Here is a 61452-nt window from a genome sequence, read left to right as displayed (position 1 = left end):
ATCAGAGAAAAAGCTCAATATCTTCACAGCCTCGCAACGCAGCCTAGCCAGTATTCGCATTCACAATCTCTACCGTTACATGTGAAGAACATTGGGATGTTCGGTTTTACGGACTAACGTTGCATGTTACTTGGAAATTTAACGTTTTTCGAGATACCGTGGTCCGTAAACTTTTGTGGTCGGCTGTATTTCATATTTAATGCCTGTTCCTGTCGTTTATTGACGTTTGTGACATGTTTATTCTTAGTTTTGCTTTGTGTTTCTATCGCCTCACATTTTACAGATTGCACGTTAAGTCAGTTGCGACAACACTTTGGATATTCCCTATTCTGTTGAGCAGTTCTTGTGTGTGTTTTAATTGCCGATATTCGTTCAGCACGCTTTCTGTCGTGTTAACACGGCGGTCATCCTTGATTTGCGGCAACACCTTTGCTTACGTTCAGTAATGTATAACAACCGCAATATTTTGTAATGTATTGCACTCTTCGCTATCACTTCGTATGCGTCTTTGTTCTGTGTTTTTGAGTATTGTCATCTTGTTCATAACACGCCGTAACTACTCAGTGCCTGATCACGGTTACCAGTGCATAGACAAGCTCTAAGCCATTTTTTTTATTTAGGCTGTCAATCGTTAAAAAAATTACATAGAAACGCAAAATTTAAATAAAGGCACTAAAGGATCAAGTTCACAGCCATGTAACTCTGCAACAACAAACAATTTAATTCTGTAATGTGTACTGCAGTGAGACATATAAAGAGAACAAAACTGACGTTTTGTACACCTCTTAAAGATTTACAAAATTTGCAAAACCATTAAGCATTGTCACTATTTCACGTAAACTGTACATTTGGTAAAATTTGTCTACTTCACACGCTTTAACAGATGCAGTTTTCGAAACTGCGATATCGGCCTTTGGCGCCGAGTTACGGATGTGTAAACTTTTCTGCTTTCTTTTTTCTCTTAGATTGCCAATATTGGACACGTTTTATAAAGCATTCGATGCCATAAACCAAAATTCTGCCTCCAGGAGTCGTCAGAATTTAACTTTCTCAAGTGAAGCAAGCTTTATTTCAAATCGGTTCAGCGGCTTCCTCATAAAAACAAGTTCCGCGTTTTGCGCGTACTTGAACGGGAAGAACTGGATTCAGCTGTGAGCGGATTTGATCTTGTAGGGGTGCGTACGTGGTTCTCTAGCTCGGGGCCTACTCGAATTTTCCTCCTCAAATACCTGCGAAACGTGTGGAAAGCTTCAGAGAGGAAAACTCTCGCTGTAGCCGACCAAGAGTTCCATCCCGGCTCTGAGAACATTAAGCCATCATGCGGCCATCGCGCCACCGTCGTGCCGATATGTCATGCCATCATTACTGTCATTCTAGTTATTGCTCTTTGGGGAAGCTTCACGCTTTTCTCTCAATGGTCTCCAACAGCTTACTTTATTCATTTGTTTAAATACACATACACGAGGTGATCATTTCTTAAGTTTATGGAATTTTTTTCATGATTCTTTTCCCAGAGCTGGATTATTCGAAGAGGCTGACATTACCAGTACGAGAAATCGAAACGCACATTCAACTAATTAACAAAAGATTCATTAATTAGCTTCGTAATTAATTTACGTCACATACTGCAATTTGCGAATTGTAGCCAGTGAGCTTGCAAGACATATTCACTTGAAATGAATTTCTAGGATGACACCAATTTGGATATATTTCCTAAAGTTTGGAACGAAATACATGGGCGTTCCAATTATTTTTGTGCTTCAATGCATAAAAAAGCGTTTTGGTAAAAAAGTGGAACAGCGCATTTTTACGGCAGGTATGACGGCGCATATCTCCAAACTGGCGACATTCCGGAAATTTATTCCAAGTGGATACGCCTTGCAAACTCACTGGGCTACAATTCGTAAATTACCATAGGTGCAGTAAAATAATTACCTAAAAATATATTTAGTGGATTTTTGGTAATCAGTTGAATATGTCTTTCGATGTATCGTGCAATTAATGTCCGCCTCTCTGAACTCAAGGACTGGAATTACGTTATCTGCAGCAGGCTATTCTTAAAATTTCCATAGAATTGAAATATACGTATATTGCATTATATTGCAATTATGTGCCTCGTGCCGAAAATGGTTAGATTTGCCGAGACTCCCGCCAACAGTTTGCGTCCGGAACATGGCGGTCCTGCGGCGAGCCGACAGAATGGCGTTGGACGGCAACAAAGAAACGACGCACGGTGGAGCGATCAATACATCGTCGCTGCGACATGCACGATACGGGTTCCAATCCTGCGGTGACCACGACCATTTGTTGTCGCGCTCTGAAAGCTAGGTAGTCATGTGATCACGTGAATGATGATCGCTGCGCCCAGCGAACTCATCACCGCAGACCGACCCTGATACCGAACATCTCCCTTTAACGACACGCAAAGCAGCCGAACGTCGACACATTCTGGTTTATACGGTAAAAAAAAAATTTACAACGCTAAAGCGTTGTGGCCTTTAGATATCGCTCGCCACTCGTTTCGCTACTCGTCCCATGCGGTACATTAGATATCTATTAAGTATGATATGTATTTTGTAACGTGCCGAATCGTTCAGTTTTCTTGCCAGTGAGCACGCGTATTCGGGCGCGCTCTGCCCGCTGCAGCCCGTCTGCTGAAGGGAGGCTCGAATCTGAGTAACACTCGAGCCAGCCGATGAGCGTTAGGGGCTTCCGTCGCTAGGCCATGCGCTGGGTTGTCGGACGGGTTGGCCCGACCGACACTGGGAGGCGCGGTCCCGCTGCTCGGTCTACCGTGTCGCCGTAAGGTGGCGACCTCGGTGGAGGCGGAACGAGGCGGAGAGAAGTCTGGCGTTGTGACGTCACACTTCTCGATGCCCGTGGCCAGCACGACGCCAGCGCCCTGGTGTGCCCATTCTTCATGGTTGAGCCACTGAACGGCGTAGATTAGATAGATAGATATGGAGACAAGACAAACATACGCAGATTGAGATATGGTAGATAACGTATATTAGATCGAAAATATATACCTGGAGTTCATATATATATATATATATATATATATATATATATATATATATATATATATATATATATATATATTATGTGTGTGTGTGGATGCGACATATATTGGGTCGCAAAGACATTTAAGTTAGTAGATAAATTAATGCACTACTTTTGTATCAGGCGGCGATAGGTGACATCGCCACAAAGAGAAAAGCATGCAACGTTGGTTTTCGGTTCACCCTGTAAGTTATATTCCTACGCCCTTCTCTTCCAGCCTTACACCGTCTTCTTCCTTAACTCTAGCTTTTTTTTTTTTTTTACGAAAGAGCCTTATTAGCTGGCTTCACGCGGATTTGGCGTATCTGGGATCTGACTATTTTGTAACCACTCCCAGAAAAAGAAAAGCGGTTGGTTGTGACTTGTATAACGAACGTGAAAATGGTATCAAATGATACCTCTCCGTGTCGTGAACACGTAGCAGTATTCAGGAACTAAGGCTATATAATTAGTCGTAAACAGTCTGGGACGTGTGGCCAAGTTCGGGCACTTCAAAACAAAAATTCACAATAAGGGTTCGGAAACTGATTATAAGAATTCATCATGACTTTTTTTTACATAAGTAGGACATTAGGCAATAAAATAACAATAGCTTAGTGGCACAACCCACCGCCCCGTTCCAAAAGGGACGCTCATAACATCCATTGATCCATCCGGGCACTTCGCGTCCGCAAACACGTCCGCAATCGAGGTTAGTAAGAGGCAATTGGAGGTATGGTGGCAGAAAGGTAGGGAGGCCACAAACAACGGTTCCCAGTAATGGTTCAGAAAAGTTTGACGCTGGGAATTATTTGTGATTGTGTGTCTCTCAACAGTATAGGTATAAGACATTAGGATAACTAAGAACAAGAGCTTGGTGACGCAACCCGCCACCCCGCTTAAAAGGGGACGCTATAGCATCCGTCCGTCCGTCCGTCCATCAAGAGGTCAGAGAATTCGGGACACAGGGGTGCTGGGTCGGCGAAGCTGAGAGAGAGGAGGGCCGCCGGCCGCGGGAGTGCGTTGCCCGAGCCCTGGTCGTGTTTTGAAGAAGCCGTATGATAAACACTCGGGACTAATGGCCCCTACGCCTCGTGGTAGGGTGAAAGAGCAGTGGTCAAGAAAACCGAGGCGAGGGGCGCAATCCAGAGCATCAAACGCCGGAAAAAGGAAGAATCAACCAAATTTCGACGCTAAGCTATAAGAGGTCGTCGTTTAACTGCATGAGAAATACCTACGAATAAGATACTAAATGAGTAAATAATGAACATGAGAGAGAGATAGATAGAGAGTGGCGAGGTATCGTCAACACTTAATCGTATGATCATTCCACCCACCATGTACGTCCGCCTTGTCTTCCTTGGCGTCGGCACTGAGTTGACCCTTTTTTCCCCTTTGCTTTTTCTTTATCTCCCCTATTCGCAGCTTTAAAATGTCAAATTAATCGCTGTGCTTGCCTCATGTATTCGGCGTTCAAGGCTGCGTCGCGCCGCGGCATCTAAGAGCCATCGCCTGAACTCGGTCCGTATCCAGCGCTGGATGACCACCGCAGCGGCCTCTCTCTCGCTGTTCCGGTAACCAGACCCTCCTGCACCGGGGACAAGAGCAGCAGGCGTGAAACGTGTCCTATATGTTCCCAAAATATGTAAAAAATGGGAAAGCTGAAATGCACGCTGCTGCGAATAAGAGCCTACGCGATGCGCTTTTTTACCGTACAGGCACTGAAAGTTAAGCTAGTCGGTATGAATTCATAGTCGCTAAACAGCGTGAGGTAACATGTCTACACGGGGAAGAAGGTAATTACAGAGCACCGACTTCCAGCCGAAGCTTATCGGCCCGCGCACAATTACAAAAGCAAGGTATCACCATCATAGTCGCACAAAACTTGACAAAAATAAAAAGAAAAGAAACCTTTTATTTCTCTTGCCTTCGTTTATTCTTGTTTCATGTATTCCTGCGTGACAATGGTGGTAGCCTGCCTGTGTATTCGTGCACGTGCCGATAAAATTTGGTCGAACGTCGGCGCACTGCCTCGTACCTTGTTCCCCGTGCGGGCACGTTTCCTTGCGCCGTTTGGCCACGATGAACGTTTTCTCCTGTCACAACGTCTCTCGACCACGGTGCCCGATGCACTAACGACACATGTGCATAATACGCCTTCCCGGATACAACGCTCTGTTCCCGTGGTTCCGTGAAAAAAAAGTCGCAGTTTCGCCCGAACGCCGAAGCATCGATTGCGATACCATATTAGTGGACAGCTATGCGAAGTAAGGATGGCAATTTTATCGGCCGTATAAACATGTAAACAGAGGCACACTTACTAAATTAACAAGCACGGTGTCACGCACGCGCAAGCAAACATGAACACATCTGACTCGATGACCGCGGAAACGCGCTGTCAAAACGCTGGCGCGAGGAAACGTGGCAGCAGCTGCGAGCGAAGTGGCATTCGTTCTGTATATCGCGTCGACGCAAAGTGCGCGCCGAGAACACACAGCACGCACAACGCTGCGAGCCACCGACGCACCTAGACTCTGCCCCCAACGCAGATCGCTCTCAAGATACGGCTGCACGACAGCGCGCACCTGTCACAAGCGCAGTTGCAGCCGGAGTAGAACGCCACTCCCCCTCTCTACCCTACCCCTCCCCCAGATGCCTCACGATGTCGGGTGCCTCGCGCACGACGGAAGACGGCGCGCTTCCTCCCCGCTTTCCTCTCTTTCGAGCGGGCGAGATTGAGCCGTGATAGTCGGCTCGCCTCGCACGCCTTCATTCGCACATAGAGCGTAGGGCGCGCGGCGACGGTGTTATCGCCTGTGGACTTTATCCGGAACCTCACGGCGATGCCGACGGCGAAAATGTGCTTGGAGTGTCCATAATTGCTATCACAATAAACGTATCAAGGTACTATGCCATCTGTTACGCAGTACAAGAACCTACTTGCGAGCTCAGCGGATGTTTAATGGTTCCGCGTAACCGCCCTCCCCCCGCCTTCACATAAACGAACAGTGCACTTTTTTTTTCGAATAGGCAATATATAAGGCAACGTGGAAGCTCTTCGCCGCTCACCGGCCGCCGTAACTCGAGCCGGCTGGTACGCTGAAACATAACTATATTTGAGCTAATTGCTTACGCATGGTCCCTTCAGGATTATGGAGCGAAAGGCCGACGCAAACGAACGCAATGTGGCTCTCTTTCTGTCTCCTGTTTTTCTTTCCGCTCACCCTCTCAAGCCATAACGATGTGCACTGTAGGGGGTGTGCAAATCCATGTCCCATAGGGTGACGCCCTCTGGGTTTCAAATTTGGATCGTAAAGGCTATGCTTTTGCTGGCTGAATGAGGTGGAAGCGATTTCGGGAGCCGGAAACACGTCACAGACGTCGAGTTTTGGACACCGCCTATAGTGGACGCTAGTTCTTTTTACGAATTGTGTCAGGTAGAGTGGCAAGTAAAAAAAAAAACGCGGGAAGAGAGCTGCGGATCAATTAATGCCTCTGCTTGCACAATTTTACACCAGTTCGTTTCGGACTACAGAGTATATACACGTGACCCCTTTACTGAAGGCATTGCAATGGTCGAGGGTATGTTCGACGGGGCGCATTCCATCAGCAATGGTGACGTAGCAGTTTTCCTTCCTCTTCATGTCTTCAGCCGGGCATTAACTTGTTGGTTATAGGGCCGCTGATACGAATATTATCACGGAAAGAAAATTCCACATTACTGACTGCACACAAATTGGAAAGTTACACTATAATTACGAGGACTCGCTGGAAAATGCGGAAGGGTTCATCATCTGTGGGGATGCGTGACTCTCACGCGTCCCCTGATATCTTGTTTTCCCGCATAGCTCCCTTCTCCTGCAGTGCGGCTTCGCCGCGTGGCCTGGCGCCCGCGGTGGTCGGAATGGTTGAAGCGCAGTACGAGAGATGGCGCGAGTGTTGCGCTGCTAGCGCCGCCTCACGGCGGGGTTACTTGGGTGCGGGTAAGACAAGGCGCTTCCTCTTTGGTTCGGGACGGCAAGCAACGCAGGCCTGCCGCGCGTGCGCCGATCCATGCTTCTGCGAGACCGTCCCGCGTGGCCGCCTTCGAACGCGCCACCGTTCGCGTGACCGTACACGCGAACGACTAGGCGTCGGGATCCAGCATGGGGTGAACATATTCGCTCGTTATCCGGTCGCGGTGAGTTGGACTTCCTAGATTTGTCGCGCGCCCATCGGCATGTTTTGTGGATAGCAACTCGGCTAGCAAGCATTGATCTATGAAAGGTGCAATAAATGCCCTTGTGATTGTTTGCACTACTGTGTTGTCGTTCCTTTGACCCAAGAGTACGGAGGTGAGGACCCTACACATCCTATCTTTGATTTCTTTCAAGTGAGTCTGAAGCACTTCGTAATAGAAGTAATCGGAACATCCCTTAACGGGGGAACCGTCCTAGATTTGCGTAGCATTATATGGCGGTCGGCGTGGTGCTGAACGTATTAGGCGTGTTCAAGGGTGCTGTACGACCTCTGTCACAGAGGTAGGCACCCATTCTGGAGAATCGGCTAAGAAAGGTCATAATATGCCCAGTGGGCCTAATCTAAGAAAATCAAATGCAGCCAATCAAAGCATCCGCGGAATATCACGCGCTATTGCGCTAAGAGGCGTGTATGTGCTTTTGAGATGCCTATAAGCCGATATTTTATGTGCAGGTTTGATATCGTGATTCATGGTTTGATTGCGCAGAACTGAGGTTCATTTGTTGTGCAGCATTTATTAGTCAACTTTTCGTTCCTGTAAATATCGGACATGTGCGATGGATCTGCATAGCTTTCTTTTCTTTTTTTTTTTCGATAACATAAGCGCACTGAAACTTGTTTCAGCAAGCTAGATAAAATTTCAGCTTTTGTGACAGCCACATGCTTGCAAGGCACTCAAGCGGCAATTACTAAATGTCTTAAATAAGAGTGCATGAAACAATATCTCGTCGCTCAAATTAAATCTATGTTTGTGCAGCTGCACCTTGGTTTTGAGATGTTTCATTCAGTACTTTGCTTGCCGGGCACACTTGGTTACACCACGAAGAGCAGCTTTTGAGTTTTGTAGGCAAAGAATAAAGAATTCAAGCTTATTATCACGAATGTAATACGTGTAGGTATATACAGGTAGACTCCCACATCTCATGTTAAATTTGGCAGGGAGTCGCGTAGTAAGCAGTGGAAATAAATATGGGATAAGCAAATTCGCGCTAACAAACAAGTAAAAAGTACACGAATATATACAGTAAAAACGTGAACGAGCAAAAAAAAAAAACAAGTAGTATTAGCGGATCTACTAAGTTGAAATGTATATCATGGTCACCTCTGTAAAGACGAACTTCTGATAAGGCGAACACATTGTAATGGCACTTTCTAGTTCGTTTTAACGGGAGTATAATGTGCTTATAGTTTTATATATTTCTGTTCTTTTTATTGCGATTGACTGTCTCGCGTTCGGTAGGGAAATGAAATGTTTTCAGTTCCCTTATCATCCTCCATTCATACAAGCTAACGTTGGGAAGAAGCTGACGACTTATTATACTAGTTGCCGACGTTTCCAATGCAAATAAGTCAATGCATAAATAAAACTAACCTGACGCGCAAGACTTGTCAAGCTGGTTTCCACTCAGCAGGTAAGATGTCGTGGCCTGGTTCGAGATACCGAGGACCGTAGCGAGTGTGAGTGCTGCTGCATATATAATGGAGACACGACGCAGGCGCCGATGCATGCTGGACTCTTAGGCACGTGACCTAAAAGTCGCTACAAAAAGGTTGCCTTGCCCGTTTATGCAAATGATACAGCGTAGTACTCTTGGCACACGTCACGACATCGCGAGTAGCGACATTTCGACAGGCTATAGTGTGTTGGAGCTCCGGGCACTTGCCGATCAGCGTTCATTCGCCAGCAATAGCGTGAAAACATCGCGAACTCACAATATCGATAGCGGTTTACCGCAGACCGGGGCTTCCGTGATCGCAGAGGCAAAGGTGCAGCCGTGTGATCTCAGAGGCCACGCCGTACGCCATACATGGAGTTTCCAACAAAAACGTCGCAGTTCCGCCCGAAAGGTGAAGTGAAGGATCGGTTGCGATAGCAAATTAGTAGACAGCTATACGAATTAACCTTAATAGTTTTATCGGCCATGTAAAGTAGTAAATATTTGATTACGAACTAAATTAACAAGCATGGTGTCACGCGCACACATGAAAACGAACAGATCTCACTGGATGAGCGCGGACACTCGCTTTCAGAACGCTGGCGTAAGGAAGAGCGGCAGCTGTAGAGAGCGAATTGTCCTTCGTGCTACCTCTCGCAACAACCGAAGGTTGTTGAGATATCCGCCACTGATCATCAGTCCTAAGTCTAACAGCTTGAATACTTCTTATAAGTATGCAGTAATAGCATCGGAGAGATTGTCTCCCTTGGCTGATCCGTTTCGTTGTAGGTGCTTTTCCACTTTCTTGTGGAGAAACAATCGAAGTAGCTGTAAAATCATTGTACGCATTTCTTAAGATTCAGGTATGCCTCCTGCACGAGAAACAATCGAAGTAGCTGTAAAATCATTGTACTCATTTCTTAAGATTCAGGTATGCCTCCTGCACTCCTTGACTACGCAATGCATCCATGACTGCTGGTCTCTACTGAATCAAATGCCTTTTCATAATCCATGAATGCGATGCAGCCATATCTACGAAAGCCACTCAACGAAGTATTGCGATATAAATGCAGCACTTCGCAATCATTCGTGCAAGCAGAAACGTATCGACCTCACACACGTTGAAAAATCCAGTTTCCTGGAAAGGTAAGCCGTAATAAATAATTCCACAAGCCCATTTGAAGCCACGGGCACGAATATTATACAAAGAAACGAACAATATATTTATCATTCCCGCAGTAGCTGCATTATCGCGATGCCAGAGTTCCTTCTAGTAATGTTTTTTACAGAACTATGACGTAAACTTGAACGGCATGCATTAAGTCGTTGTCGGCACATGAAAGAAAAGTCACACTTTCTCCGGAAAGGCGAAGCATTGATAGCGATCGATAGCAAGACAATTGCACTAAGTAACGTTCGCAATTTTAGCGGCCGTATCAACTGCGTATACATTCGCCTCATATTTAAATTAACCAGCATGGCGCTATGTGCGCACAGATGAACATTAGCATGTTTCACTCGACGACCACGAGCACTCGCTGTCACTATTCTGGCGTGACAGAGCTCCGGCAGGAGGGAGTGAACGCCTTCGTGTTACCTCTTCTTTCACCGAGATTTTATAACTTGAAATCATGCTACCTCGAACACTAGACGCGCGCGAAGACTGCGCATGAATCCGCCGTCCATCTCGGCTCGCCCTCCAACTTTGCACCCGCCGCAGATCACCTCCGAAATATGGTGCGCGGCCCGCGTGTGCACTCTACCGCGCGGACAGATAATGCGAGCCACGGCCGGGTCAGAGAAAGAGACGCCCGCTCTCCTCCCGTGGCGCGCGTTTTATCACGTGACCTCCAACGTAGGGCGCGCGGAAAGACGTCGCGAATCAGGTCACGATCCTTCTAGGCTTCGAACCTCGCGCCCGTAGAATACGGGGCACTCATTCCTGACGTATTTCAACTTTACACGGAACATCACGGCGACACCGAAAACTGCCCTGAGTGTACACTCAATCGATCTCGCAAGAGGTAGACCCGAGTGTCGCGTGTCTCTGTTGACTCGGCAGCTGACCGGGTGAACGTGTCACGCTTTGCTTGTCCGCTTCTGGTCGCGGCCACTGTACGCACGCACGACACCTTCTTCGCTCACCGTACACTTAGGCGCCCATAACCGTCGGACATTACCTCCCAGTATATCTACTGTTTGGCCGGAAAAAGTTATACGCCGGCACTTCTGAGCTGACGGAAATGAAAGTGCACCGAGTCACCTTATGTTTGTTTTGACGAAGCCTTCCCTCCTCTAAGGTACCCGGAATCCGCCCCCCTGTTCTGCAGTAGGTACATAGTTCGAAATGTCATCCTGTTTTGTTTGTCTCTGTCCATATCTCTCGCCACAAGCGCAATAAACTTTGGTTGCTAGTCAGCGTTCTAAATGGCTTGTCCATTTTTTTTTTTTTTTGCGCTGTTCCTCGTAGCATGTGGTCGCACCAACAAACACGGCCAACAACCGTACTGTGTATAGTCTTGTGCGAGCGATCGAAATGTCACCTTCCTGGCTATGCCCGTCGCTGCTCTTGTGTTCAGCTCCACGCCCTGTACCACCGAGGGCCGTCCCGGATGCGGCGACGAGATTTTCACCGTGGTCGATCGCAGACTGGCTAAACCGTGGACGCACGCTGGACACCATAGCTCCCTCGTGTCGCCTGCCTCCGCAACAGTACCTGCGTACACGCGGTTGCGTCTTGTTGTTTTCACAGCCCCTTTATACGAAGGGTAGCTCAATAATACTCACTACAGGGATGGGTATTGTTGGCTCATAATGCTTAGGAACAATGCAATGCGTAAAAAAGACAAGGACTAGAGGAAGTGGGCACGGACTAGCGCCAACTTTCAAATGATTTTGTTTCCGTAAGGCTTGTCAGTATAAGCATATATTCCCAGACATGCGCGAAAGGCAGCGCATATTCAATATGCAAAAAAAAAGCGATGAAATGTTTACATGATTGCATCACCACAACGCGCCGTGCAAGAACCCCTCCTCACTACCAACAACAAAACAAAAAATTTACCGCACCGCTCGTTCATGCATTATCTTCAGAGGCGAGATAAGAGGTTTCCATCAGCTCTCTGGCAGTGTAATCTGCTTCCGCCCGGAACCTTGATGCAGACTCGGCAATGCGCAGGAAAGTGTGCAGTATCGCTGTTTTATCGAAAGCTCGTGCTGCGTTACGTGCACGATCATTAGCGCATCGTCCAGATTGTCCGATTTCTGACTGCGTACAAGAGAGCGGAATTTGATCCATCGTGGCAGTAGAGCGGCGGCTCCTATCGTCGAAGCGTCTGGAACGACCTTATTAAAAAAAAGAAAAAGAAATCCGGAGCTTGCCGTATCGAAAATACAGGGTTATTCCGGACGCCTTATGGTGGACCGAGGGATCCGTATTAATTTTGACCAGACCTGTACGCGAACGTCTTTGCGTTCAGCCTCTATCGAAACGCGGCCACTGCGCCCGGGAGCCGAACCTGAGGCTTCATGCTCGGAATCAGAGCGCCACAGCCCTCGAGTTATCGCGGCGGGTGTGTTGCAGAAACGTCTCTTGCGAATAATTAAAACAATCAAGAGGGCAATTATGGATACGCCCTGGGAGCTTTCCTTGGACGGGTAAATATCAGTGGCGGCGCCACAACTTTTTTTCCAAGGGTGGGGGGGGGGGGGGACTTCACTGGCTACGGGGAGGAGCTGGGCCGGTTGTATTCTAACACAATAACTGGGGGAAGGGGGCAAGCGCCCAGTGTGCCCTCCGCTCCTTCCCCCCCCCCCCCCCCCCACCCATGGCTACGCCACTGATCTATATGCTCGGGATTCCGTGTCACATGCCTACCTGGCCATCACGAGGCTTAGCAAGAAAGGTGCCGTCACGAGGCACGTCTGCCACAGGGGCGCGTCTGACAGCCACCCGGTCCAGCGCAGCCACGCAGCGAAGGGGCGATGGCACCGGAGGACGGTCCGCGCCTCGGACGCGATGTCGGCCACAGTCACTACCCACGCATGGACCATCGCTGGTGCACAGGAGAAAAGAGGAAATAAATGTGCAGCAGATCTATACCACGTGGTTCTTCGACGGCCGTGGCGAGGGTGACGATGCTTCGAAACAGGCGGCATTGGCACGCCTGTCGAGGCCACGGCGACGGACCTTTCCGGAAATGCGCGCGCACCGTCTGCGCAGGGCCGCAAGGCAGTATGGGAAGTCGCAGTGCGGGCTTGCACGGGCCACCGCAGCCGCCGGAGAGACGCATGTTTGCCTTGCCTGCGCTGCAAATCGCAGCGCAGCTGCCTTCGATGATGGTTACAGGCGCAAGGCATTGTGGCAAAAGGAAGCGCCGGGTCGAGCACGGATCAAACGCTGGAGGCAAGGAGAGTCTTCGGTGGCCGCGGCGGCCAACACTCCAACTTCCCATACTGCCTTGCGGCTGCCGCTTAACGGTGCGCGCGCATTTTAGGGAAGATGCAATCCACCTGTATAGCGCCTCTTTCACGGTACGTACAATTAATCACCAATTCGTCGCTCTAAATGTTCGCTGTCAAGAATGGACACGACAAGACTGCGTGGTCGCCTGCATTCTCCAACACAGAGTCGGGTGGATCCGACGTTTCCTCGAACCCTGAGGCAGACTGACGAGCACACAAGCCGTACGTGTGACTCGCTCTCGGAAGAGAAAGCGACAGAAGTGAGAGTATAGTGACCATAATGGAAACGACCGATTTCGACTACCCAAAGCTGTAGTAAAGGGGCCTAGGTTACGCTGAACCATCGCCAACAGCGGCGACGATGTGTTGTGATGACGTGGCAGGAGAGTCTCTCAATCTCTCGACCACTGCTCCGACGACAGCATTCGGAGAGCCTCAGAACAGTCGGTGAGGGAGGAGAGCGATCGAAAAGAACCAGCCGAACTAAGCCCCCTAAGCCGAACGCAAGGCGCTCGTCCTCTTTCGGCCTGTCGAAGACAGCAACGACCAGCCGAAGAAGCAATTACATCGGAGATTACAATTACAATTACAATTACATCGGAGCAATTACAACGTCGGAGATTTGAAGCATTTTTTTGCTGACAAAGCTTCATGACAGTGCTAGAGGTCAGAATTGCGACATTGTTACCGCCACCACTAACTATGAACTAAATTGCACTGATAAGCTTTGTGAGTAGTAACTTTAGTGGACACGCCGTAATTGAAAAGGCGCGTGCGTACGGTGCTCCGTTGTCTTCTACCTGCTTATAGGCTCGGCCAAGACACGCTTTAGAGCACGTACGCCCGACCCTTCCAAAGCAGCGCTACAACAACGACAAAAAATCGCAGCTTCGCCCGAAATGCGAAGCATCGATTGTGATAGCAAATTACTGGACAGTTAGTTATACGAAGCAAGTAAACAGTTTCATCGGCCGCATAAACTTGTAAACATAGACATACTAACTAAATTAACAAGCGCGGTATCACGTGCGCACAAGCAAGCACGAGCACATTTCACTCGAGAACCACGGAAACTCTAGTGTGAGAACGTTGGAGAGAGGAAGCGCGGCCGCACCAGAGAGCGAACTGACCTTCGTGCAGTGCTTCTCGCATCAACGCAAACTAAGCCGCGAAAACACAGCGCGCGACGGACTGTCCCCCCATCGCAGGTAGCTTTCAAAATAAAGCGGCCCGGGCGCAAGTAGAATGCGTCCTCCCCTCCCCCGGAGCCTTGCGCGCGACGGAAGGCAGCGCGCTTCCTCCCCGCTTTCCTCCCTTTCATGCACGAGATTGAGCCGCGATCGCCTGCTTACCCTCGCACGGTTTTGCTCACAGATGCAGCAGACGGCGCGCGGCGATGATTTTATCACCCTTGGACTGTATGCGGAACATCACGGCAACGCCGACGGCAAAAATGCGCTTGCAGTGTCCGTACAATTCCTCTCGCAATAAAAAATATTACAAAACAGGATACACACACGTCCGAAGATCTATCCTCTTACGGACACCTACAAGCCAGCCGTACGCCATCTGCACCGGCGCCGGGCATACCGACGGCTCCAGAGCTGCGTTCCACGGAACCAGCGCCGTCGGTCGGGCTGTTGGCGCAGCGACTGTCCGCCATGGCATCGCGGTCCGCAGCGCCGGCTTCGCCATGCGCGACGCTGCAGACGTCCCTCGTTGCTGCGCCGGCAGCGTTGGCTACGGCAGCAACATCGTGCGCGTCGGTTGCGTCCGCGCTGCGATGGTAAGAATCAGCAGTCGGGAGCGTCTGGTTAAACCTCGCCACCCTCACTCTTCGGTAGACGCGAGGAAAACAAAGTTGACGCGTCACCCTGCAACGTACCAGCCTGCAGAGCCTGCGGTGGCCGGGAGATGGGAGACTGCTTCGTCAGCGTCGCCGCAGCTGATGCGAGGTAGAAGCGGCCCGACGCGATGCTCGACGTACAAGCCTACCAACAAGAGACCGAGAGCTGCGGCTGCGCGGAGCAGAATCATCGTGCAGTAGGCGACCGGTATAGTTGCGGGCCTTGATCGCTAGCTGCGGTGGTGTCCAGTGGCAATTGGCCAGCTTGCAATTGGCCAGCTTGGTTTGGGTTGGTGCCTGTGAGTACGGCTCGACCCTCTACGGGGGATCGCTCATGAAACGGGCAGCCGTAACTAGAAAGGCAAGAAAACTTACACTGAATTTCGTACATTAAGAATGTGATAGTAAACCAAAACTAATCGCCGCAGATGTAAATATAGACTCCTGGGAAATACTGGCCCGTGCCCAATATGGATGATTCTCTCGTTAATACCGGCGGAGTAGCAGGCCGTAGTTCTTGTCCTCTGAACGTGCGATTCATGCCCACCATAGGGATTGGTAGCCTGGGGATGTTGATTCCATTTCAACATGGCACTACCCACGAGAGGGATTGGCCGCACAAATGACAAAAAAAAGATAATTGAGTATCTCTAAACAAGAAAGTCCTACAAAAAGAAACTAAGAAATTATTTCAAGTCGAAATAAAAAAAGAATTCAAAAAATTGTATTTAAAAGCACATGTAACAAAAATGCCAGGATAGAGATAGAACACCCACGGGGTTGCTATAACAACGTAACTATAGCTGTATGCTTTTATGAACTTTTGAACTGCATTGAAAATGCTTCATGGCTACGGTGAAACTGCACAGCTCCATATGTCAGTAAATTTGGAACATGCATTCATCGAAAACGCAGCATAACGGAGCGGGAGTTCGCGGGAAATTTTGCACCGTTCCACCTCTTCGCGCAGAATCGGATTGGATTGCATATCCTTCATCGACGGATATCCAATCCGATCCAATTTTGCACGAAGAGGTGGAACGGTGGCAAGAACGAAGGAAATGATTAATGGTCTCGTCTCCGTTACAGGAGGAGTCAGAAGTCGAGAGCTCCCGATCGATAACGGCAAAAAAGATACAGCGATGCCACTCTAAATTGGACGCTGGTCAACGTAACCCCGCATTGGCGTCAGAGGAATTGATCCGCGTAACTGCGTAACTTAAACGCTGGAATTCGACCATCCATATAGCAGCGCGCCGGACAATTCAGCGCCCTTCAGCGATTGCAAATGTCTAAAACGGAGTTTCGCGATCAGGGGAAAAACGAAAGGCAGAACGTGAAAAAGTAGCTGCACAAGCTGGCATCACGATGTCCACCATCTTGTGGTTGTTGCTGCCGTGCCTTCAAAACATGTTACGTACCTACAATGGGGGATGGGCCAAGGATCGGGTATTCTTACGTTCAGTTAACAGCTAATAATACGGTAGTTAATGAAAAGTTGTCACTGCGAATAAAAGAGGTTGTTATCGTCGTCGTCGTTGCCGTTGTCCTGAGTGGCTGTGGCATATACCCAAGTTTGCGTATATGCGCTGTCGATCGTCGTCTTCGCTGGTGTCCATCGCGAGTGACTGCTCTAAGTGGCGCCGCCTACAGTCGATCCTCCCCCAAGCCTCTCTGCACTCAGCGGTGCAAAGAATTTTTTTTTTAATGCCGCTATGAGCGCGATGAAAAATAATACGCTAGGAAATTCGGCGTGGTCCGTCAATGCCATCGAGGTCACTATACTGCCGTACAGCCACCACGGTGAAAAGCCGCGCGTTATCAAGGTGCGCGTATCTCCAGTAGCGCAGTGGCAGCTGTGAATGGGGAACTACAAAACGGCGTACGTGACGTCACGTGAATTCTCCCTACGCCACTCGCATTACTGACGAAGCGTGGAAAGAGCGTAACATAATTGGGATGGCATGGTTATACGTATTGTTGCACACAAGTGGATCCCCAGAAGAGGTCCCAGTAAGCAATGTACTGTGGCGTCAGCCAAGAGTCGACACGAGCGAGCTTCCACGCGAGTTTTCGGACACTTTAGGACGCGGATGCTAACGCGACGTGTGGAAGCCACAATAGCACAGCGAGTGAATGCCCTCGGAAAATCGCCGCGCACGCAACAAAAACATGTGGAATTTCGTCGTACGTTTTCAAAACTGGAGGTTGAGCTAAACGCACTGCCTGCGATAAATTATTGATTGAAAACAGGGTTTATTGCCACTTTTGCACAATGTGTGCCACCGAAATCTACTAAATGCATTTGGGGCTGTCTGAAGGACAGGGCTCGTGGATTGAGGAAACCGCATACTGCACTCGCAGCACCGCTTTGAAACTGGTAGCCCAAAAGCCGAAGACGGTATTACCGTCTTCGGCTTGTGGGCTACGGCTTGTGGCTTGTAGTTACTTCCCTGAAGTGCGCAGTTCGCCGCGCAAGAAAATAAGACTGAACTTCAATAACGCTGAAGCCTTCATGAAGGACCTTTGAAGTTTGGTAAGCGTTACGCGAAGACCCTTACAGTGTACAGTGCACTGCGGACCAATGAACCACAGTCTTCTCACAACGGTTATACTTGGCCAGCTGTAACGCAACGCGCAGACGGCCTGCTCCGACCATGCTATCCTGGTAAGCAGATCAGTAGTAGACCAGGTTATTACGGCAAACACACTCGACAGGCGCGAGAACAGACGACTGATCTCTATATTTTATTGGATTTCAAGTTTCAAGTTTATCTGAGTTTTGCAAAACATGATTACAGGAACCGAATATGCAGAAGAGGGAACCAAGGTGAGGGAACCAAGGTGAGGGAACCCGCACCGACTTGATGTAACATGGCTGCCCTCTGTGCATTCTTTCTGCGTCCTGCCCTAAAAACGAGCCGGTATATAACCATGTTCCATCACACCAGCAACCAACTAGCCCATCTAAGTCTCTTTACCGTCCCGGGACACGCTAAACATAATTAATAGGAGAAAATTCCAGACAAGCAGAAAAAAAAATCAAATCCAAGGAAGACATAATAAATTAAACACCAAAGTAAGAAATAGTTACCTAACGCAATAGAGAGGAATAACAAGTTGAACTTCAAGCAACACACATACAGCCAAAGTAATGGTGCATAAATGCGAAGTTCTTGCGTTATCGAGAAAGCCAGAAATTTAAGCACGAAATACAAACGCAGGCTATTCGCAAAAACCCGCATACAAGTGAACTTACGTAAACAAGGATTGTGCTTCCTCACATAACAGTTACAATATACTGCTTGAAAAAAGATAGAAAACAAGTATCACAAGTGGATGTTAAATAACGTTGGTTATTCAAAGGAACTTTCAGTAACTTTTTCCGCATATCAGGGGACGGAAATGTTTTGAATGGGAAAGAAACGTTTCATCGTGAGAGTGCAAGATGAAATAGTCATTTGTCTAATAATTCTAATAATTAGCAGAAGCTTTCATAAGTAGTACTAATCGGTTGTTTATTGAAGATAAAGGAAACAGAAGGGGAAGGAAGCTATCCTTCCTAGCAAAACGAATATAGCGTTTAAATTCAGCAAGAAATTCAAGTCTATAATGTTCTACGAAGCTCATTGTCAAGTAACTTGAAAACCATATAATAATTAAGTAGGGTGTAAATCAACTTAATGATAATTTCATTTTCCCATGCATATACTATTCATAGCATTATCTCGGCTATTGTTTAAAATGCTTAGGGCTTCGTTTCGCATGTGTTGTACAAGATATACATAAATGACAGCGTGAGGTGTTAGGCTAAGAAGAGCGAAAAGAGAGCAGGAGGAGATAGGAAATGTCTAGCTTTTCTCGTGCTGTAATTCCAATTTTTTTTAATTTGTTTGATGTAACAACAATTTTTTTAACGGTCAAGGTAAACATCAAGAAATGCATCGCGAGTCAAGTTAGACTACAGGTGCAAAAGGCCGACTTTCCTGAGTTGAAAGAAAAACCAGTAAATTAGTTTTGCTTGCATTTAAAATCAACCGACTTTGGCGACACCAAGTAACCGTGTTCGCGAATGTATTAAGTAATTGAAAAGTGAGCCATTGTAAAACTCTGAGTCTGAGATATTTGGGTCGTCAGCGTAGATCAAGCGTTGTAAGGGTGAAACGTTCGTTTAGGTATACACTGAAGGAATGGTAATGGTGCTAATATGAAACCCTGAGGAACCCCCTTATTAACTTTGTTTAGTTTCTGAAAACACATCCCGTAAATAGACAGTTTCTCGACGTCTATTATACAAGTAGTTCCTTAAATCTGATAACGCAGGAACCGTTATTCCAGAACTGTTAATTTTTAAGCAACAAGATGTGATTGGTTGTGTCAAGATATTCAAAAGCGTAAAAAGAACACGTAACCCAAAATAAACCCGTTGTGAATAGAATTCTTAATGCAGCCTGTTAATGTGATTACCGCCAAGTGAGTAAACGAGTGAGAATGAAAACAAGGCGGATGTCCAAAATACTAAATAACGTCAAGTAATTAATTATTCAATCAAAAACAAATAGGTTCTCGATTACAAATATATTCTCAAATACTTTGTTTATAGAAAATAACATGAACTAGAGCGGTAGTCAGAAGAAATAACCTTATGAACGTTCTTAAAAGCAAATATTATGACTGTGAAATATATGAATAGAATCCTTGATGCAGCCTATTAACGAGATTACAGCCAAGTGAGTAAAACTGCGAGAATGAAAACAAGGTAGTTGTCCAAAATATTAAAATGGTTTAGTTAATCCTTCAAGCAATAAACAAATAGGTTCTCGATTACAAGTAGACTCTCAAATACCTTGTTTATGAAAAATAAGTTTAACTAGGACGGTAATTAAAGGAAAAGACCTTATGAACTTTCTTAAAGCAAATATGACTTTATTACTAAGGTAGACACAAGCCAAAATGCCGGTTTTAAAGGTGATAATTATTTCGACTGTTCTTACAGAGAAAACAGCAATAACAACGCAACTTCGTGGTTTGTACGAACTCGAGGAAACGGCCTCTTCAGATGCACCGCTTTCGTTTCAGGTGGTGCGAGGTGCCGTTAAAAACGAAACATGGCTGAGTTACACACATATTCCTTCCTCCTGGGTGCTTTGAAGGTGCTGCCGTAAAAACAAGCTCATAAAGGTGGCTTCCCGATTTCCTCCAACTCGACATTTACATAGAGGGCCCCTTTCTCGACATACCCATGCAGTTCAATGTCCTTCCACTTCTTCTGATCCGTCCAACGGCCCCAGCTTGAACCGCCGGCGTGAGGTCTCTTCACCATGTCGAGTTCATCCATGGTTACCGGCAAGCGGACATCTTTTCCCGCATTCCTGGGGTGCATGATGATCAGGGTCACCTTCTTTTTGAAAGGCCACTCCACGTAACCGTCCCATTCACCTTGGCGCAAAAAAAGAGCGAAACACACATTCATCTCGTTCTCATCCTTGGAGAACTTGCAGTCGAGATTGAAGGTGTAACCTCCTAGCGAATACGTATCGGTCGGCTTCCTGAGTTCCTTTTTCTTCTTGTTGAGCGAGTCCAGTCCGGCGTAAACGTTGGCGAACTTGCACGTGGTGATCAAAACGCCAGCTCTGGAAGCAGCGCGGTACGGTCCCTGAATTACCGTCGCCTCTTTCGCAGCTTCAAGCGATGACTGTTCGTCGCTGGTGGACTTCTTTTGCACTTCATGCAACTGGCGTTCGAGGCTGGTCACCTTCTCGGCCAAAGCGTTGGTGAAGCAGCTGAACACGGCTTCCAGGTCGACGCCTTTGCCCAGCATCAACGCCCGCGGGGTTTCCACGTCCGTCTTGCCAACATCTCCGAGTCCCTTGGCGTCAGCTTCGGCATTCGCGGCAACCAGCGTACCTACGGTGCACCTTCGATAGTGATCCACGACGAGGCTGCGAAACACAGGTCTCTGGCACTTGCCGCACCTGGTCTCTCCACCACCGCACCTGGTCAGGTGATCTCCGAGCTCGGACAGTTTGCCGACGAAGCCGCAAACCCGGGATCCGGCCGCACACACAATGCGGCATTGCTCGAGGTCACTGCGCTCGATGCTCATCGAGTGAACGTCGGAGTCGGCGAACTTCCTCCCGTCGAAGGGGCAGCTGTCCGCGCGTTCGATCTGCGACTTGCACGACTCGCAGAAGACGTGGCCGCACGGAAGCACCAGAGTGAGGGAAGGCAGCAGGCCGCAGACGCCGCAGAGGCGGGCGGCCGGCATCGGTTCGGCGAACGAGACGCGACGCATCTCGAGGAACTCGCCGAACCCGGTCAGCGTGTACGTCCACCCGTCCGTCGTGTCAGGTCGTTGCTGCGCCATCGTCGTCCGCAGTGTCGCGAGAGATAGAACGGGGAGTCGCGTGACAGTGCGCTCGGTTCGATTGTTGTGCCGCCGGCTATCAGCCTGCGTTGGCGGCGGCGCCTAATGAGTGCTGCCAATATCTAAGGCCAGTTTTCCCCTAAATCCGGCAAAGATTCCCTAGATTGCCCTAGTTCCCTCTTCGTGTTTCTTTTTTTCTTTTTTCAATGCGAGAGTTATTGCCTCAGGGCATACAGGAGTATGGGATGCGGGTAAATAAGGATGCTGCCTTTAGAATTCAGGGAGTTTCCTTTTGCGTACTGTTGCTCTCTGCTAATATGCATTTTCGTAGAGGTAAACTTGTTGATCATCAAAGCAGACTGCGAAAGTGCAGTTTAAATTTTTTTTGCCAAGCTCGTTTCTCAAAAAATTAACTAATGAAGTCGCTGTGCTCAAGCTTAACTGATGCAGCAGTGCAAGTTCTTGAAGTACAGCTTTTCTTTCCTTCACAAATTTTCCCTAGATGTAAGAGGTCCTTCGTAAACAAGACGCAAAATCTACGGGTGTGCGAATAGTCATTTTCGAGACCGAACCGAATACGAATCGAATTGGGCCAGAAGCGAATGAAATCAAATTGAATAGTGATTAGTGACAGTGATTACAGCAATTAGGAAGCGTTGTTCACATCCCAATATTCCTCAGTTTAGCAAGTTTATGTCGTTACATAGTACGTTATGAAGCGTTGTTTATTAAAAAATTATACAGAAATTCTGAGAATTGTCTACAAATGCGTAAGCAACGTTCTTTGTCTCAGCTGCTAGCTCTAGATGTTGGATACAAATTTTCATTTGGCCCACCGCCAAATTTCATTTGGCCAACGCCCAAATATAAAGTTGGCCCAACCCAAAATTCAAGTTGACCCACCCCCAAATTTCGGTTGTCCCACCGCCAAATAGAAGTTGGACCACCCCCAAATAGCAAATTGCCCACTCCCAAATTTTAAGTTGCCCCCCCCCCCAAAAAAAAATTTCGACTGGCCCACCCCTACTATAGGCTTCCCCACACATTTTCTATGGAGCCCTATGTATCCCTGTGGGTGAGGTGTCACGCCTTTCGCGTTACGGCCGCGAGTTTGCTCACAAAACTCTCTGTTCAAGTTTTATTTTTTCTTTTGGTTTCAATTGTTCCGTATCGCTTATAAAGCTGCCAATCGTCTACATTTACCCTATTATAACGATTAAATATCTTAGCTTCGCAATTTACGCCTTTTTGTGCAGGTACAAGGCATTACGTTTTTTGCGCGACAGATCTTGCTGGGGTACTCGCCAAAGCCTGGTTTCGCATTAAACACAAGTGGGGCATTACGAGCAAAAAAGTAGTTTCGTCGCACGCACAGGGTTCTTAAGAGAGTGCGGATGATCGCTGTATATAGCCTTTAAAGTATGGCTACCTAAGCGACGTAGCTTGCCAGACTGCAGACGTTATCACGTTTTATGTCTTTACTATACCCGTGGGATTGAAAATTTACCGTACGTTTGCTCCAATTTTATTTTTAAGTGAGCGCAGTTGACGTTTGGAAATATTCGAAAAGTATTCGAAAAAAAATATTCGCATATACAAATGGCGACTATTCGATTCGTTATTCGAAAGTTTCGAATATTCGCACCGCTCCTACAGTAATATCCCTAACCCTAGGGAATTTTCCCTAGGGTTGGCAGCATTGGCGCTACTCGAACTGCCCGCCTCGGCTCGCGTCAAAACAGGGCCATGAACAATGGCCTCCTACCGTCTCCCTTCACCTCTCGATGTGCGCTGTGCGATATGCGACTCTGCGAAAGCGATGAGGTCCAGCGTGAGGAGGGGAAAGGGGAGCACTATCTTCTGCAGCCCTTCAGTATAGTGTACTAAAATAGTACTGGAACTCTTGTGGTACACTGTATACCTTCAGGGAGCACGGGTTAACGCCAAGCCACCCTCCGAATTAAACGGAGCAAACTTTCTCACTCTCTCTTCTGCTGCTGCTCGCTTCTTCGCTCGAACGCACCTTGTCTTCCGCCTCAGTGCACAATGCGTGCCATCATATTCTTCCTTCGTCCAAGCCCTACTGACCCCTCTCCCTGTTTCACGGGATTTTTACGAATCTTAATTCTGGCAGGTTGGAAGGGGCTACGCACACGTTATGTTGAAAACACGAAGGGATTTCACAGGTTTGTAAAAACTACTTGTGAGTAATAAATAATTTGTATACAGCACGAAAAAAAACCGCAAAACAATAAAGGAGTTAATTGTTCCCTCCTCCTCCTCTTTCCTTGCGGATGTGTCCGGTGCCGACACGCGAAATACTGATAGGTGCACTCGTTCGTCTCAATCGGCTGACCGCTCTTCGCTCCCTGGCTATTAAATGTTAAACGCTATCGCCCGGCACAGGATGCGCCTGTACGTATCGGAAACCTCTCGTAAGTTATTGCCATTGTTCTATCCGTTGTCTGTTGTAGGCGAAACTTGTGTAATACGATTGTACGCGCGACGAGCACTGTGCAGCATTTTCTGGAGGGCAAGCCGACACAAGCGATATCGCTCGAAATTTCCATCAGTCGCGCACGAAAGTGAACGCCCTTGCAGCGCAAAACCTATGTTCGACAATCGCCGACTTCGCTCGCCACTGTCGTCGTTCTCGGGTGTCACTCGTTTTTCTGGACACAAGTTCGGCCAACGAAGGGTTAGAATTTGTAACTCGCAGTTCTGGCCCTGAGTCGGTCTGTACTGTCACCATACAACTTGACAATACCAAGCGAGTTCTAACAGGCGGATTCGGGGCCATATCGCATAATAAAGAACGCAGCTGTGCAGATAGTCCCATCCCTGGGTACTCGAATGCATGATTGGTGACGCTTTCGTGATCGTTCTCGAGCGTGAGAAACGCGCTGTCACATCGGCCCTGCACTGTAACATAATTTACACCTTTAAAGGTGAATGAGGGTGTAGACCGGTCTATAAGTCCCGCCCCTGCACACCAACCCTTACAGTGGCTGCATAGCGGATATGGCATTGCGCTGCTAACTCGAGCACACGGGTTCAGATAGGGTTGCGGAATTCTATGGTAACGAAATTAAAAAAAACACTGTTTAGGTGCACGTTAAAAAATTCGAGGTGGTGAGAAGTGTACAGGGTGCTTATTAATCATATCGCCAGACGTAAAACGCCAGAATTTGTTTAGTTAGAAAATGAAAAAAAAAATAAAGAAGGTAGCTGAGGCCTTCGGCTTTTTTCTAGGAATGTAAACGAAAGAAATTATTCTCGAGTCTGATTCCTGAGAAAAACATATTACGCTTATATTATATTTCATACCCAGATGAAATGTCCCTCCTAACTGTACGTCCGTTGAACTAAGCAGCTTCTGCAATATGAACGGCTGCTTCCAGTTATATGGTGCACTATCACAAGGACAATAATGAAGCAAATGAAGGAACGCATGGCTTACATACACGTACAGATATTTATAGATGTGCTGTGTTCGTTGAAGGAGATAAGTGCGATACCACATTGGGCCCCGAGCTTTAATGGGTTGCAGACATGAATGTCAAAAATTGTTTTTCCTTGCCTGAATCAAGCTAGCCGATTTACAGGCTGCCCCAAAACGGGGCGTTTATATTGAATGACAGATAGGAACTTGTTCAGCAGAACCGATTAGCACCCGCGCGTTAATTCTCTCGGGAACTGGTGCGCCTCTGCGCAAAAGCCACGACTCTCCAGCAGCACCATCATTCGTAAAAAAATTTGGGGTTTTACGTGCCAAAACCACTTCCTGGTTACGAGGCACGCCGTAGTGGAGGACTCCGGAAATTTCGACCACCTGGGGTTCTTTAACGTGCACCTAAATCTATGTACACGGGTGTTTTCGCATTTCGCCCCCATCGAAATGCGGCCGCCGCCGTGGCCGGGATTCGATCCCGCGACCTCGTGCTCAGCAGCACCCATTCGTAATAAGAGTCCTCGCTTGCACTGGCCCCTCACCTTCGAGACTTCAAAAATGATGTTATGCGTTACATTCGAATGGAAACGGCTATTAGATAATTTTCAATAGTGAATTCTCAAGTCGCATACAACCTGAACAGCAAATACCATTCGATTAGACCATATGCTTCTGATTCATTTCGCCTGCTGGCACATTGAAGGAGATCGCCAGACAAGCCACGGAGATTACATTGGGGAAGACTTGCCGGTCTCCCCGATTCAGTTTGAGTACATAAGCAATATTTTTTCCCCTAACACTGTTGTTAATATTAGCATCCAATAATTGCCTTGATTCCTTTTCTCGCAAAGTCGTTTGGTTCACCTGGGGCTGGTGCAGCTTTAAAAAGAAACACGCTTATTCCGGCCGGGAGTTTTCATGGTTTCAATTGAATAGTTGATAATCTTTCTCTTACATATATGTCGCGGATATGTATGCCTATGTATCTTTAGAAGGCTTCTGAGGCCGAAATTACGTGTTACTCTTAGAAAACCGTTTTAAATATAGCAGTTCACCCGGCAAAAACAACAACTGGTATACCTGCCGACAAGAGTCGCGGCCGCGACAAAGCAAGTAAAATTTACCTAGAAGTGCAATGGTCATCTGCATCTCTTTGCGCCATGCAGTTAATTTATTTCCCTATAATATTGCTATCCTTGATCGTTGTCCATGACCAATATTCCACCAACAAGAAGCGTGCGTAAAATGACACGATATGGAACGTTTGCAAGGGTCCCGTTGCTTTCGCCGGTTGATTTGTGTAGCTGTGCCCACTTTGAGTGCGCGTCGGTTGCGCGTTTGGTGGATCGCGAATAATTATGAATGGCTTCTCCGAGGCAGCGTGTTGTTCCTGGAAGCCATGTACAGCCCTCACCGACTACTGGGTGAGCACGCCTGAGTGCGGTGTTCTGCAAACAGTGCGGCCGATAAAGTCACGCCCGGTTCCGTTTGGGGACACATTTGCCTTGGAATTTGTCGCCGTATGCTACACTTGGAGCTCGCTTTCTGTATCGTTTTTACACATTTAGACATTGCGCATGTACAAGAAGTCTCGAAGCGCAGCCTTCTGCGTCGAATTTATCAAAGCGGTGCACTTGTTTACATCTACAGCCGCAGATCGTTGTTATCGTCAAATATTGCGGAAAAGGTTCATCGCTGATATGAAACAACGTCAAAACGTAGCAAAACATACATATCTGCGCACATGAGACGAGTCATATCTACCTCAACATGCTTATCTGCGCACCCTGAGACGAATCAATATAAGCGGCCAAACCACTTAAACAACGGCAACTGCGATCCAGATACCTATATTACGGGATGCTAATTTATTACTGATTCTCGGTTTCTTTAACGCCATCATACTTGCAGTTTGCGCGTGCCATAGAGCATTATTAGAGAAAAGCGTGCTCGCGTTAGTGCTCAATAATAGACCGTGTTGTTCCTTCGCGAAAACGCGCGGATACCATCGCTCAGACTGCGTTGGTATAACGGTGTGAGGCGTTTGTTTATGCTGCTGTATACCGAATGCATACCGTATGTTGTTTTTCTTTGCCGTTTGACGCAGAGGCAAACAGTGCATCTCTGAGATTGAGAAATGTGTCCGCAAAGCAACACGTACATACAGACCCAACCATATACGTAGCGCAAGCGACCGACAGCGTATACAGGTATACGGTGACGCGCACAGGTGTTGGCACGGCGCTCGCCGTTTGCCGCGTATTGTGTACGCGCCGTGCGAAGGGAAGTGTAGTTGATTTCAAATCGCTAAGTCCAGAACTGAACTATAAAAGCAGCCTCGTTCCACCTAACCGCTTACATTTCAGTTCAGGTCCGCCGGTAGCGGGTACACGAACTCGACGGCGCCAGGCTTAAACTTCGCTGAACAGGATCGGCATTGGCTCAAACTTCATGGGCACGGCTTGAGATGGTTGAAGCTTGTGCATTTCAACTTGGTAGGCGTGTCTGACTCATTTTGAGCCCGATAAATTATATATACAAGTGAAGACGCCCTCGCTCTGGTGTTGTCGGCTCGACGGCCGATCGCGCGGAGTTCCGTCGAACGATGGTCGCCACGCTGATTTTGCTGGCGCCGTGGACAAGAAAGTCCGTCGCAGTGCGACAACTCGCGCTCGTCGGTTGCTTCGTTGTCGACCTGTTATGATAAAATGGTTTCGGTGACGCACAATAGTCGGTGAATCGCTGGCGAGAGCGTCATGTCGGTTTCGTATCGACCTGCAGTGTTACAGCACCTTACACGAGTACGTGAAGTCAGGCACGCGCTGCCATCGCCAGCAAGTGAGGACCGACGCTGCAAGACGACTTGGTCAGCAACGTGACGTAATTAAGCGTCGTCCAAGTGTAACGCAAGGGTTTTTCGTTAAATGTGCTAGCCGTCGATGAAAGGCGCAACTACCTGGCTCACGGTGCAGTGCGGACAACTCGGACGGAGCCCTGGCCGCTTTCTGTTTTAAAGTGGATTCGCAGTCTCACGCTGCGCACGTTTTCAGCACCGCACCGACATCGATCCACCAGTAGAGTTTCAGCGCCATACACCGCACGAGTGTTTGCAGCACCGCGTGTCCGAGTGCATTTTTTTTTTCTTTCCTTTTTTTTTCAGGGGACTTTCCGGCGCACGACCCTTCCAAAAATGTTTCGCGACTAATACATGCTAATACGCTAGCGCATGGCGCATGCGCGGTTGCGATATGAGAAAGGCGTATGCCGATATCAAGCCAGATGCCCGAGTTGCAGCCCAAAGCAGCCTGCTGGTAACGCGTGCACACAGCTCGGCGAATACGCCTGCTTCTGCACGTCTACTCGCTACTCTCGTGGCCAACTTTCGCCGCACAGTCGGCCATTGCGTCGTGAGAGGCTACGGAAGCTTTCGGTTCGCTCAACGTGTTATACCGGCCGGAGTGAAAACTGCCGCTTGATTCCGCGTTCCCTTTTCGCAGCCATGACGGACGGGTGGACGTACACGCTGACCGGGTTCGGCGAGTTCCTCGAGATGCGTCGCGTCTCGTTCGCCGAGCCGATGCCGGCCGCCCGCCTCTGCGGCGTCTGCGGCCTGCTGCCTTGCCGCACCCTGCAGCTGCCGTGCGGCCACGTCTTCTGCGAGTCGTGCAAGGCCCAGATAGGGCGAGGAGACTGCTGCCCCTTCGACGGGAAGAAGTTCTGCGACTCTGAAGTTCACTCGATGAGCATGAAGCGGTTCGAACTCGAGCAATGCCGATTTGTGTGTGCGGCCGGCTCCCGGTTTTGCGGCTTCGTCGGCAAACTGTCCGAGCTGGGAGATCACCTGACCAGGTGCGGGGGCGGAGAGACCAGGTGCGGCAAGTGCCAGAGACCTGTGTTTCGCAGCCTCGCCGTGGATCACTACCGGAGGTGCACCGTAGGTACGCCGGTTGCGGCGAATGCCGAAGCTGACTCCAAGGGAGTCGCACATGTTGCCAAGACGGAGATAGAAACCCCGCGGGAACAGATGCTGAGCAAGGGCGTCGATCTGGAAGCCGTGTTCAGATGCTTCACGAACGCTTTGGCAGAAAAGGTGGCAAGCCTCGAACGTCAGTTGCTCGAAGTGCAGAAAAAGTCCACCAGCGACGAAGAGTCATCGCTTGATGCTGCGAAGCCGGCGACCGTGATGCAGGGACCGTTCCGCGCTGCTTCCAGAGCCGGCGTTCTGATCACCACGTGCAAGTTCGACAACGTTTACGCCGAACTAGACTCGCTCGACGAGAAGAAAAAGGAGCTTACAAAGTCAACTGATACGTATTCGCTGGGAGGTTACACGTTCAAGCTCGACTGCGAGTTTTCCAAAGACGAGAACGAGATGAATGTGCGTTTTATTCTTTTTTTGCGGAGCGGTGAATGGGACGCTTACGTGGAGTGGCCCTTCAAAAAGAAAGTGACCCTAATCATCATGCACCCAAGGAATAAAGCAAAGGACGTCCGCTTACCGGTGACCATGGATGAACACAAGATGGTGAAGAAACCTGAACCCGACGCTTATAATTGGGGCCGTTTTACGGACGAGAAGAACTGGGAGGACATTGAACGACAAGGGTACGTCGAGAAAGGGGCCCTTTATGTCAACGTCGAGTTTGCGGACATGTATTAGCATAGCTCACCAGCCTTGTAACTTTAATAATTGCACTTCCCACCTGCTGAAGCAAAAGCAGTGTGCCTGAGACAGGTCGTCTCCATGATTTCGTACGAACCACCAGACGAGTGGTATGCAACGTTTGCTTACCTTCAAACATTATACGCTTTTGATCGCGTGTTGTACGCCGTGGTTGTGTAGTCTCGAAAGCAACCTGAGTTGCACTTGATCGTGGTTTAAACTTCATAAAATGATTAGTTCGGCCATGTTTCCCATTATTTCTGCCAAGCTTGTTGACCGTAATACAGAGGAGGGCCAATATCACAACTTCGAGTACAAATAGTTAATATCTAATGTTCAAGCGCATACAATTACAGCAGGAATATTTGTTTCGGTATGATTAGGTATCGATCATGAAGTGATTAGTGCAAAAAATGCAGCTAGCTTTGAGGGAGAAGTAATCATTGATAACCAAGATCACCAAGTGTCATTAGAAAAAAAGATTGGCAGTTTCGCCAGAAGGATGAAGCACTGACTCCTATAGCAAGGGTTAGCACTTCGCTTGAAGTTCTTCGACGGCGTTCTAATTGCACGAGACTGCGCCAAAATTTCTGGCACCCTTAAAAGCTTTAACACGCCTCGTAGGGCCCGTAATGAAGTCGCACAGGCGCCACTACGTTGCCCGTTGAGAGTCGCGCCATTAAAATCACTTTCAGGTTTGAGCACTGATATCGTTTTGACTTTCATTATATAGTAGTCTGAGAGGATTTAAGATAAAGTTCAAGCGCTGCGAATATTACGTTTCATCCCATTCGTTTGTGGGCTGCCATTCTCGAAATTCTGAGGAATAATTTTGTCAAGAACGCAAGACCTAGCTTGATAAACGTAAGTGGTTGAATTGTGTTGCAATATGACCCGCATATACAGCATCCATAAGCACATAGCTATAGCATGCATATACCTAAATGCATGCGGAGCCCTACGCCTACAGCGAAAATTCGCTTGAAGTGTCCATATAATCGCCTTCGCGACAAAACTGCCTCGATAAACTTTCTAAACATTAAATCCCAGCTGGTTGAAAACAAGCGCTCCAAGAAAGAATCGCTGCTGCATGACTGATTTATGCTACAGTGCCACGACCAGCTGTGATCGCTGGGCGCACCACAACAAATACCACGTAACACTGTTTGTTTTCATGCACAACACTGGTCTTGCAGCATACGTTTAATATATGCCCTACGTTGTGCTTAAAGCAAGCCTCGACAACAATGAAAAAGAGTAGAATAAGGCTAGCTTTCCGAAAATGTTAATAGTTGCCGAAAACAGAACAGAAGTTGTGGGGGGGAAAAACAAAGCGGCTGAAAGATTTTGACATGACGTAGACACATGTAAAGGAGCCGGAGATTGGAAAACGTCACTGGTTGTAACGTAAACAGAATTTACACATAGCTAGACTGCCCAATGACTAAATAAATGGCAAACTACTACTATCAGAAGTCACAAGTTGGTCATGTGACTTGGTTTCGTGGCGGAAGCCACGAAACCAAAAAGAAAGATTCCATTAGCCATCTTGTTTCTCTATTGCTTCGAAACCTACTGCCGTTGCCACACTTCTAATAATTAGGGATCTGTATCCAGTCTGTGTTTAGCAGACTGGATACAGTACCCAGGCTTAAAGTTGTTCATGACCGGATAAACAGTATCTTCATCGCCTTGCAAAGTTTCGTTAACCATTTGAGAAGGCTACACGTGGATGTTTGTTTTGCTGTAACAGTCACGTGACTAATTCTGCTTTTTAAACGATGGCGCCTGTGCCGAAATAAAAATTTTCTTTGTTTCTTTAGTCGTAAGAGCGCTGCTTCCTTTCTTTTCTGCTTGCGCTCTCGTGCCCCTTTGCACATAGCTACAATGAACGTGCCTCAAGGACCCCTCACCCGGTCCCATAGCAAATATTGGTTATACGCTAAATGTTGTTACACGTCCTCTAGGGAGCGTTCTGCCACAAAAATTTTTTTTCAGATCGGCTTATTAGTCGCCGAGATAGAAATATTTCAGTGCCGCGAACCCATGATTTAAGCAGGGGGCTCCGCTACCAAAAAACACACCCTCTCCACTCGCTCCGTCTAGCCTACGCAAGCGAAATTCCTTCCGTGCCTTCTCGCACCCGACCACGAGGATCGCGTGACGCATACGGCACGGGCCCCGCCTTCATTAATTCTTTTTTTTTTTGCTCCCCGCTTTTTTTTTTTTCGTTGCTACGCACTTCCGCCGACGGCGCGCGAGCTGTTGTCTCGTTCGCGCAGCGCACGATTTTGCCCGCTGTGCACAAGCAAACATGACGAGCGGTACAATTCAGTGCTACATGAACACTGAGGCAGAACAAGCGGATTGCAGAGCATGATCACGCGCCGGAACACGGTAGAAAATGGCATAGTTTCGGTAGCTGAGCACGTGACTGCACGACCGTGGGAACAAGCAGACGAAGCGGAAATACATCTCTCTTGCTTCTGTGCGAAGTACAACCATGAACACGCAGACGTTCCTTTCGTGTGTTTTATTATTTCTCTTTCATTTCAGGCAACGCTGGGAAATCAGGTGTTTTCGCCATATTTTATGTATGGTTTGTTTGAGATGAGTCGGATGTTTTCTACGACATGTTTGTAAAGGCGAATTGCTTTTGTCTGTAATGTTGCCCATTCACCACTTTCGCACATTTCGCCTCTACACGCAGTTTTCCTATAAGGTCTAAATACCAAAATGACACATGCTTGCAGTTTACTTTCTCAGCTGACGCCGTCGGGCAGACTTTCGCACGGGAACTACTGCTACTTACCTGGTGTAACAACGTTGGCTGAATTCACCAAAAGCCCGGAACGAGCATATGTATGGAGCAAAATACACATTTCCTCATTTCACAAGGCGCCTTGTGTACATACTTTCTCAAATTACAGTTTGCACAGAAGAACGAGTCGATGGAGGCTTGTAAAGATCGCTCGTCTTCTTATTTATTGTACTAAATGAAAAAGCTCTTCCTCACCAAGACAGCGCGAGGTTGAGCAGCAGAAGGAAAAACAAATGCCGCGCCAATCAGCGCGGCCAACGTAACACGTACCAGCTAGCATTCAAAACGCACGCGCCCGAAACCAAGGTTTCAGTACGAGCCGATTGGAGCGCTACAGTCAATTCTGCCGCAGAGCTCCATGAGAGTTTCCACTCTTGATGAATGTGTTTCTCTAAGGTAACGGTACACCAACAAGAGACCCAACGCTGCGGCTACCCAGAACAGAACAATCACGTAGTAGGGCTACCGGTAGCTGCGGGCCTTTATCGCTATAGCTGTGACGATATCCAGCGGTAGCTGCCCAGCTTGGTTTTGTTTTGTGCCTATGAATATGGCTCGACCTACTACGGGGCATCGGTCATGAATAGGGCAGCTGCAGGTAGAAAGGGAAGAAAACTTACATTGGATTTGGAAATTGAGAATTAAAAATAAATACTAGTCCCTGTAGATGTAGATGCAGATCCTTTGTTAAATATGTTCCACACGCGCACTGTTGGAGATTAGTTTAATACGAGCGGAGCAGCGGGCCGTTGTGCTTCTTGACCTCTGAACGTGTGGCCCATACCCACCATGGATATTGGCCGTTGTCCTGGTCTGGTAGCTTGGGATGCTGATCCCATTTAAAGATTGCATACACTCACGAGGGAGATTGGCCACACAAACGAAAAATTAAGTGAGTATGTCTATAAACAAGGAAGTTTTGAAGAAAAAAAGAACTTCTTACATGAAGAAATGCAGAAAATTTTCAAGAACTTGCAATTAAAAGAACGTGTAACGAGAACGCTAGCAATGAGATGGAACACCGATTGGGTCGCTATAGCAACGTAACCGGCTGTATGCTTCTATGTACTTTTGAAGTGCGCTGTGATTGCTTCAACGATGCGGCGAAGCTGCACGGCTCCAAATGTTAACCTATTTGGAGCATGCACCATCGAGAACGCGGGATAACGGAGAGGAAGTTTACGGTAACTTTTGTGCGAGGAGGTGAAACGGCGGCAAGAAAGAAGGAAACGATCCATGGTTTCGTCTTTATTACAGAAAGAGCCAGAAGAGCTCCCGACCGATAACGATAAAAAATATAGCGATGGGGCTCTAAATTTCTCAATTGGACGCTGGTAAACGTAACCTCGCATTGACGTGAGAGGCATTGATCCACATGACTGTTTAACTCAAATACTGGAAGTCGACCATCGATATAGCTGGGCGCTGAATGATCCAGCGCCCTGCAACGATTAATTCTAAAATGGACGTTCGCGAGCAGGGAAAAGCAAACGACAGAACATAAGAAAGTACCTGTACAAGCCGGCACGACGATGTCCACCAGCTTGTCGTTGCTGCTGCTGTGTCTTCAAAACATGGTACGTATCCAGGATTGGGGATGGGCCGAAAATTTTAATTACAAGGTTTTGAGGCACGCCGTAGTGGGAGACTCCGGAATAATTTTGACCACCTGGAGTTCTTTAACGTTTGAGCTACCAATTGAGCTACCGCGGCACCGTCTTCCCATCCGCTTTCTGGGGTATTTATGCGTTACTACGAAAACATGTTACCACTACTTCAAGCATGCAAGGGACTCGCAGCCCTTCAATAAGTGCCAGACCCGCGTAAATGCACCCGGCCAACGTGCCCCTCCTGCCTCGCTACCGCACCCGGTCGTGTATATACAATTGATAGTAGGTACAGCGGGCCGTACGTGGCACATGCGCAGACGCCGGACGTTTGCGTGCGTGCGCGACTAAGAGCAAGTGCGAGAGAGAAAACGTGTAATCTTTTGCTCCTTGAATATATGACTGCCTAGGCACTATACGGAGGAGTTTCTTAGTTGTGTTCTATGCGTTTGTCCCTAGGCGTGCCGGCAGAAGTCGCGGGGCGCGGAAGTGTTGAACATAGTGTCGCAAGTTGGCGGCTATATTTATTCAATCGTCTTTTGTACTAATTGAAACAACCTGTCATCATTTCGCATTATTAGCGGCGCCTCTAGGACACCAGAGCGGCAACGGGAACACGAAAGCTGGAACCCGGACTGGTCCGTGCGTTGGGCCTCGGCGAGCCCCAACCCACGGGCCGCCCTGCTTCAAGCTTTGATCCCGCCGCTGCCCCTTTGGTGCCCTGGAGATCGACGCCTGCTTTATTATAACTTCAAGTGCTCTTCTGGGGGCTCCGTTTGCCGGTTACATGTGCCCTCCTGGAACAGTGCTTGTAACGAATCCAATCTATCGTCGCGACGAAAAAAGCGACCCGCGACTTATACAACACCAGTGAGAACCTTGCCCCTTCAGACACAGAGATCACCAAATGGAGCAGCCGTGCCCACTACCTCAGGCGCGCTGGCAGCTAGCGGCGGAGCGTAAACAAACTCTACCGCACTCCGCAATGCCGGCATGTGTAGGGGACAAACGCATACAACACGCCCTAATGCCCCAACCACTGGCACGCGCCGAAAGCTTCGGCGCGCGCTGGCAAGCGAATGCGTCGCTTCGCTTCGGCTGGAGGGAAAGGGCGCGCAACCACTGGAGAAAAGCTCCGACGCGCGCCGAAGCTCGCTCCTCGGCTGCGGCGCACTGTTGCTGGACTATTCCGTCTTCATCCGTCAAAGTCCGGCCTAAAACAGCTTGCTGTAAACTAAGCTTGAAACAATAAGTTAGTGATCTGTATGTGCTTTTAGATATAAAAAACACGTTTGAATAATGAACATACACCTGCCGCAACAGTTTTTTATTTTTGAAGTAACAATAGTGTACAAAATATCGACATCAGCGCTCGCGCGTCGTCTGTCTGCAAGATCGCTTTGCAAACACCTGCACGACGATGCCATATATCAAAAACTGTTGCACCATTTCATTTTTTGGTAGCTTATTGCACAGCCAACTATGTAAGAATTAGGCGTGCAATGTATAACTGAAAAAAATCTGTGTTGGAAATATTGCCACGTAGTAGTGACGGTAAATAAATAGTGCCGGCTCAATCGCAACGATAGCGGCGAGCAATGTCTGCAATCGTAGAAAATCTCATCTTTAATCTCATCTGCGGGTCAAGCGCGTCGGTTTGCATACGGCAGTCGTCAAAGTTACAGCCTATTCGCTGGTGCCCGCGCGCCTTCCAGAAACTACAACACAATTCGTGTCGCGTATGCAATCAGATTAGCAAGGTTCGTCGACAACATACAGAACCATCGATAACATTCGCGAAACTTCCGATACGTTCAGGCGCATCCTGCACCGAGCGATAACGTTTAACGTTTTTTAGCCGGTGAAATACGGTAACCGGATACAGATAAAGCATCCGTGTCAATATAATTATGCTTGTTGGTGCATGAGAGAAACGTGAAAAAGTGGGTTCTGAGAAAATCAGCAAAACAGAATTGAAACACCTGTAGCACTCAAAAAAAAAAAAAAAAAAAACTAGAATAGCTAAAATGTATGTAATTCGTATCTTGTCTCCCCCAATTCGTGATTCTGCCAAATCTAGCCCATGGAGCACCTCTATTATTCTAGGTTGTTTTGACGCATCAACACCGCATCCGGAGGCCTTCACATTGATTGCATTGCTACAAAACATTTTCACAGTGTAAGGGCCACGTTCTATTGTAACTGGTTCCCACATATCAAGTTTGCCTTTCTTTACATTAATGAAATGACATACCGTCAGATAATACAAGTTTGAGAATTAGAGGGTTTTAATAGGAGTCTTTCGTTGCCCTTTGCCAAGTCGTACTATTGAAGCACTTATTCGAATGTATGGGAGCAGCTCATTTGCATAGTATAAGAAATATATAAACAGGTTATTTTCACAATTTATACACTTCGTCACCACAAAAAGAAAAATTGCAGTTTACTGTTTTCAGCCTGCTATGATGTTTTGACTGAGAAAGATATATTCAATTTGTTCTGCGAGGCACGCAATAATTGCTGTGGCATATTATTTTTTTGCACAACACTGCATACAGTAGCCAGCCATTATTAAAACTCAGAAGAAATTAATAGCACAATGCATATGATCAGGCACATAGCATATTATTGCACTTTCTTAATTCATGCCAGAACGACGACCACAGGCGTCCTTCTCCAACAAGGTCAGCATCCATCGTGCCTCCTTACCATTGGGCTTCACACCCTCAGCACGTTCAACCTCAGCTTTGTGGTGTTTAAAACAACCTCAAGTGCGTCTTACGGTTCCAGGGATAAGAAAGAAGACCGTCCTGCCTACCTTGGCCTTGAAGCAAGCAGCTCTGGATTGTTTGCACACTTTCTACTTTGATCGAGTCCACATATATACGCATGGTTCTTCCACTCAGACCAGCTCCACCAGCGCAGTGGTTATACCATCACGATCACTAAGCATCCAATACAAGATTTCTCACTTGACAACATCGACCGGCAATATTCTGCGATTCAAAGGCGGTCTTACAATGTCTTCTATCATCTCTTCGTCGCGGGTCATGTGAACAACTCGTGTCGGAGATACGAGAAATGCACCATCACATGATCATGAAAGGACACGACGTCGTGTTTCAGTGGCTGCCTGGTCATTGCGGTATCTCCGGCAACGACCTCACTGACGAAGCTGCTAGGAAAGCCCACGAAGGAGCAACCCTTGTTTCTGTACCTTTATCGCGGATTGACGCAGCCCAACACTTAGGCAAGCTAGCGCACTCTTTTGACATTGGAAAAGTGGCACACACCTAAATTCACTCAACATCGATTGCATTCCCTCGATCCCTCTATGCAACTGCGGCTGTTACCAGGTCTTCTGCGAAATGAGGAAACAGTGCTGTGCCGCTTACGTTTGGGCGTCGCATTCACCAGTGCATATGCATTTTTGATTGGAATGGCTGATAGCGCCGAGTGCAATGCCTGCGGTGTCGAGGAAACCATAGAACACCTAATGTGCTACTGCCCATCTTTTAAAGATGAAAGGCAAGACCTCTGCAGAGCTCTCAATCAGCTAGATGGAAAGCCGTTCACCTTGAACAAGATCTTGGGACCATGGCCTCGCATATCGCAGCTACAAAAGGCCACAAAAGCGCTGCTGCGATATTTGAAAGATACCGGATTGAGTCAACGTCTATGATCCAGACTGAGTGACCGACTGATATCCCCAGTGGACTTTCTCTTTTAATCTTTCCGTTCCCCTTTCCCTTTCCCCAGTGTAGGGTAGCCAACCGGGCTCAGTCCTGGTTAACCTCCCTACCTTTCATTTATCATTTTCTCTCTCTCTTCTTAATTTATGCCCTTTTTTTAATTGCACGAAAGCTACTGCACTAAAATAGTATACTAGTACATACTTAAAAAGCACAATTTTACACTACGATAATAATCAATCATTCAAATTTTTATTGTAGTGCCCAGGAAGAGCTAGAGAGCCTTTGTACCGGTGCACTTAACGAGCACTATGTGAGACAAAATGTAGAGAAAACATGAATGTAGTAGACAAAAAAAATGGAAGATAGAGAAACAAATAGGGAAAAAAGGAAACGCGGAAAAGTAAAAGGGATTTAATCCTACGTGATTATCTACAGATACACAAAACACAGGAAATGAACTCTGAAGTATGTTTTGGAGTCGAGTCTTATTAGCACAATCTTGTAACAAGCCCAGGCAACGAATGTGGAATGCTACCTGGTATACTGTTGCGGCACAAACAAATGCATATGATCAAGAAGCTTTAAGGAATGTATAATGTCATGGACCACCTTATACAGGAACAAGAGGTGCGAGTTAAAGTATATTTGAGAAGGCTCAACTGTGGTCGCCAGAATGGCAAAAGTGGTGCTTGAAGATAGACATCAATTTATTCTGGATGCGTTAAATGAGGTTAGAATTAGATTTGCTCATTGCACCCCCCTCCTACAGAGGCATACTCTAGTAGTTGGAGGCACACAGCAGAATTTCAGAAACACAACAGGTGAGTGGAAATCATGCAATATACGGCATGCAATTCCAAGAGCGTGAAGGGCATCTTGTGTAATTATCTATGTGAAGAGAAGCTTAGCATTTTGTCGAAGTACACACCAAGATCTTTCATTTCATCGACCCTAAGGAGTGGAGCATCACGTAGGGTGTATCAAAATTTCACATGGTGCGTTTTGTGCATATAACTTAATGCCATAGTGTTGGAAGCATTTAAGAGTACTTATTGCTTCTGCACCAGTTTGAGAGTGAAAAAATGTCTTTTTGGAAGTCGATGCAGTGGTGAACACCGTTGACCGTCTGAAATAGTCTGAATGTCTGAAATGTCGGCACACAAAGTCATGCTGTTCATTTATTAAAATGCTCTTAGCACTAACAGAAAGCGAGGAATCCCATATCGATTCAAACACCTGACGCACTGAAGAGGATAAATATAGGTCGGCAGTTAGTAACTGCACATCTAGCACCTGATTTGTGCATGGGCAATGTTCATGCTACCTTCCGAGTGCTAGAAAAGGTACTAGACTTTAGGGAGCTATTGAAGATGCTTGTGAGAACGAGGAACAAGTATGCTTCCATACGTCTTAACCCTTTCAGACACCACTTTATCCCGTTGATTGAAAAGTTGTTTTCACCACATCTCTTGCATCCTCAGAATCGTAGAAAATGTACAGCTGTAGCAAATATTAAGAATTTTCAATTGTTTAGCGAGTCTTGTCAAGTTTACAAAATTTCGACTTCATGCGAAAACTCACTACAGGAACACAAGATATGAGAACATGTACTATTTCGTGTTTTGAAAAGCATGAAAAGCACTTATCCAGCCACTTGACAATTATGCCTGGTGCACAACATTGTAAAAAACAATGAAAGAAGTGAACCCACTACATACTGACACAGTAACAACACCCAGCCGTCTACCTTCCCACTCATTTTGTTAAAACATTCTGCACGTTATTCAAAATTGCAGCACAGTTCCAATAATAAGTGTTTCAATATGTATGAAACACATTTTAAATACCATTACTTTCATCAGTGCTTTTGCTATTAATGCACACTCCTGCTGTGTCCAATTGTGTAGACAGCGTCTCAAAGGGTTAAGCTCTGTGGAGGAAATACCATCAACACCACAAGAAAGGGAAAGTTTAAGGCAAAGTTTAAGGCACTTCATATACTTGGAAACGAGGTTTTCATTGACTGTTAGCATACACTGCGCCAGACTGAGAAGGAAGGTTACTTGAAGCATATTTCACACCATATAGCAAACAGAAATGTTCTGCAAAGGCATCAGCAGTCTTCGAGACAAGACCACTATTTTCATGAAGAAGACGTACATCTTTGGCACTTCTTTTAGAAGAGAGAGCCCACAAAGCTCCAGAAATATTTTGAATTATGTGTCACGCTGGCTTCAACACAATCAATGTGGTCAAAGTGATGATTCTAATAATAATAATAATAATAATCTTAGTGGTAACTTGGCACACTAGACTAAAAAGAAGGCTGATGCCTGTAAGAGCATCTGATAACCAGCCATCTAAAGCAGGAATTTGTAGGATGCAGAAGACACTTCCTTCCCCTCCACGTGCACACACACTTGCTCAATAACACAGCACGGCACACACGCACACATTCGACAGGTGCACAACACACAGGAGTGCCAATGAAGTCTGGTTCCAAGGAACGAGAATCCAAATCGCCAGGGGGGTGGAGAGAAAGCTCTGCATGCCAGATATAATCATGGAGTTGTGGTGCCGGGCCATAGAGGCGTGATGAGGGCTCAGGCTGTGCTGACCACTTGTTCAGACGAACTGAAGAAAGATTAGTGCTGTCCAGAGAGACGTCAAACATCCTGCAGTATAGACTAGTGCAATGTTGCGTTGGTATTGCAGGGTGTGCTACTTGAGGGGTTTGAGGCAATCCTCGAAGGCTGGCATGAGCTTGTGACAACCGAAAAGACGGGAGTAAAGGGTGCGTATTGTCCGGCGCTGAACAAGCTTAAGTTTGTTAGCGTCGCGAGTTTGGTACGGGAACTATACTGATGAGCAGTACTCAAGTTGTGACAGAATGATAGAAGTGTAGAGTGCTCGGAAAACCTTAGGTCATCAGGGAAGGGAGACACGGGACACAAAGCCAAGAAAGGGCCGGTGCTTACATACAGTGCTGGTGACATATGCGGAAAAGTTGAGAGAAGAGCTAAATGCTACACCCAGAATGGGAAGAGCCCGAACAGTCTTTATAGAAGTGCCTCCAAGGAAGAAGGTTGGACGTGCAGCAGTTTCGTTGTGGCTGATTCGCATGGCAGCACTTTTTACGGTGCTACTACAAAGTTTGATATTGTAGGCCCAGTCGTTCACCTTTACGGAATGTATTTATTGTAAGCACATATGCTGTGCATCGGCATATTGTTGTTGTGGAAGCGTTAACTTGTTAATCAAACATATTCTGCGCAGATGCATTAGTAACTTGGTTTTGAGTAGATCTTTGTCCTGACTACAATTTATAGTATCGCAGCAAGAAACATTTTAGTAGAGGCTGAAGGGATTCCAGCAGTTTAAGCATACTGACTGCACAAAACACTGATGACGCCTTTTCACCTTCCCCACAATGCACTCACACCATCTACGCTTTCCATAAGCAAAAAGTGAGATAAAAAATCAATTACAGTTTCACTGACTCAGTACTTGCTGCTTCTGAAGCGGGCATCGAAGCAATCGTGGTATACGCTGCTACATGCATAGGTCTTGCATGATGCAGGTCCTGCTATGCACTGCACACAGGGCACACGTTGCAAACAGATAATTTTTTTTTGCAGTGCTCAACTATAACGACACACTGACTCAAACGTGACTGCGTTGTCACGTATGCTTCAGTGCGTCAGTGTTCTTGATTGCTACACGAGCGATTTATGCCCAACTAGCCCAAAAGACGGACGCACTAGAAAAAAGTGAGTGAATGAGTACAGTGAACTTGTACTGAACTGGATTCACATGCCGAATAGAAGAGCGCAGTGTCAGCTGAAACAGGCGGCACGGCTGATTATGTAAGTACTTCCAACAGTTCGGCTACTAGTGTATTTCGCTTTCGGAAGTTATCTTTACCACTGGAAACAGCGCAGAGCTTGCCCGTTAAACTTGAGTCAACCGACACCACACGAAACACGCCACGGTTGAGCAACCCAACTTCTACACGGTTCATTCACCACATCACAGGTCACACGAAGTCAAGAGTGCCATATTTTAAATCACTGCAGCACCAAACGGACCTGAAAATTCATTTCCTTCGACAGAGTTTCTCAGGTGAGTTCGTTCACTCGCCAGTTACGAACTCGATGGACGCGCTAGGCCTACGCGTAACGTAAACAACATCGGCGATAGGCGAGTGTTGATTATCCAGACTTCGGAGCTCGTAAACGTGTTTCCATTCGTTTTGAGCACAACAAAATGCACATACAACAAGCACAGACGTTGCGGCAATCATGATTCGGTTGGCTGTTTTAGCAGACGATCGTACCGAGCCCGGCGGAGCCCAGTGGGCAGGTTGGATTAGTCGGCGTCGTTCGAAGTCGCTTCGGATCCACGTAGCACTGCCACAACCCACGGTCGTCGGTCGGTCGGTCGTGTCGTTGTCGGCCTACTATTAAAACACTGTCTTTCAGGAACACTGTCGCGCGCGTCGTGCGTCCAAAAAACTCGGACGATCGTTGGTGCCGGGGCCTTCGCAATGCTTCGCACGGTCGGCCATTACAGGCCTAGCAGCCAGAGACTCCGCAGCCTCCGATTGGTTGACGCCTGCGAGGCGTCGCAGCCTCCCATTGGTGCACGCCGGCGCAGCTTCGCCGCGCGCCGGCAAACTTCTAGCATCGGCAGTAGACATAATCGCTGCGCGACGTTCCGCTTCAGCGAGTTCCCGACCGACGCTTTGACGCATTTGACCCTTCGGCGCGCGCCGAAGCTTTCCAGCGCGTGCCAGTGGTTGGGGCATAAGAAACCTCCTCCGTAGTAAAGGGCAAAGGCCCTCAGATGTTCTATCTAGCACCCGCTCTTACTCGCGCCTGCGCAGAAACGCCACGCCCCGCTGTGCCTACTAGCAATTGTAAATATGCAACCGGGAGCGCTCGCCCAAGCCAGCATGCCGACTGCCCATAGAGGGCGCCACTGCCTACGCAATATGGCGGCGCCCGTGAAAAAAAAAAGCATGAAGGAAGGAAAAAACTAGAAAAAACTGAGGAGGGGCCCTGTACGTTAGTCTTTGGGAAGCTAAGTGAAGCCGGAAGTTGGCGTTGCTCCGCCATCACGTCGGGCCAGTTCTCCACTCTTGTTTACATTTCTCACGAAACCACGCCGAGCTGCGCGACATCGGCCTGCTCGGACGCGCGCGCTCCTCAGCTATACTAAACCAAAGGATGTAATCGCGATGTCTCATCGCATTACCGTTGTCAAAGCCATGTTGAAAGAAGTTCATAACGAACTTCGCCAATTGGTCCGTGAGCTCGAATCCGCTGCTTTTGCGCGCGTTTATGAAAATGCTTTATCAGCCCATCCAACTGGACTGTTCTCATAAATCGTAGGCACCGACCGCTGCCGAGTTCTTGGGTGTTCTTTTCAATTAAGATAACTTTTATCGCCCCCTTGTACTTGCCTTTCTCTGCTCGGTCTTCCTGGGGCTCTCAGACGGACTTGTGAGCTAGACGTCTGACGATACAAAAAATTTGGAGGTCGCTTAAGCTTTGCCTTCAAGAGTGGAACGCGATAGCGTTATCGCACCCCATTCGCACCGCCCACTTATTCGCTCGGCATGCTCTTGAGTCCCACAAAGACATAGTTTTCATATACAACACTTCTAAGTCCACATCACAACATTTTTCTAATTATTTCTTCCAGGAGCACCGCGCAGACGCATGACTCCTCACCAGCAGCACGGCACACATCGCAGGGGACGCTTTCCCACCAGACGTGCTACGGCGCAGCGATCAAGTCAGAGGCGTCCCGCATAGGACGCTGCACCTAGGAATCGCGCTGTGAGCGGAAAGAGAAGCCGCGTCGCCTAAACACGAGGGTTTGAGTGACGCACGCTGGCAGTTGGAAGGGGAGAGAGCGAGAAAACTAATGAAACGCAAGGGTATTGGGGCATCCTCGCACCAGTCCGCGCGCGGCTCCAATGCGCTCAAACGAGACGAAGGGGAGAAGCGGGCGAGTGGCGCGCTACCTGTCGGGGTAGCGTCGTACATTGCGAGGAGGGGGTCTTCTGTGTTTGCCGCAAGATGGCTCTGCGTGTGCGCTAAGCACAGAAGAAATGTAGCTGAAACGTACTTCGCTACTCGTTTAACTGCGACTTCTGTAATTTACATGCTCATAATTACCGATATACACCACAGTATAACTTTCTACGGCACGATTCTAAGGCAACACCACAGTGTCTAGAGGCGGTTTTGTCCCGCTTTGAACAATCGAACTCATGGCTGAGTGGTAGCGTCTTCGTCTCACCCTCAGGAGACCCTGGTTAGATTCCCACCCAGCCCATCTTGCCAGTTGTTTTTATTTATGAACTGCCTTCCGGTATTTTTCACTCACGGCCAACGCATTAAAAATATACGCACCCTCACTGCACTGCAATAACGTACTGGAGACACGTAGGGCACACCGACCCATTTGCGATCCATTTAGAGTTTATGAGCACAAACACATTCTCGCTTGATGCATCGTCGTGTTTTATTGAACAAACATCGGGTGGCCGCGCATCACTACCACAGCGCGCCGGCGAAGAGGCAGAGCGTCATTTCTTACTCCGCGTTTAGATACATTGACTTCGGCCCGAGGTGTCTTCCTCCCACGGTAGGTAATGCTTCACGGAACCAAAGTTATCTGATAGCCGGCGCACAGTGGTACGCGCGTAGACCCGGCCTACGTGCGACCGCGGAAATGCGGTTTGACGTGTTCGCAGGCGTACGTTCCGTGGAGCTTTGCTCACTCTTGCAGCGCATCCGCTAACTTTCACTTCCCCGCGCTTCTCGCGTGCACAGATTAAGATACCCCTGCGGCAGGGAGGATTCATTCCTTAATAAGTCAAAGCAGCCGCTTCTTTCCCGTTCTCCCGGATGAAGCGTCGAGTGGCCGGCGCACGGTGCAGAGGCCTGCAATATGCACGTATTATGCCCAAAGCTCTATCAGCACGTGTATTGTGGTACACCTGTGCAGGCGTGTATGACCCTCGAGCGCGCTCTCCTTCAAAGTGTTTATGCTGTCGCGAGTACCGCGAGAAACAAGCAACAGTTGAGCAACATGTGTTTTAATATGCACAAAAGCAAGTTGTCACTGAAGACAAAGCTCTAAAACCAGGATTATGTGTTCTCGAATAACGCACGTTCTACGTGCCGCGAATGCACCATGCGCTGTCAAACGCAGGAATCACTATCCTGCAAGGCGCTCATTGCACAGATTCTGAAACGCATCGCTTTCGGCCTGAGATGGAAAGTTAGCATGATTCCGCCAAAGAGGGCAAAATTTCCCGCGGATATTCCTTCGGCCGTTGCCAGTGCCGTGGCGCGGTACATTGCGTACAGCGTTGCATGCGCGTTCATCTCACGAGCTTTAGTTCCTCCTGGCCACAGCAAGATCCGGGACAGCACTGCCCAGATAACAGAGCGCAACAAAACACGGAGACTAACGCAAAGCTGCCCACAAGACGCCTTTGCCTCGGTGCGAAATCTACGGAGCAACACGTGTGAGCGCACACAACCACAACAAAGCCGCCGCTGTGACCCAAGAACATGGCCGCTACAGCAAAAGAAGGGAAAAAAAAGGAGGAACTACTGACTGCGTCACTTCCTTCGCACTTTTCACCTAGCGCGCAGATGGGATAGGGCCTCTATTCAGTTTTTTCCTTCCTCCATGACAAAAAAAAAACAACGTTTATTCGCGACGAGGACTTACGGAGTCACCATCTCTGGGAACCGGCTCTCTAGCGCAGTATGATGAATAACGCGTCGCGCTATTCGTAGATTTGGCTGCCTGCGCTCAATAAAGACACAACGTGGGAGCCCTCCTGCACATTTCTGCAAGTACTCTAGAAAAGACGGAATTTTTTCCCCCGGTCAAAATAATAATCTTGGGCAAACAGATAACACAAAATCGTTTGAAGACGCTTTCTCTTTACCGAATACGTACAGTGAATGCCCATTGCGCGCGGTCGCCGCGATGGAGTCCCCTGCACGGGTTTCTTATGTGAAAGGTAGGCAGTCGCTGAGAGCAAACTATGCGAGATATGTTCTCATAGTGGGCTGTCTGTATAATCAAATTGAGTATAACAGAATGAAGCCTCGATGCAGCGATCTCACGGGTTCGCGGCGACAGGCTGCGCGTCTGCATGCATGTCCGCGCATAATGTTTCCCTTTCGCAGCGAGCGCGTTTTCCCAACGTGCCGTGAGCTTTAGGCCGCAGCATATGAGCATTCGACAGGACACATGCAACCGCTGTTGCGTGGACGCTATCAGAGCTGTTCAAAAATAAGTTCGTTATAACTAGGGACCTCGACGCCTATGGCGACTTGTGATCTGCCGTCGGGACGATTCAACCTTTTTTTTTTTCTAAGTTCTTGGATGTTTCAACATCGTTAATTCTGAAGTTGCATCGCACTCTGTTTATCGGTCATTTCAGTGAGCGATTTCCCACTGCTTCGTTTCCTTAATTCAGTACATTCATCGTTTGTTGCTGACACAAACATGAGCATATGTTATCCCCTTTTTAATGTGCTTCTTACCGTTCCCTTTCCATTCCAGTGAACTTGCCAGTATCTAGCATCGACAAGTTCATGGATCAAAGCTTCACGACATTAGCCGGGCATCGCGCGCGGGCAAGCGTCTCAGTGCGCGCTTTCTGCTACTCACCGAAAATCGCAGCCCCGACGCCGTAGCAGAAAGGTTCCTCGCAGAAGTGTTTGCTGCACACCCGAGTTGTAGCCGATGACTGCTTGCCGGTTATAAGTTTCGCTATCCAAGCTTCACGCAGCTTCTTGTCCCGTGGGTACGTATGAAGGCTGACACCGGGCTCCGTTGGGTATACGTCTGGCACTGCGGCACCGAGATAGCCTACCATGTTGGACGCCTTCTAAGGCAGGACGCCTTCAAAGGCAGTCACTACCTATTGTAGTGCTTTCAAGTTTTTTCAAGCAGACACCCGAAGCGGGAAAACATCCCCACTTAGTCTGAACATCAGCGCAGGCGGAAGTGTTCAGCTCGCGTCGGCGCTTCCGAAGCAGCCAACGAGGCCGCAGTGTCCACGTGGTCCCTCATATTACGTCACTCCGACGGCAGCGCCAGCTTTTCCAGTGGTGGAGCTCGCCCCCGATACCTAAATATACGAACAGCCCCACGCCGACAACGACAGCAAAAGAATTCGCTTCGAGGGCCCACATAGAAGCTATCGCAATCGCCACGCGATCAAATAGTGGGAAAAGCTTCCGGTTCACACTGCAATTCACTGACGCCCTTTTCTTCGTCGAGTGAAAACAGATTTCTAGCCAAGATAAATTTCTGCATACTGTAGTTACTACTGCTACACAGCGCTTCTTCGACGACCTTGTATGAACAGACATCACGTAAATTTCCGAGAAGTTAAAACATCTCCAAGTAGTTCTGCAGCAGGCGAGGGCAACCTCATTCAGGCAGCGCTGCCGCGGCTCGCCACCCGCCCTTTTCTCCTCGCCCGATGGAAATGTCCAGTTGCATGCTGCATCTTCATACAGACCATATATGCGGGTCATATTGCTGCACTATTCAATCACTTGAGTTGCTCATACTATAGGTCTTACGTCCTTGACCACGTTATTCCTCAGAATTCCGAGAATGGCAGCCCACAAACGAATGTGATTAAACGAAACATTAACAGCGCATGAACTTTATCTAAAACCTTCTCAGACTATTGAACAATAAAAGTCAAAACGATATCAGCGCTAAAACCTGAAAGTGATGCAATTCTAATGGCGCGGCTTTTAACGGGCAGCGTAGTAGCGCCTGTGAGATGTCATTACGGGTCCTACCCGGCATGTTAAAGCTATAAGGGGTGCACGAAATTTTGGCGCAGCCTCGTGCAATTACAACACCGTCTAAGAACTTCAAGCGCAGCGCCAACCCTTGCTATATATGTCAGTGCTTCATCATACGGGCGAAACTGACAATTTTTTCTGTTGTCAATTGGTGATCTTGTTCGATATTGATAATTTCACCCTTATAGCTTGCTCTCCTTTTTCGCTAATCAATACACGCATCGTAACTAATCATGTCGAAATAAATACTCCTGCTGTGAATATACGAGTTTCAATATTGGATATTACCTATTCGTATTCGATATGTTGCTATTCGACCACGGTCAACAAGCGTGGCAGAAATAATGGAAAACACGACCGAACTAATAGTTTATTCAGTTTCAGACACGATCAGGTTCTACTGCGCCTGCTTTCGATACTACACAACGGCGTACAATACGTGATCAAAAAGCCCAATGTTCGAACGTGAACAAACATTGCATGACACTGGTCTGGTGGTACGTACAAAATGACGCAGACGACTTGTCTCGCGTACACTGCTGTTGCTTCAGCTGCTGCGAATGCAATTAGGAAAGGTATAAGACTGGGAAGCTATATACTAATACATGCCCGCAAACTCGACGTTCACATACAGGGCCTCCTTCTTGACATAACCCTGTAGTTCAATGTCCTTCCAGTTCTTGTGGTCCGTCCAACGGCCCCAGTTCCAAGCGTCAGGTTGGTTTCTTCACCATCTTGTGCTATACTCAGGCGTGTCCGCAAACTCAACGTTGACGTACAGGGCCTCCATCTCGACATACCCCTGTAGTTCAATGTCCTTCCAACTCTTTGTCTCCGTGGAGTAAGCCCTGTTCCAAACTCCGGGAGTGGGTTTCTTTGACACATCGTGATGATCCATGGATAGCGGCAAGCGGACGTCTCTTCCCGCATTCCTTGGGTGCATGATTACCAAGATCACCTTCTTTTTGAAAGGCCACTCCACGTAACCGTCCCACTCACCATCGCGCAAAAAAAGGCTAAAACTCACTTTCATATCGTTCTCGTCTTTGCAAAACTTGCAGTCGAGCTTGAAGGTGTAACCTCCTAGCGAATACGTATCGGTTGACTTTGTAATCTGCTTTTTCTTCTCGTTGAGCGCGTCTAGTCCGGCGTAAACGTTGGCGAACTTGCACGTGGTGATCAGAACGCCGGCTCTGGAAGCAGCGCGATACGGTCCCTGGATCACCGTCGCCGGCTTCGCAGCGGCAAGCGCTGACTGTTGGTCGCTGCTGGACTTTTTTTGCACTTCAAGCATCTGGCGTTCGAGGCTGGCCACCTTCTCGGCCAAAGCGTTGGTGAAGCAGCTGAACACGGCTTCCAGATCGACGCCCTTGCTCAGCATCAGTTCCCGCAGAGTTTCTACGTCCGTCTTGCCAACATCTCCCAGTCCCTTGGCGGCCGCTTCGGCATTCGCCGCAATCAACGCACCGGTGCACTTCCGATAGTGATCCACCGCGAGATTGCGAAGCACAGGTCCCTGGCACTTGCCGCACCTGGTCTCTCCGCCCCCGCACCTGGTCAGGTGACCTCCGAGCTCGGACAGTTTCCCGGCGAAGCCGCACACCCGGGGGCCCGCCGTACATACAATGCTACGTTTCTCGAGCTCACTGCGCTCCATGCTCATCGAGTGAACTTCGGAGTCGGCGAACTTCTTCCCGTCGAAGGGGCAGCAGTCTCCTCGCCCTGCCTGCGCCTTGCACGACTCGCAGAAGACGTGGCCGCACGGCAGCTGCACGGTGCGGCGAGGCAGCAGGCCGCAGACGCCGCAGAGGCGGGCGGCCGGCATCGGCTCGGCGAACGAGACGCGACGCATCTCGAGGAACTCGCCGAACCCGGTCAGCGTGTACGTCCATCCATCCGTCATGGCTGCGAAACGGAACACGGAAGCAAGCGACAGTTTTCACTCCGACCGGTATGACACGTGGAGCGAACCGAAAGCCTCCGTAGCCTCTCACGACACAATGGCCGACTGCACGGCGGAAATTGGCGCGAATGGAGCGAGCAGGCGTGTGAAACGTCAACACGCGCTGAGTGCTGAAGAGAGACTGCGCGCTCGCGGCGGGCTTAATACCGGAAGTCAAATTGTGACAGGTGCTGCCAGGTTGACAAATTCCGCCATGTTTTAGTTTACAGCCAATCAGAGAAGGTGTAGCCGCACTCTGAGCAAATCGTAGCTGACTATAAGAACATTTTGACAGCGTTGCAGAGTTTGACAGTGAGTATAGTTATTACTCCACGTGTTTAACGAGCATTACGAGTAGCATGGCGTAGTAGCGCCACACTGTGGCTGCTTAAGGCAGGAGCATGGATGTTTTCCTTCCTCTATGGGCAGGAGCATTGCGTGGAGGCCGCCATTTTGGTCACTATTGTAATGTTTTTAGTTCCCTCTAGCTGAAGCAGGTTATGCATAAGGCAGTTTGACCATTTGTCGCCACCCCGTGGCAAAAAAAAATTTCATTACCGATCCTCATCAACCATGACTAGAAGTGACTCGCGCTATTAGCCTTACTTTGCGGCCTGCGAGATCGGGCAGAGCGTGCGTCACTATGCGCCAGCGAATCTTGGAGGCCACGCTCAATTATACACTGTCAAATTCTGCAACGCTGTCAGGTTTTTCTTATAGTCCGCTATGATTCGCTCACAGGGCGTTTGCGCCTCTTCTGATTGGCTCAAAATTAAAACATGGTAGAGCTAAACGACTTGGCAGACCCTAATGTCCCGATTACAACTTCATTAATAAGCCACTTGGCGGAGCTACAACCTGCCGGCAAACCATACCGCTCGGCGAATACGCACCTTCCGCACGCCTGCTCGCTCCATTCGCGCCAATTTTCGTCGCACCGTCGGCCATTGTGTCGTGAGAGGCTACGGAGTCTTTCGGTTCGCTCAAAGTGTTCTACCTGTCGGAGTGAAAACTGCCGCTTGACTCCGCGTTCCGTTTTGCAGCCATGACGGACGGATGGACGTACACGCTCACCGGGTTCGGCGAGTTTCTCGAGATGCGTCGCGTCTCGTTCGCCGAGCCGATGCCTGCTACCCGCCTCTGCGGCGTCTGCGGCCTGCTGCCTTGCCGCACCGTGCAACTGCCGTGCGGCCACGTCTTCTGCGAGTCGTGCAAGGCCCAGACAGGGCGAGGAGACTGCTGCCCTTTCGACGGGAAGAAGTTCGCCGACTCCGATGTTCACTCGATGAGCATCGAGCGCAGTGATCTCGATCAACGCCGCATTGTGTGTGCGGCCGGCCCCCGGGTGTGCAGCTTCGCCGGCAAACTGTCCGAGCTCGGAGATCACCTGACCAAGTGCGGGGGCGGAGAGACCAGGTGCGGCAAGTGCCAGCGACCCGTCTTTCGCAGCCTCGCCGTGGATCACTATCGAAAGTGCACCGGTACGCTGGTTGCCGCTAGTACCGAAGCTGTCGCCAAGGGAGTCGGAGATGTTGGCAAGACGGACGTAGAAACCTCGCGGGAACTGATCGTGAGCAAAGGCATTGACCTCGAAGCCGTGTTCTGCTGCTTCACCAACGCTTTGGCAGAAAAGGTGGCCAGCCTCGAACGCCAGTTGCTTGAAGTGCAAAAAAAGTCCAGCAGCGACCAGCAGTCATCGGTTGCCGCTGCGAACCAGGCGACGGTAATTCAGGGACCGTACCGCGCTGCTTCTAGAGCTGGCGTTTTGATCACCACGTGCAAGTTCGCCAACGTTTACGCTGGGCTAGACTCGCTCAAGGAGAAGAAAAAGGAACTCAGGAAATCTACCGATACATATTCGCTTGGAGGTTACACCTTCCAGCTCGAGTGCGAGTTTTCCAAGCACGAGGACGACATGAATGTGCGTTTTGTTCTTCATTTGCGCGACGGTGAGTGGGACAGTTACGTAGAGTGGCCTTTCAAAAAAAAGGTTAGCATAATCATCATGCACCCCAGGAATGCAGCCAAGGACGTCCACTTGCCGGTAACCATGGTTGACCACAAGATGGTCAAGAAACCTGAACCCAACGCTTGGAACTGGGGCCGTTTTACGGACCAGAAGAACTGGAAGGACATTGAACTACAGGGGTATGTCGAGAAGGAGGCCCTGTATGTCAACGTAGAGTTTTCGGACATGTATTAGTACAGCTTCCCAGTCTTGTAAACTTTCTAATTACACTTCGCACCAGCTGAAGCAAGAGCAGTGTACGTGAGACAGGTCGTCTCCGCCATTTCTGTACGAAGAACCATACCAGTGTCATTATGCAACGTTTGCACACGTTCAAACATTTGATCACGTATTGTACGCCGTTGTGTGGTCTCGAAAGCGAGGGCACTTCCTCTTGATCGTTGTCGAAAATTAATAAAACTATTAGTTCAGTCGTGTTGTGCGTCATTTCAACCAAGCTTGCTGACCGCGATAAATATAGTAATACAGAGGTGCGCGAATACCTACATTTCAAATACGAGTAATGTCGAATATTCAAACGCATATATTTACACCAGGAATATTTATTTCGATATAGTTGGATACCACGCACGTACTTTAAGTGCAAAAAATGACGGCGGCTAACTATACGGGAGTGAAATTATCAGTTTTAAACAAGATCACCAATTTCACCAATTGTCATTCGAAAAAACTGGCAGTTTCGCTCGAAGGATGGAGCACCCACTGCAGTAGCAAGGTTTAGTGTTGCGCTTGAGATTTTCACGCGGTTGCGCCGAAATTGCTTGCACCCTTACAAACTTTTTAAAGGGCAACTAAGGCGGTTTTTTTTACCGTATTAGGACACTGTCATTTTCGAATGGAGTTGACAGCCCTGTGACCGGTAGCATGGTTCAGTTTGCTTAGAAACTTATAGTTTTAGATAGCCCAGCAAACGAGGTACCGACACGGGTATAGCTGCTTCTTATGACGTCACCATGAGTCGATGACGTGAGATACTACACTGCCGTAATGTACATACAACAGGGTGTCTACGAACCGGAAAAATCGAGGAATTCTCAGGGATTTTGAGTAGTCTGGAAAAACTAGGGGAAAACTCAGGGAATTTGTGCCTCTATCAGGAAAAATTAGCGGCAATTTTGTTGAAAGGGTCCAAAGTCGCGGTAATGCTGGCTCGAGTAACAGGCAGGAATTGTAATGAATCGTCTTTGACGCCCTGCCGTCGGCTGGAGGAGTTTCCAGTGTACGGTCAACGACCGACTTTCCGGATGCCCGATAATTTGGAAGGCTTCGCGGCGGCACCACGTACCCCATAGAGTCAATGTATCAGAACGTCTGAAATTTCGGACGCAAGAACCTTTCGCCGTCCGATTTTCCGGACATTTTGCCGTGACCACAGGTCCGAAACTGCATTAATCAAAGCCATCACCGCTGCCGTTTTGATTACCTCGCCGCCTCGAACCGGCGCTCTCGCACGCAGATCCGCTGGCAGTCGTAGCCACCACTGTGGAAACGCTAGCTGCTTCGACGTTCGCTATTAAGCTTCTTGCCGTTGGGTGTCGTGTTTTTCATTTAAAGTATTCGCTGCTGTCAGCAATGGCACCGACTTCGCCTTTATGGTCGTCGCGATTGGCTTAGAAGCTTGGAAAGCACGGTGCGTTGCATAATGCCCGTTCCCGAAGGTCAGCTTCGCCTCTTTACAGAAATGTTACTTGGTGATGCATGCGTAAAAGTATTGCAGTGAAGCATAACAAGAGTGGGAAGGGGCTATTGCCACGGGACACAGTACACGCATGCACACGCACGCATACATGCATGCATCCGGTATCTCCTGTTACAGTACGAGCACCGATATGCTTAATACGTGTACCGAAAGGCCTTCGGAGCGTTTTTAAATGTGCCTGTGGCGGTTTGAGCCCTTAAGGGCAGTAATTGACATGCATTTATTTATTCCAACTAGCGGATTTTTCGGACGTTTTCGCGGCCCCTAAGGAGTTCGAACAATCAGACTTGGACTGTACAACTGACCAAGAAGATGCTTCAAATGGTCCGTGGGGCGAACAAATGGCGGAAGGAGGACAAGAACAGAAATAACCTACACAGTGAGGAATGAACAGGAAAGTAAGCGCGCTGCCGCCATTTTGAAGGAGCTTGAGCTAAAAAAAAAAAAAAACAAGAAATGTTGGCTGATGCCGAGATGCAGGTGCCCCTCCTCTAAACCATGATAAACTCTTTAAAGCAGTGAAACACAACACCGAGGCGTCGTTCGCTGGCTTAGAGTTTGTCAGAACAGTTCAGGTTCACTTACGAGCTGTTGAGAGAGAATCTCAATTGTGACAAACTACGGGCCTCATGCCACTGAGCTTCCTATCAGTTGATAGAAAGAGCTCATATTTGATTCTGTATGCATCTCCTTTTTATTCGTATTTCAGGATGTCCGACTCGATGTGCAATTTTTTTTTCGAAGCCATTTTATTTGCTGTGCATTTTACTAACTCCTCCTTTCTATTCTCTTTTTGAATAACATAAACACTGCTCCTTAGTATTCAAACTGAATTAGGTCGTTTTTTATTTTTATTTTTCATATGCTTACTAGAGAGTGACAGTATCGGCCGACGTGGTTTCAGCCCGTCTTGACAGATAACATAGTTCTACGTCACTCAGGGAATCTTGCAAAGGCGCTCGGGGAAAACAAGGAAAACTCAGGGAATTTGGAAATGTCATCTTGGTAGACACCCTGCACACGCAGTACACATAATGCTAACACCAAAAAGTGGTGAAGCAGACGACGTTTTCCGGTGACGCGGGGAGCTTTCCCAGTCCTTTCGAACTAAACAGCGACGATCTCAGCGACGATATGAGCGCCAAAAGATCGGCGTTTGCTCTTGACCAACCACCGCCGCGCGAGAAAGCTGACGTCCCTAAGCTCAGCGTATCGTGCTGCAGCGAGACGGAAGAGAAGCACCGGTTAATACGTCTGTCAAAACGGTGACTGTCGGGCGCTGTCTCGTAGACAAAGAAGCAAGCTTCGTAGTTTCTGAGCCAAGTGGCGGTGTAGGTGTCTCTGACGTCATAAACACAGGGTGGTGTTGTGATCGACCGTTCACTCCGCGACAACCTCCGGTCACGCATAACGCAATTATGAGAAACGGGCCGACGGCCTCGTCAAGGTCGTTCTCAAATGTGATGTTGTATGGCCACCGCTGGAGTACCTCGGTCAGGAGAGGTACCACTGTAGGAGAGGTTTTGGCAATTAGCAAGGATACGGTCCTTCACCTGTCAGCCGCCCAAATTGGCACGTCCACGTGGGAGACTGTGTGCGATCCCCCATCCCTTGTTTTTGCCCAGTGATGCGCGAGTGTTTCCGACAAAGCTTCCTTCGGAGGGAAAGGGCAACAGAGCTCCGGATTGGTGGGACCTGAGGTCATCGGTCTCATGACGCCGGATTGGGCGAGACGACTGAACAATGACCGCGCAGGGGATAAAAAAGAGCGACGGACGGCTGGAGTCATCTGCTGCTACAACTTCCGGAAGTTTTTCTGCACTATTTGAATTTCCTTGTAAACATGTTATATAAGCTTCCTTGTAAAACGTCCTGGATATCGGGTCCAGCCCCACGTTCCCTTGCTCCTCCAGAGAGCAAAGTAGATTCCACATCTTCGGACCCCCAGTCGCAACAGTATAGCCAGTAAGATGTCTCATTCGTTCGCATGAGTGGGAAACACGCAAACAATCTTCAAAATTCATTTTCAGGAAAACTAAATGAGTTGCAGTCACATCGTTTTGCAGAGACAGTTATAGTGCATACTAGAACGTGTATTCAAAATGTTATTAAGCGCAATGGACATCGAAAATTCGCCAGAGTTGCCCTTTTAACAGGCCGCTGTAATGATATCGCACAGGCGCTACATACGCTGGCCGTTAAGAGCCGCAAAAGTAAAATTGCATTACTTTCGGGTTTGAGCGCCGATATTGCTTTGTACTTTTAATACCTAATAGTGTGAGCAGATTTAAGATGAAAGGCACGCGCTGTGAATGTTATGTTTCATCACATCAGTATGTGGGCTGCCATTCTCAAAATTATGAGGAATAATTTAGTCAAGGACGTAAGATCTGATATGAGCAACATTCGCAATTGCATAGTGTAGCACTATAACCCGCATATACGCACTGCATAGACGAACAGCATGAAAATGGACATTTTAATCGCTCGAACGGGAAAGAGTGGGCGGCGAGCTGGTGTAGCGCTGGTTGAATAAGGTTGCCCTTGTGTGCTGCGGAACGACTTGGAGATGTTTTAGCTCGTTATCAGGGAAATTTACGTGATGCCAGTTCATACAAAGTCGTCGAAGAACCACTGTGTGTCCTTTCGGCGCAGTAGTAACCAGTGTGTGCGAAGTGCGAGGGAGAAAATGAAAGGCAGGGAGGTTAGCCTGGACTAAGCCCGGTTGGCTACCCTACATTGGGGAAGAGAAAAGTAGGAGGGAAAGATTAAGAGAAGAAGAGAAAGTCCAGTGTGGATATCGCCGACGTGGTTCCAGTTTTCTCCTCTAAATCCAGCGACGGTTACTCGATCCGGTAGCTTCCGAAAATCGCAGCAGCGCTTCTGTGGCCTTTTGTAGGTGCGGTGTGCAAGGCTATGGTCCCAATATCTTGTCCAAAGTGAACGGTTTTCTATCTAACTGATTTGCAGCTGTGCAAAGGTGATGTCTCATTTGCAAAAGATGGGCAGTGGGTGTTCTACAGTCTCCTCGACGCCGCAGGCATTGCACTAGGCGCTATCATCCATTCCAAATTTCTTTTGGCTGCGCAAAAATGGAACGTGCATCAGCCGCGGTGCATGTATATGTTATGGACTGCAGGTATCGGTTTTCACTCGACGAAGAAAACCGATGTCAGTTAACTGGAACATTTTCTCGTTATTTGATCGCTTGGCGCGGGAAGTGGAACAAGAGTGCTCGTGCGCGGTCAAGCCAATGCAACCCCGAACCATGCAAACGCCAGTGTTACGAAACACTTGCGTCAGCCACAGGCATCGTTCTCACGCATGTCAAGTCTAGGAGAGCACGTTGTTGGGCGAGTCGGTCGTACATACTTAAGGAAGGGAACTGCGCTAAAAAAGACACGGACGAGTAATGACATGGACGGGCGCAACCATGACATGGACGGGCGCAGCCCGTCCATGTCATTACTCGTCCGTGTCTTTTTTAGCGCAGTTCCCTTCCTTAAGTATGTCAAGTCTAGCAGACTTGAAATCACTGGGTTATGCCTGCGTTCGCCTCCTGTATGAGGCTCGTGGCGTGGCTCAGTACAGCGACCACTGCGGTTGGTAAACCAGCGCGATACACGTAAGCTTTGTGCTCGGACGTTGCATCGTTGCCCTGTAAAGCAGTAATATCCAAAGGGTAACATCTATTTAAAGAATCCGACAGCTATTTGAGAGGACACAAATTCCGTAAATCAGGTGAGTGCGTCGTAGAGGACGGGACGAACGAGACAAAACAAAAGAATAAGTTTTCATCCTCTTCTTTCACGGAAAAAGAAAACGACAAGATGACGAGCTAACGCCGTAATAAGATCGCGCATTGTCACGCACTCTGCAGCCGGTCGCTCGACAAGTGTAATTCACACTGTGCGGCATGCTGTTATTAGCGACCAAAACTATTTTATTCGTGGGCCGAAACCTCTTCCCACATCAAACGAGGTAGCCGCGCAATGTATGTACAGGTTACAATTCAACAAAGCTTAAAGTCGGGTGGGGGGCAGGGGGGGCCGGCCCCCCTTCCATTTTGAGGGGCTCGGCCTACCCTTCGCAGGTAGCACTACGATATATATATATATATATATATATATATATATATATATATATATATATATATGAGTGTGTGAGTGCACACGCGCTATACTAGTCGCCACCCTATGAGACCAGCGCCTTTTCACTTAATGGAGACTTTAAGCCCTGCAATCCAAAGGCAAGTCAAACAGCACTTGTTGCGTAGCAAAACGGTATATACACTGTTGCGATCGTATGTTTCCTCATTATTAATTGCTGCTAAACCCCAGCCTAGAACTACAGTGACAATGCTATAGTAAGGCTACTTTAGTGAGACGAATTTTAACGAAGTAGACAACTGATCTCCGAGGCTGATTGTAGACTCAAACGCGCAAGCACTCATCGCGTTGGGCCATCCGTCCGCCTCGATGCCGCAGAAACTACGGCCATGCTGTCTTAAATCGCTTCACTACGACTCACAGAACCAGTTCTCACGTAGAACACGACACCTCACTTTTAAACAGACCACGCGAGCGTCAAAGTAACCACCAGAAACTGCCGCCATGCGTATACTTCGCGCGCAACCCCGAACGCTCGCCCAAGCCAGTATGCTCACTTCTCATAGATGGCGCCACTGCTTACGCAATATGGCGGCCCCCATAAAAAAAGGTCTATCTAAATATATGCGGAACCCCAGACCGACACCGACGGCAAAAATTCGCTTGGAGGGTTCATACCATAAGTATCACAATAAAACTGCATAAAGAACTTCCAAACATTATAGTTCCAAACTAGTGCTCCAGAAGAGAATCGCTCCTGCATGACTGACTTACGCTACAGTGTCACGACCAGATATAATCGCTGGGCACACCACAACAAATACCACATAGCACTGCTTGTTTTCATACACAACACTGGTCTTACCGCATACGCATAATACACGCCCTTCGTTGTGCTTGAGGCAAGACTTCTTAACATTAAAAGAAAAAGTTAAAGTAAATACTAGCTCTCCAATAATGCTAATAGTGGCCGAAAACAGATCAGGAGTTGTGGAAAAAAATGAAACTGCTGAAGGACCTGTATACACCTTAAATACATGTAAAAGAGCCCGTTGAAAGGAAAACATCACTGTTTGTGGCGTAAAAGATAGAACTGATACGTAGCTATAGACTACCAGTAACTCTAAATAAGTGACAAACTACAAGCATAAATAAAAGGTTTGTCATGTAGGCTTCCGTCGCGAAACCGAAGACAAATCTTCCATTACCCATTTTATTTCTGCATCGCTTCGAAAGATCTTGTTATTGTCGTACTCATTAACGACGCTGTGTTTAGGAGACTGGAAACAGTAAACAGACTTAGACAATCGTAAACGGATAAACCTTATCGCCTTGTGATGTTTCGTTGACCATTTGAGAAGACTATACACCTGGATGCTTGTTTTCCTGCAACATTCATGTGATTGTAATTTTTCTTTTTAAACACTGGCGCCCGTACCGAAATAAATTTTCTTTAGCTGAGAGACCTTTAAATTCTTCCCCTTCTTTAGTCGTGAGAGCGCTGCGTCTTTGTTATTCATCTGCTTGTGTCCTCGTCCACTTTGCGCATTAGCTACGATGAAGATAAACAGCTGGCTGTTGCAAAATATTTCGTTAGTTTTCAACCTTCGAAAATACCGAACAGCACCATTTCGAATAAGAATCGAACACTAAACACTTACCATACGTATTAGTATTCGAAACTTCGAACACGAATACGTATTTCCTAGTACTAGCACTTTGCTACTGTTTTCCATTCCCGAATAACATTATCGGAGCTGGGCGATCGGCACCTTCTGTGACCTGTGTCCCGGTTATGAGCATATTATGGTTACGAACAACCGGGTTATATAACCCGTTTGTGACCACATAGTTGAGTCCAACAAACACTGTATACTCCACTTTCAAATGGTATTTGCGTAAACGTCTGCTAACTTGAGTGATCTATGAACATTCCAGCGCCAGATATGCCGCACTTCAAAACGCATCTCCCGTTCCGCGCAGTCCATAGAGAGGCACGGCGTCATCAAGGATGAATTGGCGGATTTTCACCTCCCGAGCGAAGCGTCCATTCCATGCTCTATTTCATACTTACGGTGTTGTGCAGCGAATCAGCTCACAGCCTACAACGGCGAGAACAAAAATAGTGCGTCTTGCATAGATAGGGAAATGAGCTAATAAAACGTTGGTTATTCAAGTTGACATTAGTCTGCTACGTTAGAACAAGTATGCGCTAACGAACCATGCGAGTGGTGGTTGTTACGTTACATTATATTTAAAGTAAGCGAAGCTTCCTTCGCGTACCTCTCCGCGATCTGGAGTGCCTTTCGGAATAAATTCTGTTTCATTCTATCAACTTACGAATGTCCAAAATCATACGCACCAGCGTACATTTTATGTCACTACAACACTTTCTAAACCATACACCACTGCAAATTTCTTTATACATTTGAATTTGTAGGGAGACGTCTAGGGTGCGTTGTACCATAATAATTTGTCAAATTGCTTTGTTACTAGAGGCAATAGGGAAAATTGTAATGTCGCATTGCCATGCTGTAAATAAATTGCCAGCGCAGACACAGAAACAATTCTTCACACCGAAAACGGTTTGGCTGAAACGGTTCTTCTCAACGTTTTATGCGCTTTCAACCGCAAAGAAGCCTGTATGCGGTACACTTCGAAAACACCCAAATATACATGGCGAACAGTAATGTCGGGAACATACTAAAACACACGATTATACAAATCCGACGCATCAAAGTCACGGAGATCACGCCTGTCTCGCGCACATTATTACCCAGCTTCGATGAGCGCAGAAAGCAAAAACTCTACACCCAAATAATGGGCAACCTGCTGAGCGACAGCATAAAAAACAATGCTAAGAAAAACGAAGCGCATTAGTCGAACTCGACGTTGACGTACAGGGTCTCCTTGTCGACAAAGCCTCGCAGTTCAACGTTCTCCCAGTTGACCTTGTCCGTCCATCGTCCCCAATTCCAAGCGCCGGCCTGGGGTTTCTTCACCATCCTGTACTCGTCCATGGCCAGCGGCAGACGGACGTCCCTCTCGGCGTCCCTCGGGTGCATGATGATCAACGTCACCTTCTTGCTGAAGGGCCACTCCACGTAACCGTCCCATTCGCCGTCGCGCAAGAACAGGATCAAACGCACGCTGGTCCGAGCGTGTACGTGTCGCTCGACATCCTCAGTTCCTTCGCGCCCTCGCTGAGCGACTCGTGTCCGACGTAGACGTCGGAGAACTTGCACGTCGTGATCAGGACGCCCGGACGCGAAGCTGCGCGGAACGGTCCCGGGATAACCGTCGCGGACGAAGCTCGAAGCGACGACGAGCTTCGTTCGCCGTCTCTACCGGGACACCTTTTCCGCAAGTCGCGCAACTCGCGTTCCAGGTCGGTCACTCTTTCAATTAGGGCGTTGGAGCCGTTAACGGCGGCGTCCAGGTCGACGTCTACGCCCGGCGGGGCCTGTCGCCAGCAACCTCCGTCGACTTCGCTGTTGACGCCTCCTCCGAGTCGTCTGTCGGTAGTGCTACACATTGCCGCAGCCACCGCATCGATCGCCTCCGCCTTCCAAGGAACGGTATCGCCCGAGCACTGCCTATAGTGGTGCACCGAGAGTCCGCGAACTACGGGTCGACGGCACTTGCCGCACTTGGCCTCGCCGCCACCGCACTGGGACAGGTGAATCCTCAGTTCGGACAGCTGACCTGCGAATCCGCACTCGTAGCCGCCGCCGCCTCCCGCGCAGAAGACGCGGCACTGCTCGAGCTCGGAGCGCTCGAAGCTGATCGAGCGAACGTCGGCGAGCGCGAACTTCTGCCCGTCGTAAGGGCAGCCCTCGGACTCGGCGACCTGCGCCAAGCAGAGGTCGCACAGGACGTGGCCGCACGGAATCCTCAGAGCGAGGGAAGGCAGGAGACCGCACACGCTGCACACCCTGCTTGCCGGCATCGGCTCGGCGAACGAGACGCGTCGCAGCTCGAAGAAGTCGTCGAACCCGGTCAGCGTGTAGACCCAGCCGTCCATCGTACCTTGCGCGCGCCGGCTTTTATAACGGAGAGAAAGCACGGAAGCGGGCGGGACAACGATCACTCCTATGTGCACACACTCACAACACGCAGCGGGCCCGAAACCCAGTTCAACGTCCGAAGCGTTCACCTGTAGAGAGGCTATGTTTC

At 48.3% G+C, this 61452-nt stretch overlaps 4 protein-coding genes across 4 annotated transcripts; 2 read left to right on the top strand and 2 right to left on the bottom strand.

Moving 5' to 3' along the window:
- Positions 1-3941: 3941 nt before the first annotated feature.
- Positions 3942-12993, bottom strand: LOC140213301 (uncharacterized). Its single transcript, XM_072284509.1, has 5 exons — positions 12595-12993; positions 11261-11433; positions 8654-8749; positions 4500-4630; positions 3942-4076 (listed from the first exon to the last, which is right to left on the bottom strand). The coding sequence occupies exons 1-5, from the start codon at positions 12873-12875 to the stop codon at positions 3942-3944; spliced, it is 816 nt and encodes a 271-aa protein (XP_072140610.1). The 5' UTR covers positions 12876-12993.
- A 7207-nt stretch (positions 12994-20200) lies between these two features.
- LOC129383855 (uncharacterized) lies at positions 20201-21394 on the bottom strand. The gene has a single exon (XM_055068799.2). It carries the CDS (start codon positions 21392-21394, stop codon positions 20201-20203), a length of 1194 nt encoding a protein of 397 aa, XP_054924774.2.
- Positions 21395-28344: 6950 nt separating this feature from the next.
- LOC129383873 (uncharacterized) lies at positions 28345-29505 on the top strand. Its single transcript, XM_055068835.1, has one exon. It carries the CDS (start codon positions 28345-28347, stop codon positions 29503-29505), a length of 1161 nt encoding a protein of 386 aa, XP_054924810.1.
- A 20979-nt stretch (positions 29506-50484) lies between these two features.
- LOC140213300 (uncharacterized) lies at positions 50485-51642 on the top strand. Its single transcript, XM_072284508.1, has one exon. It carries the CDS (start codon positions 50485-50487, stop codon positions 51640-51642), a length of 1158 nt encoding a protein of 385 aa, XP_072140609.1.
- Positions 51643-61452: the final 9810 nt, after the last annotated feature.

Source organism: Dermacentor andersoni, chromosome 9 (assembly GCF_023375885.2).
Source record: "Dermacentor andersoni chromosome 9, qqDerAnde1_hic_scaffold, whole genome shotgun sequence".
In the NCBI taxonomy this organism is placed as follows: domain Eukaryota; kingdom Metazoa; phylum Arthropoda; class Arachnida; order Ixodida; family Ixodidae; genus Dermacentor; species Dermacentor andersoni.
The sequence above is the reverse complement of the archived record's forward strand: the minus strand, read 5'-3'. Positions and strand labels throughout refer to the sequence as shown.

Coding starts and splice junctions, on each gene's coding strand:
- LOC140213301 (XM_072284509.1), bottom strand. CDS start 12,875: ATGCCGCCTGTTTCGAAGCATCGTCACCCTCGCCACGGCCGTCGAAGA. Junction 4,631..8,653: donor TGACAAGTCTTGCGCGTCAG/GTTAGTTTTATT, acceptor TCCCCGGTGCAG/GAGGGTCTGGTTACCGGAAC. Junction 4,077..4,499: donor TTGAACGCCGAATACATGAG/GCAAGCACAGCG, acceptor AAACACGACCAG/GGCTCGGGCAACGCACTCCC.
- LOC129383855 (XM_055068799.2), bottom strand. CDS start 21,394: ATGGCGCAGCAACGACCTGACACGACGGACGGGTGGACGTACACGCTG.
- LOC129383873 (XM_055068835.1), top strand. CDS start 28,345: ATGACGGACGGGTGGACGTACACGCTGACCGGGTTCGGCGAGTTCCTC.
- LOC140213300 (XM_072284508.1), top strand. CDS start 50,485: ATGACGGACGGATGGACGTACACGCTCACCGGGTTCGGCGAGTTTCTC.